Consider the following 71834-nt stretch of genomic DNA (forward strand, 5'->3'; position numbering starts at 1 on the left):
GGAATACTAACAAATGTTGGGGTCTGCTCCGGGATCCTAACAAATGTTGGGGTTTGTTCCGGGATCCTAACAAATGTTGGGTTCTAGTACGGGATCCTAACAAATGTTGGGGTTTGCTCCGGGATCCTAACAAATGTTGGGGTCTGCTCCGGGATCCTAACAAATGTTGGGGTCGGGTCCGGGATCCTAACAAATGTTGGGGTTTGCTCCGGGATCCTAACAAATGTTGGGGTTGGGTCCGGGATCCTAACAAATGTTGGGGTTTGCTCCGGGATCCTAACAAATGTTGGGGTCTAGTCCGGGATCCTAACAAATGTTGGGGTCGGGTCCGGGATCCTAACAAATGTTGGGGTTTGCTCCGGGATCCTAACAAATGTTGGGGTTGGGTCCGGGATCCTAACAAATGTTGGGGTTGGGTCCGGGATCCTAACAAATGTTGGGGTTTGCTCCGGGATCCTAACAAATGTTGGGGTTTGCTTCGGGATCCTAACAAATGTTGGGGTTTGCTCCGGGATCCTAACAAATGTTGGGGTCTGCTCTGGGATCCTAACAAATGTTGGGGTCGGGTCCGGGATCCTAACAAATGTTGGGGTTTGCTCCGGGATCCTAACAAATGTTGGGGTTGGGTCCGGGATCCGAACAAATGTTGGGGTTTGCTCCGGGATCCTAACAAATGTTGGGGTTTGCTCCGGGATCCTAACAAATGTTGGGGTTTGCTCCGGGATCCTAACAAATGTTGGCGTTTGCTCCGGGATCCTAACAAAGGTTGGGGTCGGGTCCGGAATCCTAACAAATGTTGGGGTCTGCTCCGGGATCCTAACAAATGTTGGGCTTTGCTCCGTGATCCTAACAAATGTTGGGGTTTGCTCCGGGATCGTAACAAATGTTGGGGTCGGGTCCGGGATCCTAACAAATGTTGGGGTCGGGTCCGGGATCCTAACAAATGTTGGGATTTGCTCCGGGATCCTAACAAATGTTGGGGTCGGGTCCGGGATCCTAACAAATGTTGGGGTTTTCTCCGGAATCCTAACAAATGTTGGGGTTTGCTCTGGGATCCTAACAAATGTTGGGGTTTCCTCCGGAATCCTCACAAATGTTGGGGTCTGGTCCGGGATCCTAACAAATGTTGGGGTTTGCTCCGGGATCCTAACAAATGTTGGGGTTTGCTCTGGGATCCTAACAAATGTTGGGGTTTGCTCCGGAATACTAACAAATGTTGGGGTCTGCTCCGGGATCCTAACAAATGTTGGGGTTTGTTCCGGGATCCTAACAAATGTTGGGGTCTAGTTCGGGATCCTAACAAATGTTGGGGTTTGCTCCGGGTTCCTAACAAATGTTGGGGTTTGCTCCGGGATCCTAACAAATGTTGGGGTCTGCTCCGGGAACCTAACAAATGTTGGGGTCGGGTCCGGGATCCTAACAAATGTTGGGGTTTGCTCCGGGTTCCTAACAAATGTTGGGGTTGGGTCCGGGATCCTAACAAATGTTGGGGTTTGCTCCGGGATCCTAACAAATGTTGGGGTTTGCTCCGGGATCCTAACAAAGGTTGGGGTTTGCTCCGGAATACTAACAAATGTTGGGGTTTGCTCCGGAATCCTAACAAATGTTGGGGTCTGCTCCGGATCCTAACAAATGTTGGGGTTTGCTCCGGGATCCTAACAAATGTTGGGGTTTGCTCCGGAATACTAACAAATGTCGGGGTCAGGTCCGGAATCCTAACAAATGTTGGGGTCTGCTCCGGGATCCTAACAAATGTTGGGGTCTGCTCCGGGATCCTAACAAATGTTGGGGTTTGCTCCGGAATACTAACAAATGTCGGGGTCAGGTCCGGAATCCTAACAAATGTTGGGGTCTGCTCCGGGATCCTAACAAATGTTGGGGTTTGCTCCGGAATACTAACAAATGTCGGGGTCAGGTCCGGAATCCTAACAAATGTTGGGGTTTGCTCCGGGATCCTAACAAATGTTGGGGTCTGCTCCGGGATCCTAACAAATGTTGGGGTTTGCTCCGGAATACTAACAAATGTCGGGGTCAGGTCCGCAATCCTAACAAATGTTGGGGTCTGCTCCGGGATCCTAACAAATGTTGGGGTTTGCTCCGGGATCCTAACAAATGTTGGGGTTTGCTCCGGGATCCTAACAAATGTTGGGGTCGGGTCCGGGATCCTAACAAATGTTGGGGTTTGCTCCGGGATCCTAACAAATGTTGGAGTCTGCTCCGGGATCCTAACAAATGTTGGGGTTTGCTCCGGAATCCTAACAAATGTTGGGGTCGGGTCCGGATCCTAACAAATGTTGGGGTCGGGTCCGGATCCTAACAAATGTTGGGGTCTGCTCCGGGATCCTAACAAATGTTGGGGTCTGCTCCGGGATCCTAACAAATGTTGGGGTCGGGTCCGGATCCTAACAAATGTTGGGGTTTGCTCCGGAATCCTAACAAATGTTGGGGTATGCTCCGGGATCCTAAGAAATGTTGGGGTTTGCTCCGGGATCCTAACAAATGTTGGGGTCTGGTCCGGAATCCTAACAAATGTTGGGGTTTGCTCCGGGATCCTAACAAATGTTGGGGTCGGGTCCGGATCCTAACAAATGTTGGGGTTTGCTCCGGGATCCTAACAAATGTTGGGGTCTGGTCCGGGATCCTAACAAATGTTGGGGTCTGCTCCGGGATCCTAACAAATGTTGGGGTCTGCTCCGGGATCCTAACAAATGTTGGGGTCGGGTCCGGGATCCTAACAAATGTTGGGGTTTGCTCCGGGATCCTAACAAATGTTGGGGTCTGCTCCGGGATCCTAACAAATGTTGGGGTCTGCTCCGGGATTCTAACAAATGTTGGGGTTTGCTCTGGGATCCTAACAAATGTTGGGGTCTGCTCCGGGATCCTAACAAATGTTGGGGTTTGCTCCGGGATCCTAACAAATGTTGGGGTCGGGTCCGGGATCCTAACAAATGTTGGGGTTTGCTCCGGGATCCTAACAAATGTTGGGGTTTGCGCCGGGATCCTAACAAATGTTGGCGTTTGCTCCGGGATCCTAACAAATGTTGGGGTTTGCTCCGGAATACTAACAAATGTTGGGGTTTGCTCCGGAATACTAACAAATGTTGGGGTCTGCTCCGGGATCCTAACAAATGTTGGGGTTGGGTCCGGGATCCGAACAAATGTTGGGGTTTGCTCCGGGATCCTAACAAATGTTGGGGTTTGCGCCGGGATCCTAACAAATGTTGGGGTCTGCTCCGGGATCCTAACAAAGGTTGGGGTTTGCTCCGGAATCCTAACAAATGTTGGGGTTTGCTCCGGAATACTAACAAATGTTGGGGTTTGCTCCGGGATCCTAACAAAGGTTGGGGTTTGCTCCGGGATCCTAACAAATGTTGGGGTTTGCTCCGGAATACTAACAAATGTTGGGGTCTGCTCCGGGATCCTAACAAATGTTGGGGTTTGCTCCGGGATCCTAACAAATGTTGGGGTTTGCTCCGGGATCCTAACAAATGTTGGGGTTTGCTCCGGAATACTAACAAATGTTGGGGTCGGGTCCGGAATCCTAACAAATGTTGGGGTCTGCTCCGGGATCCTAACAAATGTTGGGGTTTGCTCCGTGATCCTAACAAATGTTGGGGTTTGCTCCGGGATCCTAACAAAAGTTGGGGTTGGGTCCGGGATCCTAACAAATGTTGGGGTTTGCTCCGGGATCCTAACAAATGTTGGGGTCTGCTCCGGGATCCTAACAAATGTTGGGGTTTGCTCCGGGATCCTAACAAATGTTGGGGTTTGCTCCGGGATCCTAACAAATGTTGGAGTCTGCTCCGGGATCCTAACAAATGTTGGGGTCTGCTCCGGGATCCTAAAAAATGTTGGGATTTGCTCCGGGATCCTAACAAATGTTGGGGTTTGCTCCGGGATCCTAACAAATGTTGGGGTTTGCTCCGGAATACTAACAAATGTTGGGGTCGGGTCCGGAATCCTAACAAATGTTGGGGTTTGCTCCGGGATCCTAACAAATGTTGGGGTTTGCTCCGGGATCCTAACAAATGTTGGGGTTTGCTCCGGGATCCTAACAAATGTTGGAGTCTGCTCCGGGATCCTAACAAATGTTGGGGTCTGCTCCGGGATCCTAAAAAATGTTGGGGTTTGCTCCGGGATCCTAACAAATGTTGGGGTTTGCTCCGGGATCCTAACAAATGTTGGGGTTTGCTCCGGAATACTAACAAATGTTGGGGTCGTGTCCGGAATCCTAACAAATGTTGGGGTTTGCTCCGGGATCCTAACAAATGTTGGGGTTTGCTCCGTGATCCTAACAAATGTTGGGGTTTGCTCCGGGATCCTAACAAATGTTGGGGTCGGGTCCGGGATCCTAACAAATGTTGGGGTTTGCTCCGGGATCCTAACAAATGTTGGGGTTTGCTCCGGGATCCTAACAAATGTTGGGGTTTGCACCGGGATCCTAACAAATGTTGGGGTCGGGTCCGGGATCCTAACAAATGTTGGGGTTTGCTCCGGGATCCTAACAAATGTTGGGGTCGGTTCCGGGATCCTAACAAATGTTGGGGTTTGCTCCGGAATCCTAACAAATGTTGGGGTCGGGTCCGGATCCAAACAAATGTTGGGGTCTGCTCCGGGATCCTAACAAACGTTGGGGTCTGCTCCGGGATCCTAACAAATGTTGGGGTCGGGTCCGGATCCTAACAAATGTTGGGGTTTGCTCCGGAATCCTAACAAATGTTGGGGTTTGCTCCGGGATCCTAAGAAATGTTGGGGTTTGCTCCGGGATCCTAACAAATGTTGGGATTTGCTCCGGAATACTAACAAATGTTGGGGTCTGCTCCGGGATCCTAACAAATGTTGGGGTCGGGTCCGGGATCCTAACAAATGTTGGGGTTTGCTCCGGGATCCTAACAAATGTTGGGGTTGTGTCCGGGATCCTAACAAATGTTGGGGTTTGCTCCGGGATCCTAACAAATGTTGGGGTTTGCTCCGGAATACTAACAAATGTTGGGGTTTGCTCCGGAATCCTAACAAATGTTGGGGTCTGCTCCGGGATCCTAACAAATGTTGGGGTTTGCTCCGGAATACTAACAAATGTTGGGGTCTGCTCCGGGATCCTAACAATTGTTGGGGTTTGCTCCGGAATCCTAACAAATGTTGGGGTTTGCTCCGGAATCCTAACAAATGTTGGGGTTTGCTCCGGAATACTAACAAATGTTGGGGTCTGCTCCGGGATCCTAACAAATGTTGGGGTCGGGTCCGGGATCCTAACAAATGTTGGGGTTTGCTCCGGGATCCTAACAAATGTTGGGGTTGTGTCCGGGATCCTAACAAATGTTGGGGTTTGCTCCGGAATACTAACAAATTTTGGGGTCTGCTCCGGGATCCTAACAAATGTTGGGGTTTGCTCCGGGATCCTAACAAATGTTGGGGTCTGCTCCGGGATCCTAACAAATGTTGGGGTTTGCTCCGGAATACTAACAAATGTTGGGGTTTGCTCCGGAATACTAACAAATGTTGGGGTTTGCTCCGGAATACTAACAAATGTTGGGGTCTGCTCCGGGATCCTAACAAATGTTGGGGTTTGCTCCGGGATCCTAACAAATGTTGGGGTTTATTCCGGGATCCTAACAAATGTTGGAGTTTGCTCCGGAATACTAACAAATGTTGGGGTCGGGTCCGGAATCCTAACAAATGTTGGGGTCTGCTCCGGGATCCTAACAAATGTTGGGGTTTGCTCCGTGATCCTAACAAATGTTGTGGTTTGCTCCGGGATCCTAAAAAATGTTGGGGTCGGGTCCGGGATCCTAACAAATGTTGGGGTTTGCTCCGGGATCCTAACAAATGTTGGGGTTTGCTCCGGCATCCTAACAAATGTTGGAGTCTGCTCCGAGATCCTAACAAATGTTGGGGTCTGCTCCGGGATCCTAACAAATGTTGGGGTTTGCACCGGGATCCTAACAAATGTTGGGGTCGGGTCCGGGATCCTAACAAATGTTGGGGTTTGCTCCGGGATCCTAACAAATGTTGGGGTCGGGTCCGGGATCCTAACAAATGTTGGGGTTTGCTCCGGGATCCTAACAAAGGTTGGGGTTTGCTCCGGGATCCTAACAAATGTTGGGGTTTGCTCCGGGATCCTCACAAATGTTGGGGTCGGGTCCGGGATCCTAACAAATGTTGGGGTCTGCTCCGGGATCCTAACAAATGTTGGGGTTTGCTCCGGGATCCTAACAAATGTTGGGGTTTTCTCCGGAATCCTAACAAATGTTGGGGTCTGCTCCGGGATCCTAACAAATGTTGGGGTCGGGTCCGGGATCCTAACAAATGTTGGGGTTTGCTCCGGGATCCTAACAAATGTTGGGGTTGTGTCCGGGATCCTAACAAATGTTGGGGTTTGCTCCGGAATACTAACAAATTTTGGGGTCTGCTCCGGGATCCTAACAAATGTTGGGGTTTGCTCCGGGATCCTAACAAATGTTGGGGTCTGCTCCGGGATCCTAACAAATGTTGGGGTTTGCTCCGGAATACTAACAAATGTTGGGGTTTGCTCCGGAATACTAACAAATGTTGGGGTTTGCTCCGGAATACTAACAAATGTTGGGGTCTGCTCCGGGATCCTAACAAATGTTGGGGTTTGCTCCGGGATCCTAACAAATGTTGGGGTTTGCTCCGGGATCCTAACAAATGTTGGAGTTTGCTCCGGAATACTAACAAATGTTGGGGTCGGGTCCGGAATCCTAACAAATGTTGGGGTCTGCTCCGGGATCCTAACAAATGTTGGGGTTTGCTCCGTGATCCTAACAAATGTTGTGGTTTGCTCCGGGATCCTAAAAAATGTTGGGGTCGGGTCCGGGATCCTAACAAATGTTGGGGTTTGCTCCGGGATCCTAACAAATGTTGGGGTTTGCTCCGGCATCCTAACAAATGTTGGAGTCTGCTCCGAGATCCTAACAAATGTTGGGGTCTGCTCCGGGATCCTAACAAATGTTGGGGTTTGCACCGGGATCCTAACAAATGTTGGGGTCGGGTCCGGGATCCTAACAAATGTTGGGGTTTGCTCCGGGATCCTAACAAATGTTGGGGTCGGGTCCGGGATCCTAACAATTGTTGGGGTTTGCTCCGGGATCCTAACAAAGGTTGGGGTTTGCTCCGGGATCCTAACAAATGTTGGGGTTTGCTCCGGGATCCTCACAAATGTTGGGGTCGGGTCCGGGATCCTAACAAATGTTGGGGTCTGCTCCGGGATCCTAACAAATGTTGGGGTTTGCTCTGGGATCCTAACAAATGTTGGGGTTTGCTCCGGAATACTAACAAATGTTGGGGTCTGCTCCGGGATCCTAACAAATGTTGGGGTTTGTTCCGGGATCCTAACAAATGTTGGGGTCTAGTTCGGGATCCTAACAAATGTTGGGGTTTGCTCCGGGTTCCTAACAAATGTTGGGGTTTGCTCCGGGATCCTAACAAATGTTGGGGTCTGCTCCGGATCCTAACAAATGTTGGGGTTTGCTCCGGGATCCTAACAAATGTTGGGGTTTGCTCCGGAATACTAACAAATGTCGGGGTCAGGTCCGGAATCCTAACAAATGTTGGGGTCTGCTCCGGGATCCTAACAAATGTTGGGGTCTGCTCCGGGATCCTAACAAATGTTGGGGTTTGCTCCGGAATACTAACAAATGTCGGGGTCAGGTCCGGAATCCTAACAAATGTTGGGGTCTGCTCCGGGATCCTAACAAATGTTGGGGTTTGCTCCGGAATACTAACAAATGTCGGGGTCAGGTCCGGAATCCTAACAAATGTTGGGGTTTGCTCCGGGATCCTAACAAATGTTGGGGTCTGCTCCGGGATCCTAACAAATGTTGGGGTTTGCTCCGGAATACTAACAAATGTCGGGGTCAGGTCCGCAATCCTAACAAATGTTGGGGTCTGCTCCGGGATCCTAACAAATGTTGGGGTTTGCTCCGGGATCCTAACAAATGTTGGGGTTTGCTCCGGGATCCTAACAAATGTTGGGGTCGGGTCCGGGATCCTAACAAATGTTGGGGTTTGCTCCGGGATCCTAACAAATGTTGGAGTCTGCTCCGGGATCCTAACAAATGTTGGGGTTTGCTCCGGAATCCTAACAAATGTTGGGGTCGGGTCCGGATCCTAACAAATGTTGGGGTCGGGTCCGGATCCTAACAAATGTTGGGGTCTGCTCCGGGATCCTAACAAATGTTGGGGTCTGCTCCGGGATCCTAACAAATGTTGGGGTCGGGTCCGGATCCTAACAAATGTTGGGGTTTGCTCCGGAATCCTAACAAATGTTGGGGTATGCTCCGGGATCCTAAGAAATGTTGGGGTTTGCTCCGGGATCCTAACAAATGTTGGGGTCTGGTCCGGAATCCTAACAAATGTTGGGGTTTGCTCCGGGATCCTAACAAATGTTGGGGTCGGGTCCGGATCCTAACAAATGTTGGGGTTTGCTCCGGGATCCTAACAAATGTTGGGGTCTGGTCCGGGATCCTAACAAATGTTGGGGTCTGCTCCGGGATCCTAACAAATGTTGGGGTCTGCTCCGGGATCCTAACAAATGTTGGGGTCGGGTCCGGGATCCTAACAAATGTTGGGGTTTGCTCCGGGATCCTAACAAATGTTGGGGTCTGCTCCGGGATCCTAACAAATGTTGGGGTCTGCTCCGGGATTCTAACAAATGTTGGGGTTTGCTCTGGGATCCTAACAAATGTTGGGGTCTGCTCCGGGATCCTAACAAATGTTGGGGTTTGCTCCGGGATCCTAACAAATGTTGGGGTTTGCTCCGGGATCCTAACAAATGTTGGGGTTGTGTCCGGGATCCTAACAAATGTTGGGGTTTGCTCCGGAATACTAACAAATGTTGGGGTTTGCTCCGGAATACTAACAAATGTTGGGGTCTGCTCCGGGATCCTAACAAATGTTGGCGTTTGTTCCGGGATCCTAACAAATGTTGGGGTTTGCTCTGGGATCCTAACAAATGTTGGGGTTTGCTCCGGGATCCTAACAAATGTTGGGGTCGGGTCCGGAATCCTAACAAATGTTGGGGTTTGCTCCGGGATCCTAACAAATGTTGGGGTCGGGTCCGGGATCCTAACAAATGTTGGGGTTTGCTCCGGGATCCTAACAAATGTTGGGGTTTGCGCCGGGATCCTAACAAATGTTGGCGTTTGCTCCGGGATCCTAACAAATGTTGGGGTTTGCTCCGGAATACTAACAAATGTTGGGGTTTGCTCCGGAATACTAACAAATGTTGGGGTCTGCTCCGGGATCCTAACAAATGTTGGGGTTGGGTCCGGGATCCGAACAAATGTTGGGGTTTGCTCCGGGATCCTAACAAATGTTGGGGTTTGCGCCGGGATCCTAACAAATGTTGGGGTCTGCTCCGGGATCCTAACAAAGGTTGGGGTTTGCTCCGGAATCCTAACAAATGTTGGGGTTTGCTCCGGAATACTAACAAATGTTGGGGTTTGCTCCGGGATCCTAACAAAGGTTGGGGTTTGCTCCGGGATCCTAACAAATGTTGGGGTTTGCTCCGGAATACTAACAAATGTTGGGGTCTGCTCCGGGATCCTAACAAATGTTGGGGTTTGCTCCGGGATCCTAACAAATGTTGGGGTTTGCTCCGGGATCCTAACAAATGTTGGGGTTTGCTCCGGAATACTAACAAATGTTGGGGTCGGGTCCGGAATCCTAACAAATGTTGGGGTCTGCTCCGGGATCCTAACAAATGTTGGGGTTTGCTCCGTGATCCTAACAAATGTTGGGGTTTGCTCCGGGATCCTAACAAAAGTTGGGGTTGGGTCCGGGATCCTAACAAATGTTGGGGTTTGCTCCGGGATCCTAACAAATGTTGGGGTCTGCTCCGGGATCCTAACAAATGTTGGGGTTTGCTCCGGGATCCTAACAAATGTTGGGGTTTGCTCCGGGATCCTAACAAATGTTGGAGTCTGCTCCGGGATCCTAACAAATGTTGGGGTCTGCTCCGGGATCCTAAAAAATGTTGGGATTTGCTCCGGGATCCTAACAAATGTTGGGGTTTGCTCCGGGATCCTAACAAATGTTGGGGTTTGCTCCGGAATACTAACAAATGTTGGGGTCGGGTCCGGAATCCTAACAAATGTTGGGGTTTGCTCCGGGATCCTAACAAATGTTGGGGTTTGCTCCGGGATCCTAACAAATGTTGGGGTTTGCTCCGGGATCCTAACAAATGTTGGAGTCTGCTCCGGGATCCTAACAAATGTTGGGGTCTGCTCCGGGATCCTAAAAAATGTTGGGGTTTGCTCCGGGATCCTAACAAATGTTGGGGTTTGCTCCGGGATCCTAACAAATGTTGGGGTTTGCTCCGGGATCCTAACAAATGTTGGGGTTTGCTCCGTGATCCTAACAAATGTTGGGGTTTGCTCCGGGATCCTAACAAATGTTGGGGTCGGGTCCGGGATCCTAACAAATGTTGGGGTTTGCTCCGGGATCCTAACAAATGTTGGGGTTTGCTCCGGGATCCTAACAAATGTTGGGGTTTGCACCGGGATCCTAACAAATGTTGGGGTCGGGTCCGGGATCCTAACAAATGTTGGGGTTTGCTCCGGGATCCTAACAAATGTTGGGGTCGGTTCCGGGATCCTAACAAATGTTGGGGTTTGCTCCGGAATCCTAACAAATGTTGGGGTCGGGTCCGGATCCAAACAAATGTTGGGGTCTGCTCCGGGATCCTAACAAACGTTGGGGTCTGCTCCGGGATCCTAACAAATGTTGGGGTCGGGTCCGGATCCTAACAAATGTTGGGGTTTGCTCCGGAATCCTAACAAATGTTGGGGTTTGCTCCGGGATCCTAAGAAATGTTGGGGTTTGCTCCGGGATCCTAACAAATGTTGGGATTTGCTCCGGAATACTAACAAATGTTGGGGTCTGCTCCGGGATCCTAACAAATGTTGGGGTCGGGTCCGGGATCCTAACAAATGTTGGGGTTTGCTCCGGGATCCTAACAAATGTTGGGGTTGTGTCCGGGATCCTAACAAATGTTGGGGTTTGCTCCGGGATCCTAACAAATGTTGGGGTTTGCTCCGGAATACTAACAAATGTTGGGGTTTGCTCCGGAATCCTAACAAATGTTGGGGTCTGCTCCGGGATCCTAACAAATGTTGGGGTTTGCTCCGGAATACTAACAAATGTTGGGGTCTGCTCCGGGATCCTAACAATTGTTGGGGTTTGCTCCGGAATCCTAACAAATGTTGGGGTTTGCTCCGGAATCCTAACAAATGTTGGGGTTTGCTCCGGAATACTAACAAATGTTGGGGTCTGCTCCGGGATCCTAACAAATGTTGGGGTCGGGTCCGGGATCCTAACAAATGTTGGGGTTTGCTCCGGGATCCTAACAAATGTTGGGGTTGTGTCCGGGATCCTAACAAATGTTGGGGTTTGCTCCGGAATACTAACAAATTTTGGGGTCTGCTCCGGGATCCTAACAAATGTTGGGGTTTGCTCCGGGATCCTAACAAATGTTGGGGTCTGCTCCGGGATCCTAACAAATGTTGGGGTTTGCTCCGGAATACTAACAAATGTTGGGGTTTGCTCCGGAATACTAACAAATGTTGGGGTTTGCTCCGGAATACTAACAAATGTTGGGGTCTGCTCCGGGATCCTAACAAATGTTGGGGTTTGCTCCGGGATCCTAACAAATGTTGGGGTTTATTCCGGGATCCTAACAAATGTTGGAGTTTGCTCCGGAATACTAACAAATGTTGGGGTCGGGTCCGGAATCCTAACAAATGTTGGGGTCTGCTCCGGGATCCTAACAAATGTTGGGGTTTGCTCCGTGATCCTAACAAATGTTGTGGTTTGCTCCGGGATCCTAAAAAATGTTGGGGTCGGGTCCGGGATCCTAACAAATGTTGGGGTTTGCTCCGGGATCCTAACAAATGTTGGGGTTTGCTCCGGCATCCTAACAAATGTTGGAGTCTGCTCCGAGATCCTAACAAATGTTGGGGTCTGCTCCGGGATCCTAACAAATGTTGGGGTTTGCACCGGGATCCTAACAAATGTTGGGGTCGGGTCCGGGATCCTAACAAATGTTGGGGTTTGCTCCGGGATCCTAACAAATGTTGGGGTCGGGTCCGGGATCCTAACAAATGTTGGGGTTTGCTCCGGGATCCTAACAAAGGTTGGGGTTTGCTCCGGGATCCTAACAAATGTTGGGGTTTGCTCCGGGATCCTCACAAATGTTGGGGTCGGGTCCGGGATCCTAACAAATGTTGGGGTCTGCTCCGGGATCCTAACAAATGTTGGGGTTTGCTCCGGGATCCTAACAAATGTTGGGGTTTTCTCCGGAATCCTAACAAATGTTGGGGTCTGCTCCGGGATCCTAACAAATGTTGGGGTCGGGTCCGGGATCCTAACAAATGTTGGGGTTTGCTCCGGGATCCTAACAAATGTTGGGGTTGTGTCCGGGATCCTAACAAATGTTGGGGTTTGCTCCGGAATACTAACAAATTTTGGGGTCTGCTCCGGGATCCTAACAAATGTTGGGGTTTGCTCCGGGATCCTAACAAATGTTGGGGTCTGCTCCGGGATCCTAACAAATGTTGGGGTTTGCTCCGGAATACTAACAAATGTTGGGGTTTGCTCCGGAATACTAACAAATGTTGGGGTTTGCTCCGGAATACTAACAAATGTTGGGGTCTGCTCCGGGATCCTAACAAATGTTGGGGTTTGCTCCGGGATCCTAACAAATGTTGGGGTTTGCTCCGGGATCCTAACAAATGTTGGAGTTTGCTCCGGAATACTAACAAATGTTGGGGTCGGGTCCGGAATCCTAACAAATGTTGGGGTCTGCTCCGGGATCCTAACAAATGTTGGGGTTTGCTCCGTGATCCTAACAAATGTTGTGGTTTGCTCCGGGATCCTAAAAAATGTTGGGGTCGGGTCCGGGATCCTAACAAATGTTGGGGTTTGCTCCGGGATCCTAACAAATGTTGGGGTTTGCTCCGGCATCCTAACAAATGTTGGAGTCTGCTCCGAGATCCTAACAAATGTTGGGGTCTGCTCCGGGATCCTAACAAATGTTGGGGTTTGCACCGGGATCCTAACAAATGTTGGGGTCGGGTCCGGGATCCTAACAAATGTTGGGGTTTGCTCCGGGATCCTAACAAATGTTGGGGTCGGGTCCGGGATCCTAACAATTGTTGGGGTTTGCTCCGGGATCCTAACAAAGGTTGGGGTTTGCTCCGGGATCCTAACAAATGTTGGGGTTTGCTCCGGGATCCTCACAAATGTTGGGGTCGGGTCCGGGATCCTAACAAATGTTGGGGTCTGCTCCGGGATCCTAACAAATGTTGGGGTTTGCTCCGGGATCCTAACAAATGTTGGGGTTTTCTCCGGAATCCTAACAAATGTTGGGGTTTCCTCCGGAATCCTCACAAATGTTGGGGTCTGGTCCGGGATCCTAACAAATGTTGGGGTTTGCTCCGGGATGCTAACAAATGTTGGGGTTTTCTCCGGAATCCTAACAAATGTTGGGGTTTCCTCCGGAATCCTCACAAATGTTGGGGTCTGGTCCGGGATCCTAACAAATGTTGGGGTTTGCTCCGGGATCCTAACAAATGTTGGCGTTTGCTCTGGGATCCTAACAAATGTTGGGGTTTGCTCCGGAATACTAACAAATGTTGGGGTCTGCTCCGAGATCCTAACAAATGTTGGGGTTTGTTCCGGGATCCTAACAAATGTTGGGGTCTAGTTCGGGATCCTAACAAATGTTGGGGTTTGCTCCGGGATCCTAACAAATGTTGGGGTCTGCTCTGGGATCCTAACAAATGTTGGGGTCTAGTTCGGGATCCTAACAAATGTTGGGGTTTGCTCCGGGATCCTAACAAATGTTGGGGTTTGCTCCCGGATCCTAACAAATGTTGGGGTCTGCTCCGGGAACCTAACAAATGTTGGGGTCGGGTCCGGGATCCTAACAAATGTTGGGGTTTGCTCCGGGTTCCTAACAAATGTTGGGGTCGGGTCCGGGATCCTAACAAATGTTGGGGTCTGCTCCGGGATCCGAACAAATGTTGGGGTTTGCTCCGGGATCCTAACAAATGTTGGGGTTTGCTCCGGGATCCTAACAAATGTTGCGGTTTGCTCCGGGATCCTAACAAATGTTGGGGTTTGCTCCGGAATCCTAACAAAGGTTGGGGTTTGCTCCGGAATACTAACAAATGTTGGGGTCTGCTCCGGATCCTAACAAATGTTGGGGTTTGCTCCGGGATCCTAACAAATGTTGGGGTCTGCTCCGGGATCCTAACAAATGTTGGCGTTTGCTCCGGGATCCTAACAAATGTTGGGGTTTGCTCCGGGATCCTATCAAATGTTGGGGTCTGCTCCGGGATCCTAACAAATGTTGGGGTCTAGTTCGGGATCCTAACAAATGTTGGGGTTTGCTCCGGGATCCTAACAAATGTTGGGGTCTGCTCTGGGATCCTAACAAATGTTGGGGTCTAGTTCGGGATCCTAACAAATGTTGGGGTTTGCTCCGGGATCCTAACAAATGTTGGGGTCTGCTCCGGGATCCTAACAAATGTTGGGGTTTGCTCCGGGATCCTAACAAATGTTGGGGTTTGCTCCGGGATCCTAACAAATGTTGGGGATTGCTCCGGAATACTAACAAATGTTGGGGTCGGGTCCGGAATCCTAACAAATGTTGGGGTCTGCTCCGGGATCCTAACAAATGTTGGGGTTTGCTCCGTGATCCTAACAAATGTTGGGGTTTGCTCCGGGATCCTAACAGATGTTGGGGTCGGGTCCGGGATCCTAACAAATGTTGGGGTTTGCTCCGGGATCCTAACAAATGTTGGGGTTTGCTCCGGGATCCTAACAAATGTTGGGGTTTGCTCCGGGATCCTAACAAATGTTGGGGTCTGCTCCGGGATCCTAACAAATGTTGGGGTTTGCTCCGGGATCCTAACAAATGTTGGGGTTTGCTCCGGGATCCTAACAAATGTTGGGGTTTGCTCCGGGATCCTAACAAATGTTGGGGTCTGCTCCGGGATGCTAACAAATGTTGGGGTTTGCACCGGGATCCTAACAAATGTTGGGGTCGGGTCCGGGATCCTAACAAATGTTGGGGTTTGCTCCGGGATCCTAACAAATGTTGGGGTCGGGTCCGGGATCCTAACAAATGTTGGGGTTTGCTCCGGAATCCTAACAAATGTTGGGGTCGGGTCCGGATCCTAACAAATGTTGGGGTCGGGTCCGGATCCTAACAAATGTTGGGGTCTGCTCCGGGATCCTAACAAATGTTGGGGTTTGCTCCGGGATCCTAACAAATGTTGGGGTCGGGTCCGGATCCTAACAAATGTTGGGGTTTGCTCCGGCATCCTAACAAATGTTGGGGTTTGCTCCGGGATCCTAACAAATGTTGGGGTCGGGTCCGGAATCCTAACAAATGTTGGGGTTTGCTCCGGGATCCTAACAAATGTTGGGGTTGTGTCCGGGATCCTAACAAATGTTGGGGTTTGCTCCGGGATCCTAACAAATGTTGGGGTTTGCTCCGGAATACTAACAAATGTTGGGGTTTGCTCCGGAATCCTAACAAATGTTGGGGTTTGCTCCGGGATCCTAACAAATGTTGGGGTTTGCTCCGGAATACTAACAAATGTTGGGGTTTGCTCCGGGATCCTAACAAATGTTGGGGTCTAGTTCGGGATCCTAACAAATGTTGGGGTTTGCTCCGGGATCCTAACAAATGTTGGGGTTTGCTCCGGGATCCTAACAAATGTTGGGGTCAGGTTCGGGATCCTAACAAATGTTGGGGTTTGCTCCGGGATCCTAACAAATGTTGGGGTTTGCTCCGGGATCCTAACAAATGTTGTGGTCTGCTCCGGGAACCTAACAAATGTTGGGGTTTGCTCCGGGATCCTAACAAATGTTGGGGTTTGCTCCGGTATCCTAACAAATGTTGGGGTTGGGTCCGGGATCCGAACAAATGTTGGGGTTTGCTCCGGGATCCTAACAAATGTTGGGGTTTGCTCCGGAATCCTAACAAATGCTGGGGTTTGCTCCGGAATACTAACAAATGTTGGGGTCTGCTCCGGGATCCTAACAAATGTTGGGGTTTGCTCCGGGATCCTAACAAATGTTGGGGTTTGCTCCGGGATCCTAACAAATGTTGGGGTTTGCTCCGGGATCCTAACAAATGTTGGGGTTGGGTCCGGGATCCGAACAAATGTTGGGGTTTGCTCCGGGATCCTAACAAATGTTGGGGTTTGCTCCGGGATCCTAACAAATGTTGGGGTTTGCTCCGGGATCCTAACAAATGTTGGGGTTTGCTCCGGGATCCTAACAAATGTTGGGGTTGGGTCCGGGATCCGAACAAATGTTGGGGTTTGCTCCGGGATCCTAACAAATGTTGGGGTTTGCTCCGGGATCCTAACAAATGTTGGGGTCTGGCCCGGGATCCGAACAAATGTTGGGGTTTGCTCCGGGATCCTAACAAATGTTGGGGTTTGCGCCGGGATCCTAACAAATGTTGGCGTTTGCTCCGGGATCCTAATAAAGGTTGGGGTTTGCTCCGGAATACTAACAAATGTTGGGGTCTGCTCCGGGATCCTAACAAATGTTGGGGTCTGCTCCGGGATCCCAACAAATGTTGGGGTTTGCTCCGGGATCCTAACAAATGTTGGGGTTTGCTCCGGAATCCTAACAAATGCTGGGGTTTGCTCCGGAATACTAACAAATGTTGGGGTCTGCTCCGGGATCCTAACAAATGTTGGGGTTTGCTCAGGGATCCTAACAAATGTTGGGGTTTGCTCCGGGATCCTAACAAATGTTGGGGTTTGCTCCGGAATACTAACAAATGTTGGGGTCGGGTCCGGAATCCTAACAAATGTTGGGGTTTGCTCCGGGATCCTAACAAATGTTGGGGTTTGCTCCGTGATCCTAACAAATGTTGGGGTTTGCTCCGGGATCCTAACAAATGTTGGGGTCGGGTCCGGGATCCTAACAAATGTTGGGGTTTGCTCCGGGATCCTAACAAATGTTGGGGTTTGCTCCGGGATCCTAACAAATGTTGGAGTCTGCTCCGGGATCCTAACAAATGTTGGGGTCTGCTCCGGGATCCTAACAAATGTTGGGGTTTGCACCGGGATCCTAACAAATGTTGGGGTCGGGTCCGGGATCCTAACAAATGTTGGGGTTTGCTCCGGGATCCTAACAAATGTTGGGGTCGGTTCCGGGATCCTAACAAATGTTGGGGTTTGCTCCGGAATCCGAACAAATGTTGGGGTCGGGTCCGGATCCTAACAAATGTTGGGGTCTGCTCCGGGATCCTAACAAACGTTGGTGTCTGCTCCGGGATCCTAAGAAATGTTGGGGTTTGCTCCGGGATCCTAACAAATGTTGGGGTCTGGTCCGGAATCCTAACAAATGTTGGGGTTTGCTCCGGAATACTAACAAATGTTGGGGTCTGCTCCGGGATCCTAACAAATGTTGGGGTCGGGTCCGGGATCCTAACAAATGTTGGGGTTTGCTCCGGGATCCTAACAAATGTTGGGGTTGTGTCCGGGATCCTAACAAATGTTGGGGTTTGCTCCGGGATCCTAACAAATGTTGGGGTTTGCTCCGGAATACTAACAAATGTTGGGGTTTGCTCCGGAATCCTAACAAATGTTGGGGTTTGCTCCGGAATACTAACAAATGTTGGGGTCTGCTCCGGGATCCTAACAAATGTTGGGGTTTGCTCCGGGATCCTAACAAATGTTGGGGTTTGCTCCGGGATCCTAACAAATGTTGGAGTTTGCTCCGGAATACTAACAAATGTTGGGGTCGGGTCCGGAATCCTAACAAATGTTGGGGTCTGCTCCGGGGTCCTAACAAATGTTGGGGTTTGCTCCGTGATCCTAACAAATGTTGGGGTTTGCTCCGGGATCCTAACAAATGTTGGGGTCGGGTCCGGGATCCTAACAAATGTTGGGGTTTGCTCCGGGATCCTAACAAATGTTGGGGTTTGCTCCGGGATCCTAACAAATGTTGGGGTCTGCTCCGGGATCCTAACAAATGTTGGGGTTTGCACCGGGATCCTAACAAATGTTGGGGTCGGGTCCGGGATCCTAACAAATGTTGGGGTTTGCTCCGGGATCCTAACAAATGTTGGGGTCGGGTCCGGGATCCTAACAAATGTTGGGGTTTGCTCCGGGATCCTAACAAAGGTTGGGGTTTGCTCCGGGATCCTAACAAATGTTGGGGTTTGCTCCGGGATCCTCACAAATGTTGGGGTCGGGTCCGGGATCCTAACAAATGTTGGGGTCTGCTCCGGGATCCTAACAAATGTTGGGGTTTGCTCCGGGATCCTCACAAATGTTGGGGTTTGCTCCGGAATCCTAACAAATGTTGGGGTTTGCTCCGGGATGCTAACAAATGTTGGGGTTTTCTCCGGAATCCTAACAAATGTTGGGGTTTCCTCCGGAATCCTCACAAATGTTGGGGTCTGGTCCGGGATCCTAACAAATGTTGGGGTTTGCTCCGGGATCCTAACAAATGTTGGGGTTTGCTCTGGGATCCTAACAAATGTTGGGGTTTGCTCCGGAATACTAACAAATGTTGGGGTCTGCTCCGAGATCCTAACAAATGTTGGGGTTTGTTCCGGGATCCTAACAAATGTTGGGGTCTAGTTCGGGATCCTAACAAATGTTGGGGTTTGCTCCGGGATCCTAACAAATGTTGGGGTCTGCTCTGGGATCCTAACAAATGTTGGGGTCTAGTTCGGGATCCTAACAAATGTTGGGGTTTGCTCCGGGATCCTAACAAATGTTGGGGTTTGCTCCCGGATCCTAACAAATGTTGGGGTCTGCTCCGGGAACCTAACAAATGTTGGGGTCGGGTCCGGGATCCTAACAAATGTTGGGGTTTGCTCCGGGTTCCTAACAAATGTTGGGGTCGGGTCCGGGATCCTAACAAATGTTGGGGTCTGCTCCGGGATCCGAACAAATGTTGGGGTTTGCTCCGGGATCCTAACAAATGTTGCGGTTTGCTCCGGGATCCTAACAAATGTTGGGGTTTGCTCCGGAATCCTAACAAAGGTTGGGGTTTGCTCCGGAATACTAACAAATGTTGGGGTCTGCTCCGGATCCTAACAAATGTTGGGGTTTGCTCCGGGATCCTAACAAATGTTGGGGTCGGGTCCGGGATCCTAACAAATGTTGGGGTTTGCTCCGGGATCCTAACAAATGTTGGGGTTTGCTCCGGGATCCTAACAAATGTTGGGGTCGGGTCCGGGATCCTAACAAATGTTGGGGTTTGCTCCGGGATCCTAACAAAGGTTGGGGTTTGCTCCGGGATCCTAACAAATGTTGGGGTTTGCTCCGGGATCCTCACAAATGTTGGGGTCGGGTCCGGGATCCTAACAAATGTTGGGGTCTGCTCCGGGATCCTAACAAATGTTGGGGTTTGCTCCGGGATCCTCACAAATGTTGGGGTTTGCTCCGGAATCCTAACAAATGTTGGGGTTTGCTCCGGGATGCTATCAAATGTTGGGGTTTTCTCCGGAATCCTAACAAATGTTGGGGTTTCCTCCGGAATCCTCACAAATGTTGGGGTCTGGTCCGGGATCCTAACAAATGTTGGGGTTTGCTCCGGGATCCTAACAAATGTTGGGGTTTGCTCTGGGATCCTAACAAATGTTGGGGTTTGCTCCGGAATACTAACAAATGTTGGGGTCTGCTCCGAGATCCTAACAAATGTTGGGGTTTGTTCCGGGATCCTAACAAATGTTGGGGTCTAGTTCGGGATCCTAACAAATGTTGGGGTTTGCTCCGGGATCCTAACAAATGTTGGGGTCTGCTCTGGGATCCTAACAAATGTTGGGGTCTAGTTCGGGATCCTAACAAATGTTGGGGTTTGCTCCGGGATCCTAACAAATGTTGGGGTTTGCTCCCGGATCCTAACAAATGTTGGGGTCTGCTCCGGGAACCTAACAAATGTTGGGGTCGGGTCCGGGATCCTAACAAATGTTGGGGTTTGCTCCGGGTTCCTAACAAATGTTGGGGTCGGGTCCGGGATCCTAACAAATGTTGGGGTCTGCTCCGGGATCCGAACAAATGTTGGGGTTTGCTCCGGGATCCTAACAAATGTTGCGGTTTGCTCCGGGATCCTAACAAATGTTGGGGTTTGCTCCGGAATCCTAACAAAGGTTGGGGTTTGCTCCGGAATACTAACAAATGTTGGGGTCTGCTCCGGATCCTAACAAATGTTGGGGTTTGCTCCGGGATCCTAACAAATGTTGGGGTCTGCTCCGGGATCCTAACAAATGTTGGCGTTTGCTCCGGGATCCTAACAAATGTTGGGGTTTGCTCCGGGATCCTAACAAATGTTGGGGTCTGCTCCGGGATCCTAACAAATGTTGGGGTCTAGTTCGGGATCCTAACAAATGTTGGGGTTTGCTCCGGGATCCTAACAAATGTTGGGGTCTGCTCTGGGATCCTAACAAATGTTGGGGTCTAGTTCGGGATCCTAACAAATGTTGGGGTTTGCTCAGGGATCCTAACAAATGTTGGGGTCTGCTCCGGGATCCTAACAAATGTTGGGGTTTGCTCCGGGATCCTAACAAATGTTGGGGTTTGCTCCGGGATCCTAACAAATGTTGGGGTTTGCTCCGGAATACTAACAAATGTTGGGGTCGGGTCCGGAATCCTAACAAATGTTGTGGTCTGCTCCGGGATCCTAACAAATGTTGGGGTTTGCTCCGTGATCCTAACAAATGTTGGGGTTTGCTCCGGGATCCTAACAAATGTTGGGGTCGGGTCCGGGATCCTAACAAATGTTGGGGTTTGCTCCGGGATCCTAACAAATGTTGGGGTTTGCTCCGGGATCCTAACAAATGTTGGGGTCTGCTCCGGGATCCTAACAAATGTTGGGGTTTGCTCCGGGATCCTAACAAATGTTGGGGTTTGCTCCGGGATCCTAACAAATGTTGGGGTTTGCTCCGGGATCCTAACAAATGTTGGGGTCTGCTCCGGGATGCTAACAAATGTTGGGGTTTGCACCGGGATCCTAACAAATGTTGGGGTCGGGTCCGGGATCCTAACAAATGTTGGGGTTTGCTCCGGAATCCTAACAAATGTTGGGGTCGGGTCCGGATCCTAACAAATGTTGGGGTCGGGTCCGGATCCTAACAAATGTTGGGGTCTGCTCCGGGATCCTAACAAATGTTGGGGTCTGCTCCGGGATCCTAACAAATGTTGGGGTCGGGTCCGGATCCTAACAAATGTTGGGGTTTGCTCCGGGATCCTAACAAATGTTGGGGTTTGCTCCGGGATCCTAACAAATGTTGGGGTCGGGTCCGGAATCCTAACAAATGTTGGGGTTTGCTCCGGGATCCTAAGAAATGTTGGGGTTTGCTCCGGGATCCTAACAAATGTTGGGGTTGTGTCCGGGATCCTAACAAATGTTGGGGTTTGCTCCGGGATCCTTACAAATGTTGGGGTTTGCTCCGGAATACTAACAAATGTTGGGGTTTGCTCCGGAATCCTAACAAATGTTGGGGTTTGCTCCGGAATACTAACAAATGTTGGGGTCTGCTCCGGGATCCTAACAAATGTTGGCGTTTGTTCCGGGATCCTAACAAATGTTGGGGTCTAGTTCGGGATCCTAACAAATGTTGGGGTTTGCTCCGGGATCCTAACAAATGTTGGGGTCTGCTCTGGGATCCTAACAAATGTTGGGGTCAGGTTCGGGATCCTAACAAATGTTGGGGTTTGCTCCGGGATCCTAACAAATGTTGGGGTTTGCTCCGGGATCCTAACAAATGTTGTGGTCTGCTCCGGGAACCTAACAAATGTTGGGGTCGGGTCCGGGATCCTAACAAATGTTGGGGTTGGGTCCGGGATCCTAACAAATGTTGGGGTTTGCTCCGGGATCCTAACAAATGTTGGGGTTTGCGCCGGGATCCTAACAAATGTTGGCGTTTGCTCCGGAATCCTAACAAATGTTGGGGTTTGCTCCGGAATACTAACAAATGTTGGGGTTTGCTCCGGAATCCTAACAAATGCTGGGGTTTGCTCCGGAATACTAACAAATGTTGGGGTCTGCTCCGGGATCCTAACAAATGTTGGGGTTTGCTCCGGGATCCTAACAAATGTTGGGGTTTGCTCCGGGATCCTAACAAATGTTGGGGTTTGCTCCGGAATACTAACAAATGTTGGGGTCGGGTCCGGAATCCTAACAAATGTTGGGGTCTGCTCCGGGATCCTAACAAATGTTGGGGTTTGCTCCGTGATCCTAACAAATGTTGGGGTTTGCTCCGGGATCCTAACAAATGTTGGGGTCGGGTCCGGGATCCTAACAAATGTTGGGGTCGGGTCCGGGATCCTAACAAATGTTGGGGTTTGCTCCGGGATCCTAACAAATGTTGGGGTTTGCTCCGGGATCCTAACAAATGTTGGAGTCTGCTCCGGGATCCTAACAAATGTTGGGGTCTGCTCCGGGATCCTAACAAATGTTGGGGTTTGCACCGGGATCCTAACAAATGTTGGGGTCGGGTCCGGGATCCTAACAAATGTTGGGGTTTGCTCCGGGATCCTAACAAATGTTGGGGTCGGGTCCGGGATCCTAACAAATGTTGGGGTTTGCTCCGGGATCCTAACAAAGGTTGGGGTTTGCTCCGGGATCCTAACAAATGTTGGGGTCTGCTCCGGGATCCTAACAAATGTTGGGGTTTGCTCCGGGATCCTCACAAATGTTGGGGTTTGCTCCGGAATCCTAACAAATGTTGGGGTTTGCTCCGGGATGCTAACAAATATTGGGGTTTTCTCCGGAATCCTAACAAATGTTGGGGTTTCCTCCGGAATCCTCACAAATGTTGGGGTCTGGTCCGGGATCCTAACAAATGTTGGGGTTTGCTCCGGGATCCTAACAAATGTTGGGGTTTGCTCTGGGATCCTAACAAATGTTGGGGTTTGCTCCGGAATACTAACAAATGTTGGGGTCTGCTCCGGGATCCTAACAAATGTTGGGGTTTGTTCCGGGATCCTAACAAATGTTGGGGTCAAGTTCGGGATCCTAACAAATGTTGGGGTTTGCTCCGGGATCCTAACAAATGTTGGGGTCTGCTCTGGGATCCTAACAAATGTTGGGGTCTAGTTCGGGATCCTAACAAATGGTGTGGTTTGCTCCGGGATCCTAACAAATGTTGGGGTTTGCTCTCGGATCCTAACAAATGTTGGGGTCTGCTCCGGGAACCTAACAAATGTTGGGGTTGGGTCCGGGATCCGAACAAATGTTGGGGTTTGCTCCGGGATCCTAACAAATGTTGGGGTTTGCTCCGGGATCCTAACAAATGTTGCGGTTTGCTCCGGGATCCTAACAAATGTTGGGGTTTGCTCCGGGATCCTAACAAAGTTTGGGGTTTGCTCCAGGATCCTAACAAATGTTGGGGTTTGCTCCGGGATCCTAACAAATGTTGGGGTTTGCTCCGGGATCCTAACAAATGTTGGGGTTTGCTCCGGAATACTAACAAATGTTGGGGTTTGCTCCGGAATCCTAACAAATGTTGGGGTTTGCTCCGGAATACTAACAAATGTTGGGGTCTGCTCCGGATCCTAACAAATGTTGGGGTTTGCTCCGGGATCCTAACAAATGTTGGGGTTTGCTCCGGGATCCTAACAAATGTTGGGGTTTGCTACGGAGTACTAACAAATGTTGGGGTCGGGTCCGGAATCCTAACAAATGTTGGGGTTTGCTCCGGGATCCTAACAAATGTTGGGGTTTGCTCCGGGATCCTAACAAATGTTGGAGTCTGCTCCGGGATCCTAACAAATGTTGGGGTCTGCTCTGGGATCCTAACAAATGTTGGGGTTTGCTCCGGGATCCTAACAAATGTTGGGTTCGGGTCCGGGATCCTAACAAATGTTGGGGTTTGCTCCGGGATCCTAACAAATGTTGGGGTTTGCTCATGGATCCTAGCAAATGTTGGAGTCTGCTCCGGGATCCTAACAAATGTTGAGGTCTGCTCCGGGATCCTAACAAATGTTGGGGTTTGCTCCGGGATCCTAACAAATGTTGGGGTCGGGTCCGGGATCCTAACAAATGTTGGGGTTTGCTCCGGGATCCTAACAAATGTTGGGGTCGGGTCCGGGATCCTAACAAATGTTGGGGTTTGCTCCGGGATCCTAACAAAGGTTGGGGTTTGCTCCGGGATCCTAACAAATGTTGGGGTCTGCTCTGGGATCCTAACAAATGTTGGGGTTTGCTCCGGGATCCTAACAAATGTTGGGGTTTGCTCCGGAATCCTAACAAATGTTGGGGTTTGCTCCGGAATCCTAACAAATGTTGGGGTTTCCTCCGGAATCCTCACAAATGTTGGGGTCTGGTCCGGGATCCTAACAAATGTTGGGGTTTGCTCCGGGATCCTAACAAATGTTGGGGTTTGCTCCGGGATCCTAACAAATGTTGGGGTTTGCTCCGGGATCCTAACAAATGTTGGGGTTTGCTCTGGGATCCTAACAAATGTTGGGGTTTACTCTGGGATCCTAACAAATGTTGGGGTCTGCTCCGTGATCCTAACAAATGTTGGGGTCTGCTCCGGGATCCTAACAAATGTTGGGGTTTGCTCTGGGATCCTAACAAATGTTGGGGTCTGCTCCGGAATCCTAACAAATGTTGGGGTTTCCTCCGGAATCCTAACAAATGTTGGGGTCGGGTCCAGATCCTAACAAATGTTGTGGTCGGGTCCGGATCCTAACAAATGTTGGGGTCTGCTCCGGGATCCTAACAAATGTTGGGGTCTGCTCCGGGATCCTAACAAATGTTGGGGTCTGCTCCGGGATCCTAACAAATGTTGGGGTTTGCACCGGGATCCTAACAAATGTTGGGGTCGGGTCCGGGATCCTAACAAATGTTGGGGTTTGCTCCGGGATCCTAACAAATGTTGGGGACGGGTCCGGGATCCTAACAAATGTTGGGGTTTGCTCCGGGATCCTAACAAAGGTTGGGGTTTGCTCCGGGATCCTAACAAATGTTGGGGTTTGCTCCGGAATACTAACAAATGTTGGGGTTTGCTCCGGGATGCTAACAAATGTTGGGGTTTTCTCCGGAATCCTAACAAATGTTGGGGTTTCCTCCGGAATCCTCACAAATGTTGGGGTCTGGTCCGGGATCCTAACAAATGTTGGGGTTTGCTCCGGGATCCTAACAAATGTTGGGGTTTGCTCTGGGATCCTAACAAATGTTGGGGTTTGCTCCGGAATACTAACAAATGTTGGGGTCTGCTCCAGGATCCTAACAAATGTTGGGGTTTGTTCCGGGATCCTAACAAATGTTGGGGTCTAGTTCGGGATCCTAACAAATGTTGGGGTTTGCTCCGGGATCCTAACAAATGTTGGGGTCTGGTCCGGGATCCTAACAAATGTTGGGGTTTGCTCTGGGATCCTAACAAATGTTGGGGTCTAGTTCGGGATCCTAACAAATGTTGGGGTTTGCTCCGGGATCCTAACAAATGTTGGGGTTTGCTCCGGGATCCTAACAAATGTTGGGGTCTGCTCCGGGAACCTAACAAATGTTGGGGTCGGGTCCGGGATCCTAACAAATGTTGGGGTTTGCTCCGAGTTCCTAACAAATGTTGGGGTCGGGTTCGGGATCCTAACAAATGTTGGGGTTTGCTCCGAGTTCCTAACAAATGTTGGGGTTTGCTCCGGGATCCGAACAAATGTTGGGGTTTGCTCCGGGATCCTAACAAATGTTGGGGTTTGCTCCGGGATCCTAACAAATGTTGGGGTTTGCTCCGGGATCCTAACAAATGTTGGCGTTTGCTCCGGGATCCTAACAAAGGTTGGGGTTTGCTCCGGAATACGAACAAATGTTGGGGTTTGCTCCGGAATCCTAACAAATGTTGGGGTTTGCTCCGAATGCTAACAAATGTTGGGGTTTGCTCCGGAATACTAACAAATGTTGGGGTTTACACCGGGATCCTAACAAATGTTGGGGTTTGCTCCGGGATCCTAACAAATGTTGGGGTTTGCTCCGGGATCCTAACAAATGTTGGGGTCTGCTCTGGGATCCTAACAAATGTTGGGGTCTAGTTCGGGATCCTAACAAATGTTGTGGTTTGCTCCGGGATCCTAACAAATGTTGGGGTTTGCTCCCGGATCCTAACAAATGTTGGGGTCTGCTCCGGGAACCTAACAAATGTTGGGGTTGGGTCCGGGATCCGAACAAATGTTGGGGTTTGCTCCGGGATCCTAACAAATATTGGGGTTTGCTCCGGGATCCTAACAAATGTTGCGGTTTGCTCCGGGATCCTAACAAATGTTGGGGTTTGCTCCGGGATCCTAACAAAGTTTGGGGTTTGCTCCGGAATACTAACAAATGTTGGGGTTTGCTCCGGAATACTAACAAATGTTGGGGTCTGCTCCGGATCCTAACAAATGTTGGGGTTCGCTCCGGGATCCTAACAAATGTTGGGGTTTGCTCCGGGATCCTAACAAATGTTGGGGTTTGCTACGGAGTACTAACAAATGTTGGGTTCGGGTCCGGGATCCTAACAAATGTTGGGGTTTGCTCCGGGATCCTAACAAATGTTGGGGTTTGCTCATGGATCCTAGCAAATGTTGGAGTCTGCTCCGGGATCCTAACAAATGTTGAGGTCTGCTCCGGGATCCTAACAAATGTTGGGGTTTGCTCCGGGATCCTAACAAATGTTGGGGTCGGGTCCGGGATCCTGACAAATGTTGGGGTTTGCTCCGGGATCCTAACAAATGTTGGGGTCGTGTCCGGGATCCTAACAAATGTTGGGGTTTCCTCCGGAATTCTCACAAATGTTGGGGTCTGGTCCGGGATCCTAACAAATGTTGGGGTTTGCTCCGGGATCCTAACAAATGTTGGGGTTTGCTCCGGGATCCTAACAAATGTTGGGGTTTGCTCCGGGATCCTAACAAATGTTGGGGTTTACTCTGGGATCCTAACAAATGTTGGGGTCTGCTCCGTGATCCTAACAAATGTTGGGGTCTGCTCCGGGATCCTAACAAATGTTGGGGTTTGCTCTGGGATCCTAACAAATGTTGGGGTCTGCTCCGGAATCCTAACAAATGTTGGGGTTTCCTCCGGAATCCTAACAAATGTTGGGGTCGGGTCCGGATCCTAACAAATGTTGGGGTCGGGTCCGGATCCTAACAAATGTTGGGGTCTGCTCCGGGATCCTAACAAATGTTGGGGTCTGCTCCGGGATCCTAACAAATGTTGGGGTCTGCTCCGGGATCCTAACAAATGTTGGGGTTTGCACTGGGATCCTAACAAATGTTGGGGTCGGGTCCGGGATCCTAACAAATGTTGGGGTTTGCACCGGGATCCTAACAAATGTTGGGGTCGGGTCCGGGATCCTAACAAATGTTGGGGTTTGCTCCGGGATCCTAACAAATGTTGGGGACGGGTCCGGGATCCTAACAAATGTTGGGGTTTGCTCCGGGATCCTAACAAAGGTTGGGGTTTGCTCCGGGATCCTAACAAATGTTGGGGTTTGCTCCGGAATCCTAACAAATGTTGGGGTTTGCTCCGGGATGCTAACAAATGTTGGGGTTTTCTCCGGAATCCTAACAAATGTTGGGGTTTCCTCCGGAATCCTCACAAATGTTGGGGTCTGGTCCGGGATCCTAACAAATTTTGGGGTTTGCTCCGGGATCCTAACAAATGTTGGGGTTTGCTCCGGGATCCTAACAAATGTTGGGGTTTGCTCCGGGATCCTAACAAATTTTGGGGTTTGCTCCGGGATCCTAACAAATGTTGGGGTCTGCTCCAGGATCCTAACAAATGTTGGGGTTTGTTCCGGGATCCTAACAAATGTTGGGGTCTAGTTCGGGATCCTAACAAATGTTGGGGTTTGCTCCGGGATCCTAACAAATGTTGGGGTCTGGTCAGGGATCCTAACAAATGTTGGGGTTTGCTCTGGGATCCTAACAAATGTTGGGGTCTAGTTCGGGATCCTAACAAATGTTGGGGTTTGCTCCGGGATCCTAACAAATGTTGGGGTCTGCTCCGGGAACCTAACAAATGTTGGGGTCGGGTCCGGGATCTTAACAAATGTTGGGGTTTGCTCCGAGTTCCTAACAAATGTTGGGGTCGGGTTCGGGATCCTAACAAATGTTGGGGTTTGCTCCGAGTTCCTAACAAATGTTGGGGTGTGCTCCGGGATCCGAACAAATGTTGGGGTTTGCTCCGGGATCCTAACAAATGTTGGGGTTTGCTCCGGGATCCTAACAAATGTTGGGGTTTGCTCCGGGATCCTAACGAATGTTGGCGTTTGCTCCGGGATCCTAACAAAGGTTGGGGTTTGCTCCGGAATACTAACAAATGTTGGGGTTTGCTCCGGAATCCTAACAAATGTTGGGGTTTGCTCCGAATACTAACAAATGTTGGGGTTTGCTCCGGAATACGAACAAATGTTGGGGTTTACACCGGGATCCTAACAAATGTTGGGGTTTGCTCCGGGATCCTAACAAATGTTGGGGTTTGCTCCGGAATACTAACAAATGTCGGGGTCGGGTCCGGAATCCTAACAAATGTTGGGGTCTGCTCCGGGATCCTAACAAATGTTGGGGTTTGCTCCGTGATCCTAACAAATGTTGGGGTTTTACTCCGGGATCCTAACAAATGTTGTGGTCGGGTCCGGGATCCTAACAAATGTTGGGGTTTGCTCCGGGATCCTAACAAATGTTGGGGTTTGCTCCGGGATCCTAACAAATGTTGGAGTCTGCTCCGGGATCCTAACAAATGTTGGGGTCTGCTCCGGGATCCTAACAAATGTTTGGGTTTGCTCCGGGATCCTAACAAATGTTGGGGTCGGGTCCGGGATCCTAACAAATGTTGGGGTTTGCTCCGGGATCCTAACAAATGTTGGGGTCGGGTCCGGGATCCTAACAAATGTTGGGGTTTGCTCCGGGATCCTAACAAAGGTTGGGGTTTGCTCCGGGATCCTAACAAATGTTGGGGTCTGCTCTGGGATCCTAACAAATGTTGGGGTTTGCTCTGGGATCCTAACAAATGTTGGGGTTTGCTCCGGGATCCTAACAAAGGTTGGGGTTTGCTCCGGGATCCTAACAAATGTTGGGGTCGGTTTCGGGATCCTAACAAATGTTGGGGTTTGCTCCGGGGTGCTAACAAATGTTGGGGTTTTCTCCGGAATCCTAACAAATGTTGAGGTTTCCTCCGGAATCCTCACAAATGTTGGGGTCTGGTCCGGAATCCTAACAAATGTTGGGGTTTGCTCCGGAATACTAACAAATGTTGGGGTCTGCTCCGGGATCCTAACAAATGTTGGGGTCGGGTCCGGGATCCTAACAAATGTTGGGGTTTGCTCCGGGATCCTAACAAATGTTGGGGTTGGGTCCGGGATCCTAACAAATGTTGGGGTTTGCTCCGTGATCCTAACAAATGTTGGGTTTTGCTCCGGGATCCTAACAAATGTTGGGGTCGGGTCCGGGATCCTAACAAATGTTGGGGTTTGCTCCGGGATCCTAACAAATGTTGGGGTTTGCTCCGGGATCCTAACAAATGTTGGAGTCTGCTCCGGGATCCTAACAAATGTTGGGGTCTGCTCTGGGATCCTAACAAATGTTGGGGTCGGGTCTGGAATCCTAACAAATGTTGGGGTCTGCTCCGGGATCCTAACAAATGTTGGGGTCTGCTCCGGGATCCTAACAAATGTTGGGGACGGGTCCGGGATCCAAACAAATGTTGGGGTTTGCTCCGGAATCCTAACAAATGTTGGGGTTTGCTCCGGGATCCTAACAAATGTTGGGGTTTGCTCCGGGATCCTAACAAATGTTGGGGTCTGGTCCGGAATCCTAACAAATGTTGGGGTCGGGTCCGGGATCCTAACAAATGTTTGTGTTTGCTCCGGAATACTAACAAATGTTGGGGTCTGCTCCGGGATCCTAACAAATGTTGGGGTCGGGTCCGGGATCCTAACAAATGTTGGGGTTTGCTCCGGGATCCTAACAAATGTTGGGGTTTGCTCCGGAAAACTAACAAATGTTGGGGTTTGCTCCGGGATCCTAACAAATGTTGGGGTCGGGTCCGGGATCCTAACAAATGTTGGGGTTTGCTCCGGGATCCTAACAAATGTTGGGGTTTGCTCCGGGATCCTAACAAATGTTGGAGTCTGCTCCGGGATCCTAACAAATGTTGGGGTCTGCTCCGGGATCCTAACAAATGTTGGGGTTTGCTCCAGGATCCTAACAAATGTTGGGGTCGGGTCCGGGATCCTAACAAATGTTGGGGTTTGCTCCGGGATCCTAACAAATGTTGGGGTCGGGTCCGGGATCCTAACAAATGTTGGGGTTTGCTCCGGGATCCTAACAAAGGTTGGGGTTTGCTCTGGGATCCTAACAAATGTTGGGGTCTGCTCTGGGATCCTAACAAATGTTGGGGTTTGCTCCGGGATCCTAACAAAGGTTGGGGTTTGCTCTGGGATCCTAACAAATGTTGGGGTTTGCTCCGGGATCCTAACAAATGTTGGGGTTTGCTCCGGGATGCTAACAAATGTTGGGGTCTGGTCCGGGATCCTAACAAATGTTGGGGTTTCCTCCGGAATCCTCACAAATGTTGGGGTCTGGTCCGGGATCCTAACAAATGTTGGGGTCTGGTCCGGGATCCTAACAAATGTTGGGGTTTGCTCCGGGATCCTAACAAATGTTGGCGTTTGCTCCGGAATACTAACAAATGTTGGGGTCTGCTCCGGGATCCTAACAAATGTTGGGGTTTGTTCCGGGATCCAACAAATGTTGGAGTCTAGTTCGGGATCCTAACAAATGTTGGGGTTTGCTCCGGGATCCTAACAAATGTTGGGGTCTAGTTCGGGATCCTAACAAATGTTGGGGTCTGCTCCGGGATCCTAACAAATGTTGGGGTCGGGTCCGGGATCCTAACAAATGTTGGGGTTTGCTCCGGGATCCTAACAAATTTTGGGGTTTGCTCCGGGATCCTAACAAATGTTGGCGTTTGCTCCGGAATACTAACAAATGTTGGAGTCTAGTTCGGGATCCTAACAAATGTTGGGGTTTGCTCCGGGATCCTAACAAATGTTGGGGTCTGCTCCGGGAACCTAACAAATGTTGGGGTCGGGTCCGGGATCCTAACAAATGTTGGGGTTTGCTCCGGGATCCTAACAAATGTTGGGGTTGGGTCCGGGATCCGAACAAATGTTGGGGTTTGCTCCGGGATCCTAACAAATGTTGGGGTTTGCTCCGGGGTCCTAACAAATGTTGGGGTTTGCTCCGGGATCCTAACAAAGGTTGGGGTTTGCTCCGGAATACTAACAAATGTTGGGGTTTGCTCCGGAATCCTAACAAATGTTGGGGTCTGCTCCGGGATCCTAACAAATGTTGGGGTTTGCTCCGGGATCCTAACAAATGTTGGGTTTGCTCCGGGATCCTAACAAATGTTGGGGTTTGCTCCGGAATACTAACAAATGTTGGGGTCGGGTCCGGAATCCTAACAAATGTTGGGGTCTGCTCCGGGATCCTAACAAATGTTGGGGTTTGCTCCGTGATCCTAACAAATGTTGGGGTTTGCTCCGGGATCCTAACAAATGTTGGGGTCAGGTCCGGGATCCTAACAAATGTTGGGGTTTGCTCCGGGATCCTAACAAATGTTGGGGTTTGCTCCGGGATCCTAACAAATGTTGGAGTCTGCTCCGGGATCCTAACAAATGTTGGGGTCTGCTCCGGGATCCTAACAAATGTTGGGGTCTGCTCTGGGATCCTAACAAATGTTGGGGTTTGCTCCGGGAACCTAACAAATGTTGGGGTTTGCTCCGGGATGCTAACAAATGTTGGGGTTTTCTCCGGAATCCTAACAAATGTTGGGGTTTCCTCCGGAATCCTCACAAATGTTGGGGTCTGTTCCGGGATCCTAACAAATGTTGGGGTTTGTTCCGGGATCCTAACAAATGTTGGGGTTAGCTCTGGGATCCTAACAAATGTTGGGGTTTGCTCTGGAATCCTAACAAATGTTGGGGTTTGCTCCGGGATCCTAACAAATGTTGGGGTCTGCTCCGTGATCCTAACAAATGTTGGGGTCTGCTCCGGGATCCTAACAAATGTTGGGGTTTGCTCTGGGATCCTAACAAATGTTGGGGTCGGGTCTGGAATCCTAACAAATGTTGGGGTTTGCTCCGGAATCCTAACAAATGTTGGGGTTTGCTCCGGGATCCTAACAAATGTTGGGGTTTGCTCCGGAATCCTAACAAATGTTGGGGTTTCCTCCGGAATCCTAACAAATGTTGGGGTCGGGTCCGGATCCTAACAAATGTTGGGGTTGGGTCCGGATCCTAACAAATGTTGGGGTCTGCTCCGGGATCCTAACAAATGTTGGGGTCTGCTCCGGGATCCTAACAAAAGTTGGGGTCTGCTCCGGGATCCTAACAAATGTTGGGGTCGGGTCCGGATCCTAACAAATGTTGGGGTTTGCTCCGGAATCCTAACAAATGTTGGGGTTTGCTCCGGGATCCTAACAAATGTTGGGGTTTGCTCCGGGATCCTAACAAATGTTGGGGTCTGGTCCGGAATCCTAACAAATGTTGGGGTTTGCTCCGGAATACTAACAAATGTTGGGGTCTGCTCCGGGATCCTAACAAATGTTGGGGTCGGGTCCGGGATCCTAACAAATGTTGGGGTTTGCTCCGGGATCCTAACAAATGTTGGGGTTGGGTCCGGGATCCTAACAAATGTTGGGGTTTGCTCCGGGATCCTAACAAATGTTGGGGTTTGCTCCGGAAAACTAACAAATGTTGGGGTTTGCTCCGGGATCCTAACAAATGTTGGGGTTTGCTCCGGGATCCTAACAAATGTTGGGGTTTGCTCCGGGATCCTAACAAATGTTGGGGTCTGGTCCGGAATCCTAACAAATGTTGGGGTTTGCTCCGGAATACTAACAAATGTTGGGGTCTGCTCCGGGATCCTAACAAATGTTGGGGTCGGGTCCGGGATCCTAACAAATGTTGGGGTTTGCTCCGGGATCCTAACAAATGTTGGGGTTGGGTCCGGGATCCTAACAAATGTTGGGGTATTCTCCGGGATCCTAACAAATGTTGGTGTTTGCTCCGGGATCCTAACAAATGTTGGGGTCGGGTCCGGGATCCTAACAAATGTTGGGGTTTGCTCCGGGATCCTAAAAAATGTTGGGGTTTGCTCCGGGATCCTAACAAATGTTGGAGTCTGCTCCGGGATCCTAACAAATGTTGGGGTTTGCTCCGCGTTCCTAACAAATGTTGGGGTTTGCTCCGGGATCCTAACAAATGTTGGGGTCGGGTCCGGGATCCTAACAAATGTTGGGGTTTGCTCCGGGATCCTAACAAATGTTGGGGTTTGCTCCGGGATCCTAACAAATGTTGGAGTCTGCTCCGGGATCCTAACAAATGTTGGGGTCTGCTCCGGGATCCTAACAAATGTTGGGGTTTGCTCCGGGATCCTAACAAATGTTGGGGTCGGGTCCGGGATCCTAACAAATGTTGGGGTTTGCTCCGGGATCCTAACAAATGTTGGGGTCGGATCCGGGATCCTAACAAATGTTGGGGTTTGCTCCGGGATCCTAACAAAGGTTGGGGTTTGCTCCGGGATCCTAACAAATGTTGGGGTCTGCTCTGGGATCCTAACAAATGTTGGGGTTTGCTCCGGGATGCTAACAAATGTTGGGGTTTTCTCCGGAATCCTAACAAATGTTGGGGTTTCCTCCGGAATCCTCACAAATGTTGGGGTCTGTTCCGGGATCCTAACAAATGTTGGGGTTTGTTCCGAGATCCTAACAAATGTTGGGGTTAGCTCTGGGATCCTAACAAATGTTGGGGTTTGCTCTGGAATCCTAACAAATGTTGGGGTCTGCCCCGTGATCCTAACAAATGTTGGGGTCTGCTCCGGGATCCTAACAAATGTTGGGGTTTGCTCCGGGATCCTAACAAATGTTGGGGTTGAGTCCGGGATCCGAACAAATGTTGGGGTTTGCTCCGGGATCCTAACAAATGTTGGGGTCTGCTCCGGGATCCTAACAAATGTTGGGGTCTGCTCCGTGATCCTAACAAATGTTGGGGTCTGCTCCGGGATCCTAACAAATGTTGGGGTTTGCTCTGGGATCCTAACAAATGTTGGGGTCGGGTCTGGAATCCTAACAAATGTTGGGGTTTGCTCCGGGATCCTAACAAATGTTGGGGTTTGCTCCGGAATCCTAACAAATGTTGGGGTTTCCTCCGGAATCCTAACAAATGTTGGGGTCGGGTCCGGATCCTAACAAATGTTGGGGTTGGGTCCGGATCCTAACAAATGTTGGGGTCTGCTCCGGGATCCTAACAAATGTTGGGGTCTGCTCCGGGATCCTAACAAAAGTTGGGGTCTGCTCCGGGATCCTAACAAATGTTGGGGTCGGGTCTGGATCCTAACAAATGTTGGGGTTTGCTCCGGAATCCTAACAAATGTTGGGGTTTGCTCCGGGATCCTAACAAATGTTGGGGTTTGCTCCGGGATCCTAACAAATGTTGGGGTCTGGTCCGGAATCCTAACAAATGTTGGGGTTTGCTCCGGGATCCTAACAAATGTTGGGGTCGGGTCCGGGATCCTAACAAATGTTGGGGTTTGCTCCGGGATCCTAACAAATGTTGGGGTTTGCTCCGGGATCCTAACAAATGTTGGAGTCTGCTCCGGGATCCTAACAAATGTTGGGGTCTGCTCCGGGATCCTAACAAATGTTGGGGTTTGCTCCGGGATCCTAACCAATGTTGGGGTCGGGTCCGGGATCCTAACAAATGTTGGGGTTTGCTCCGGGATCCTAACAAATGTTGGGGTCGGATCCGGGATCCTAACAAATGTTGGGGTTTGCTCCGGGATCCTAACAAATGTTGGGGTTTGCTCCGGGATCCTAACAAATGTTGGGGTCTGCTCTGGGATCCTAACAAATGTTGGGGTTTGCTCCGGGAACCTAACAAATGTTGGGGTTTGCTCCGGGATGCTAACAAATGTTGGGGTTTTCTCCGGAATCCTAACAAATGTTGGGGTTTCCTCCGGAATCCTCACAAATGTTGGGGCCTGTTCCGGGATCCTAACAAATGTTGGGGTTTGTTCCGGGATCCTAACAAATGTTGGGGTTAGCTCTGGGATCCTAACAAATGTTGGGGTTTGCTCTGGAATCCTAACAAATGTTGGGGTTTGCTCCGGGATCCTAACAAATGTTGGGGTCTGCTCCGTGATCCTAACAAATGTTGGGGTCTGCTCCGGGATCCTAACAAATGTTGGGGTTTGCTCTGGGATCCTAACAAATGTTGGGGTCGGGTCTGGAATCCTAACAAATGTTGGGGTTTGCTCCGGAATCCTAACAAATGTTGGGGTTTGCTCCGGGATCCTAACAAATGTTGGGGTTTGCTCCGGAATCCTAACAAATGTTGGGGTTTCCTCCAGAATCCTAACAAATGTTGGGGTCGGGTCCGGATCCTAACAAATGTTGGGGTTGGGTCCGGATCCTAACAAATGTTGGGGTCTGCTCCGGGATCCTAACAAATGTTGGGGTCTGCTCCGGGATCCTAACAAAAGTTGGGGTCTGCTCCGTGATCCTAACAAATGTTGGGGTTTGCTCCGGAATCCTAACAAATGTTGGGGTTTGCTCCGGGATCCTAACAAATGTTGGGGTTTGCTCCGGGATCCTAACAAATGTTGGGGTCTGGTCCGGAATCCTAACAAATGTTGGGGTTTGCTCCGGAATACTAACAAATGTTGGGGTCTGCTCCGGGATCCTAACAAATGTTGGGGTCGGGTCCGGGATCCTAACAAATGTTGGGGTTTGCTCCGGGATCCTAACAAATGTTGGGGTTGGGTACGGGATCCTAACAAATGTTGGGGTTTGCTCCGGGATCCTAACAAATGTTGGGGTTTGCTCCGGAAAACTAACAAATGTTGGGGTTTGCTCCGGGATCCTAACAAATGTTTGGGTTTGCTCCGGGATCCTAACAAATGTTGGGGTTTGCTCCGGGATCCTAACAAATGTTGGGGTCGGGTCCGGGATCCGAACAAATGTTGGGGTTTGCTCCGGGATCCTAACAAATGTTGGGGTTGGGTCCGGGATCCTAACAAATGTTGGGGTATTCTCCGGGATCCTAACAAATGTTGGGGTTTGCTCCGGGATCCTAACAAATGTTGGGGTCGGGTCCGGGATCCTAACAAATGTTGGGGTTTGCTCCGGGATCCTAAAAAATGTTGGGGTTTGCTCCGGGATCCTAACAAATGTTGGAGTCTGCTCCGGGATCCTAACAAATGTTGGGGTTTGCTCCGTGATCCTAACAAATGTTGGGGTTTGCTCCGGGATCCTAACAAATGTTGGGGTCGGGTCCGGGATCCTAACAAATGTTGGGGTTTGCTCCGGGATCCTAACAAATGTTGGGGTTTGCTCCGGGATCCTAACAAATGTTGGAGTCTGCTCCGGGATCCTAACAAATGTTGGGGTCTGCTCCGGGATCCTAACAAATGTTGGGGTTTGCTCCGGGATCCTAACAAATGTTGGGGTCGGGTCCGGGATCCTAACAAATGTTGGGGTTTGCTCCGGGATCCTAACAAATGTTGGGGTCGGATCCGGGATCCTAACAAATGTTGGGGTTTGCTCCGGGATCCTAACAAAGGTTGGGGTTTGCTCCGGGATCCTAACAAATGTTGGGGTCTGCTCTGGGATCCTAACAAATGTTGGGGTTTGCTCCGGGATGCTAACGAATGTTGGGGTTTTCTCCGGAATCCTAACAAATGTTGGGGTTTCCTCCGGAATCCTCACAAATGTTGGGGTCTGTTCCGGGATCCTAACAAATGTTGGGGTTTGTTCCGGGATTCTAACAAATGTTGGGGTTAGCTCTGGGATCCTAACAAATGTTGGGGTTTGCTCTGGAATCCTAACAAATGTTGGGGTCTGCCCCGTGATCCTAACAAATGTTGGGGTCTGCTCCGGGATCCTAACAAATGTTGGGGTTTGCTCCGGGATCCTAACAAATGTTGGGGTTGAGTCCGGGATCCGAACAAATGTTGGGGTTTGCTCCGGGATCCTAACAAATGTTGGGGTCTGCTCCGGGATCCTAACAAATGTTGGGGTCTGCTCCGTGATCCTAACAAATGTTGGGGTCTGCTCCGGGATCCTAACAAATGTTGGGGTTTGCTCTGGGATCCTAACAAATGTTGGGGTCGGGTCTGGAATCCTAACAAATGTTGGGGTTTGCTCCGGGATCCTAACAAATGTTGGGGTTTGCTCCGGAATCCTAACAAATGTTGGGGTTTCCTCCGGAATCCTAACAAATGTTGGGGTCGGGTCCGGATCCTAACAAATGTTGGGGTTGGGTCCGGATCCTAACAAATGTTGGGGTCTGCTCCGGGATCCTAACAAATGTTGGGGTCTGCTCCGGGATCCTAACAAAAGTTGGGGTCTGCTCCGGGATCCTAACAAATGTTGGGGTCGGGTCTGGATCCTAACAAATGTTGGGGTTTGCTCCGGAATCCTAACAAATGTTGGGGTTTGCTCCGGGATCCTAACAAATGTTGGGGTTTGCTCCGGGATCCTAACAAATGTTGGGGTCTGGTCCGGAATCCTAACAAATGTTGGGGTTTGCTCCGGAATACTAACAAATGTTGGGGTCTGCTCCGGGATCCTAACAAATGTTGGGGTCGGGTCCGGGATCCTAACAAATGTTGGGGTTTGCTCCGGGATCCTAACAAATGTTGGGGTTGGGTCCGGGATCCTAACAAATGTTGGGGTTTGCTCCGGGATCCTGACAAATGTTGGGGTTTGCTCCGGAAAACTAACAAATGTTGGGGTTTGCTCCGGGATCCTAACAAATGTTGGGGTTTGCTCCGGGATCCTAACAAATGTTGGGGTTTGCTCCGGGATCCTAACAAATGTTGGGGTCTGGTCCGGAATCCTAACAAATGTTGGGGTTTGCTCCGGAATACTAACAAATGTTGGGGTCGGCTCCGGGATCCTAACAAATGTTGGGGTCGGTTCCGGGATCCTAACAAATGTTGGGGTTTGCTCCGGGATCCTAACAAATGTTGGGGTTGGGTCCGGGATCCTAACAAATGTTGGGGTTTGCTCCGGGATCCTAAAAAATGTTGGGGTTTGCTCCGGGATCCTAACAAATGTTGGAGTCTGCTCCGGGATCCTAACAAATGTTGGGGTCTGCTCCGGGATCCTAACAAATGTTGGGGTTTGCTCCAGGATCCTAACAAATGTTGGGGTCGGGTCCGGGATCCTAACAAATGTTGGGGTTTGCTCCGGGATCCTAACAAATGTTGGGGTCGGGTCCGGGATCCTAACAAATGTTGGGGTTTGCTCCGGGATCCGAACAAATGTTGGGGTTTGCTCCGGAACCTAACAAATGTTGGGGTTTGCTCCGGGATGCTAACAAATGTTGGGGTTTTCTCCGGAATCCTAACAAATGTTGGGGTTTCCTCCGGAATCCTCACAAATGTTGGGGTCTGGTCCGTGATCCTAACAAATGTTGCGGTTTGCTCCGGGATCCTAACAAATGTTGGGGTTTGCTCTGGGATCCTAACAAATGTTGGGGTTTGCTCCGGAATACTAACAAATGTTGGGGTTTGCTCCGGGATCCTAACAAATGTTGGGGTCGGGTCCGGGATCCTAACAAATGTTGGGGTTTGCTCCGGGATCCTAACAAATGTTGGGGTTTGCTCCGGGATCCTAACAAATGTTGGAGTCTGCTCCGGGATCCTAACAAATGTTGGGGTCTGCTCCGGGATCCTAACAAATGTTGGGGTTTGCTCCAGGATCCTAACAAATGTTGGGGTCGGGTCCGGGATCCTAACAAATGTTGGGGTTTGCTCCGGGATCCTAACAAATGTTGGGGTTTGCTCCGAATGCTAACAAATGTTGGGGTTTGCTCCGGAATACTAACAAATGTTGGGGTTTACACCGGGATCCTAACAAATGTTGGGGTTTGCTCCGGGATCCTAACAAATGTTGGGGTTTGCTCCGGGATCCTAACAAATGTTGGGGTCTGCTCTGGGATCCTAACAAATGTTGGGGTCTAGTTCGGGATCCTAACAAATGTTGTGGTTTGCTCCGGGATCCTAACAAATGTTGGGGTTTGCTCCCGGATCCTAACAAATGTTGGGGTCTGCTCCGGGAACCTAACAAATGTTGGGGTTGGGTCCGGGATCCGAACAAATGTTGGGGTTTGCTCCGGGATCCTAACAAATATTGGGGTTTGCTCCGGGATCCTAACAAATGTTGCGGTTTGCTCCGGGATCCTAACAAATGTTGGGGTTTGCTCCGGGATCCTAACAAAGTTTGGGGTTTGCTCCGGAATACTAACAAATGTTGGGGTTTGCTCCGGAATACTAACAAATGTTGGGGTCTGCTCCGGATCCTAACAAATGTTGGGGTTCGCTCCGGGATCCTAACAAATGTTGGGGTTTGCTCCGGGATCCTAACAAATGTTGGGGTTTGCTACGGAGTACTAACAAATGTTGGGTTCGGGTCCGGGATCCTAACAAATGTTGGGGTTTGCTCCGGGATCCTAACAAATGTTGGGGTTTGCTCATGGATCCTAGCAAATGTTGGAGTCTGCTCCGGGATCCTAACAAATGTTGAGGTCTGCTCCGGGATCCTAACAAATGTTGGGGTTTGCTCCGGGATCCTAACAAATGTTGGGGTCGGGTCCGGGATCCTGACAAATGTTGGGGTTTGCTCCGGGATCCTAACAAATGTTGGGGTCGTGTCCGGGATCCTAACAAATGTTGGGGTTTCCTCCGGAATCCTCACAAATGTTGGGGTCTGGTCCGGGATCCTAACAAATGTTGGGGTTTGCTCCGGGATCCTAACAAATGTTGGGGTTTGCTCCGGGATCCTAACAAATGTTGGGGTTTGCTCCGGGATCCTAACAAATGTTGGGGTTTACTCTGGGATCCGAACAAATGTTGGGGTCTGCTCCGTGATCCTAACAAATGTTGGGGTCTGCTCCGGGATCCTAACAAATGTTGGGGTTTGCTCTGGGATCCTAACAAATGTTGGGGTCTGCTCCGGAATCCTAACAAATGTTGGGGTTTCCTCCGGAATCCTAACAAATGTTGGGGTCGGGTCCGGATCCTAACAAATGTTGGGGTCGGGTCCGGATCCTAACAAATGTTGGGGTCTGCTCCGGGATCCTAACAAATGTTGGGGTCTGCTCCGGGATCCTAACAAATGTTGGGGTCTGCTCCGGGATCCTAACAAATGTTGGGGTTTGCACCGGGATCCTAACAAATGTTGGGGTCGGGTCCGGGATCCTAACAAATGTTGGGGTTTGCACCGGGATCCTAACAAATGTTGGGGTCGGGTCCGGGATCCTAACAAATGTTGGGGTTTGCTCCGGGATCCTAACAAATGTTGGGGACGGGTCCGGGATCCTAACAAATGTTGGGGTTTGCTCCGGGATCCTAACAAAGGTTGGGGTTTGCTCCGGGATCCTAACAAATGTTGGGGTTTGCTCCGGAATCCTAACAAATGTTGGGGTTTGCTCCGGGATGCTAACAAATGTTGGGGTTTTCTCCGGAATCCTAACAAATGTTGGGGTTTCCTCCGGAATCCTCACAAATGTTGGGGTCTGGTCCGGGATCCTAACAAATTTTGGGGTTTGCTCCGGGATCCTAACAAATGTTGGGGTTTGCTCCGGGATCCTAACAAATGTTGGGGTTTGCTCCGGGATCCTAACAAATTTTGGGGTTTGCTCCGGGATCCTAACAAATGTTGGGGTCTGCTCCAGGATCCTAACAAATGTTGGGGTTTGTTCCGGGATCCTAACAAATGTTGGGGTCTAGTTCGGGATCCTAACAAATGTTGGGGTTTGCTCCGGGATCCTAACAAATGTTGGGGTCTGGTCAGGGATCCTAACAAATGTTGGGGTTTGCTCTGGGATCCTAACAAATGTTGGGGTCTAGTTCGGGATCCTAACAAATGTTGGGGTTTGCTCCGGGATCCTAACAAATGTTGGGGTCTGCTCCGGGAACCTAACAAATGTTGGGGTCGGGTCCGGGATCCTAACAAATGTTGGGGTTTGCTCCGAGTTCCTAACAAATGTTGGGGTCGGGTTCGGGATCCTAACAAATGTTGGGGTTTGCTCCGAGTTCCTAACAAATGTTGGGGTGTGCTCCGGGATCCGAACAAATGTTGGGGTTTGCTCCGGGATCCTAACAAATGTTGGGGTTTGCTCCGGGATCCTAACAAATGTTGGGGTTTGCTCCGGGATCCTAACGAATGTTGGCGTTTGCTCCGGGATCCTAACAAAGGTTGGGGTTTGCTCCGGAATACTAACAAATGTTGGGGTTTGCTCCGGAATCCTAACAAATGTTGGGGTTTGCTCCGAATACTAACAAATGTTGGGGTTTGCTCCGGAATACTAACAAATGTTGGGGTTTACACCGGGATCCTAACAAATGTTGGGGTTTGCTCCGGGATCCTAACAAATGTTGGGGTTTGCTCCGGAATACTAACAAATGTCGGGGTCGGGTCCGGAATCCTAACAAATGTTGGGGTCTGCTCCGGGATCCTAACAAATGTTGGGGTTTGCTCCGTGATCCTAACAAATGTTGGGGTTTTACTCCGGGATCCTAACAAATGTTGTGGTCGGGTCCGGGATCCTAACAAATGTTGGGGTTTGCTCCGGGATCCTAACAAATGTTGGGGTTTGCTCCGGGATCCTAACAAATGTTGGAGTCTGCTCCGGGATCCTAACAAATGTTGGGGTCTGCTCCGGGATCCTAACAAATGTTTGGGTTTGCTCCGGGATCCTAACAAATGTTGGGGTCGGGTCCGGGATCCTAACAAATGTTGGGGTTTGCTCCGGGATCCTAACAAATGTTGGGGTCGGGTCCGGGATCCTAACAAATGTTGGGGTCTGCTCCGGGATCCTAACAAATGTTTGGGTTTGCTCCGGGATCCTAACAAATGTTGGGGTCGGGTCCGGGATCCTAACAAAGGTTGGGGTTTGCTCTGGGATCCTAACAAATGTTGGGGTCTGCTCTGGGATCCTAACAAATGTTGGGGTTTGCTCCGGGATCCTAACAAAGGTTGGGGTTTGCTCTGGGATCCTAACAAATGTTGGGGTTTGCTCCGGGATCCTAACAAATGTTGGGGTTTGCTCCGGGATGCTAACAAATGTTGGGGTCTGGTCCGGGATCCTAACAAATGTTGGGGTTTCCTCCGGAATCCTCACAAATGTTGGGGTCTGGTCCGGGATCCTAACAAATGTTGGGGTCTGGTCCGGGATCCTAACAAATGTTGGGGTTTGCTCCGGGATCCTAACAAATGTTGGCGTTTGCTCCGGAATACTAACAAATGTTGGGGTCTGCTCCGGGATCCTAACAAATGTTGGGGTTTGTTCCGGGATCCTAACAAATGTTGGAGTCTAGTTCGGGATCCTAACAAATGTTGGGGTTTGCTCCGGGATCCTAACAAATGTTGGGGTCTAGTTCGGGATCCTAACAAATGTTGGGGTCTGCTCCGGGATCCTAACAAATGTTGGGGTCGGGTCCGGGATCCTAACAAATGTTGGGGTTTGCTCCGGGATCCTAACAAATGTTGGGGTTTGCTCCGGGATCCTAACAAATGTTGGCGTTTGCTCCGGAATACTAACAAATGTTGGAGTCTAGTTCGGGATCCTAACAAATGTTGGGGTTTGCTCCGGGATCCTAACAAATGTTGGGGTCTGCTCCGGGAACCTAACAAATGTTGGGGTCGGGTCCGGGATCCTAACAAATGTTGGGGTTTGCTCCGGGATCCTAACAAATGTTGGGGTTGGGTCCGGGATCCGAACAAATGTTGGGGTTTGCTCCGGGATCCTAACAAATGTTGGGGTTTGCTCCGGGGTCCTAACAAATGTTGGGGTTTGCTCCGGGATCCTAACAAAGGTTGGGGTTTGCTCCGGAATACTAACAAATGTTGGGGTTTGCTCCGGAATCCTAACAAATGTTGGGGTCTGCTCCGGGATCCTAACAAATGTTGGGGTTTGCTCCGGGATCCTAACAAATGTTGGGTTTGCTCCGGGATCCTAACAAATGTTGGGGTTTGCTCCGGAATACTAACAAATGTTGGGGTCGGGTCCGGAATCCTAACAAATGTTGGGGTCTGCTCCGGGATCCTAACAAATGTTGGGGTTTGCTCCGTGATCCTAACAAATGTTGGGGTTTGCTCCGGGATCCTAACAAATGTTGGGGTCAGGTCCGGGATCCTAACAAATGTTGGGGTTTGCTCCGGGATCCTAACAAATGTTGGGGTTTGCTCTGGAATCCTAACAAATGTTGGGGTTTGCTCCGGGATGCTAACAAATGTTGGGGTTTTCTCCGGAATCCTAACAAATGTTGGGGTTTCCTCCGGAATCCTCACAAATGTTGGGGTCTGGTCCGGGATCCTAACAAATTTTGGGGTTTGCTCCGGGATCCTAACAAATGTTGGGGTTTGCTCCGGGATCCTAACAAATGTTGGGGTTTGCTCCGGGATCCTAACAAATTTTGGGGTTTGCTCCGGGATCCTAACAAATGTTGGGGTCTGCTCCAGGATCCTAACAAATGTTGGGGTTTGTTCCGGGATCCTAACAAATGTTGGGGTCTAGTTCGGGATCCTAACAAATGTTGGGGTTTGCTCCGGGATCCTAACAAATGTTGGGGTCTGGTCAGGGATCCTAACAAATGTTGGGGTTTGCTCTGGGATCCTAACAAATGTTGGGGTCTAGTTCGGGATCCTAACAAATGTTGGGGTTTGCTCCGGGATCCTAACAAATGTTGGGGTCTGCTCCGGGAACCTAACAAATGTTGGGGTCGGGTCCGGGATCCTAACAAATGTTGGGGTTTGCTCCGAGTTCCTAACAAATGTTGGGGTCGGGTTCGGGATCCTAACAAATGTTGGGGTTTGCTCCGAGTTCCTAACAAATGTTGGGGTGTGCTCCGGGATCCGAACAAATGTTGGGGTTTGCTCCGGGATCCTAACAAATGTTGGGGTTTGCTCCGGGATCCTAACAAATGTTGGGGTTTGCTCCGGGATCCTAACGAATGTTGGCGTTTGCTCCGGGATCCTAACAAAGGTTGGGGTTTGCTCCGGAATACTAACAAATGTTGGGGTTTGCTCCGGAATCCTAACAAATGTTGGGGTTTGCTCCGAATACTAACAAATGTTGGGGTTTGCTCCGGAATACTAACAAATGTTGGGGTTTACACCGGGATCCTAACAAATGTTGGGGTTTGCTCCGGGATCCTAACAAATGTTGGGGTTTGCTCCGGAATACTAACAAATGTCGGGGTCGGGTCCGGAATCCTAACAAATGTTGGGGTCTGCTCCGGGATCCTAACAAATGTTGGGGTTTGCTCCGTGATCCTAACAAATGTTGGGGTTTTACTCCGGGATCCTAACAAATGTTGTGGTCGGGTCCGGGATCCTAACAAATGTTGGGGTTTGCTCCGGGATCCTAACAAATGTTGGGGTTTGCTCCGGGATCCTAACAAATGTTGGAGTCTGCTCCGGGATCCTAACAAATGTTGGGGTCTGCTCCGGGATCCTAACAAATGTTTGGGTTTGCTCCGGGATCCTAACAAATGTTGGGGTCGGGTCCGGGATCCTAACAAATGTTGGGGTTTGCTCCGGGATCCTAACAAATGTTGGGGTCGGGTCCGGGATCCTAACAAATGTTGGGGTTTGCTCCGGGATCCTAACAAAGGTTGGGGTTTGCTCCGGGATCCTAACAAATGTTGGGGTCTGCTCTGGGATCCTAACAAATGTTGGGGTTTGCTCTGGGATCCTAACAAATGTTGGGGTTTGCTCCGGGATCCTAACAAAGGTTGGGGTTTGCTCCGGGATCCTAACAAATGTTGGGGTCGGTTTCGGGATCCTAACAAATGTTGGGGTTTGCTCCGGGGTGCTAACAAATGTTGGGGTTTTCTCCGGAATCCTAACAAATGTTGAGGTTTCCTCCGGAATCCTCACAAATGTTGGGGTCTGGTCCGGAATCCTAACAAATGTTGGGGTTTGCTCCGGAATACTAACAAATGTTGGGGTCTGCTCCGGGATCCTAACAAATGTTGGGGTCGGGTCCGGGATCCTAACAAATGTTGGGGTTTGCTCCGGGATCCTAACAAATGTTGGGGTTGGGTCCGGGATCCTAACAAATGTTGGGGTTTGCTCCGTGATCCTAACAAATGTTGGGTTTTGCTCCGGGATCCTAACAAATGTTGGGGTCGGGTCCGGGATCCTAACAAATGTTGGGGTTTGCTCCGGGATCCTAACAAATGTTGGGGTTTGCTCCGGGATCCTAACAAATGTTGGAGTCTGCTCCGGGATCCTAACAAATGTTGGGGTCTGCTCTGGGATCCTAACAAATGTTGGGGTCGGGTCTGGAATCCTAACAAATGTTGGGGTCTGCTCCGGGATCCTAACAAATGTTGGGGTCTGCTCCGGGATCCTAACAAATGTTGGGGACGGGTCCGGGATCCAAACAAATGTTGGGGTTTGCTCCGGAATCCTAACAAATGTTGGGGTTTGCTCCGGGATCCTAACAAATGTTGGGGTTTGCTCCGGGATCCTAACAAATGTTGGGGTCTGGTCCGGAATCCTAACAAATGTTGGGGTCGGGTCCGGGATCCTAACAAATGTTTGTGTTTGCTCCGGAATACTAACAAATGTTGGGGTCTGCTCCGGGATCCTAACAAATGTTGGGGTCGGGTCCGGGATCCTAACAAATGTTGGGGTTTGCTCCGGGATCCTAACAAATGTTGGGGTTTGCTCCGGAAAACTAACAAATGTTGGGGTTTGCTCCGGGATCCTAACAAATGTTGGGGTCGGGTCCGGGATCCTAACAAATGTTGGGGTTTGCTCCGGGATCCTAACAAATGTTGGGGTTTGCTCCGGGATCCTAACAAATGTTGGAGTCTGCTCCGGGATCCTAACAAATGTTGGGGTCTGCTCCGGGATCCTAACAAATGTTGGGGTTTGCTCCAGGATCCTAACAAATGTTGGGGTCGGGTCCGGGATCCTAACAAATGTTGGGGTTTGCTCCGGGATCCTAACAAATGTTGGGGTCGGGTCCGGGATTCTAACAAATGTTGGGGTTTGCTCCGGGATCCTAACAAAGGTTGGGGTTTGCTCTGGGATCCTAACAAATGTTGGGGTCTGCTCTGGGATCCTAACAAATGTTGGGGTTTGCTCCGGGATCCTAACAAAGGTTGGGGTTTGCTCTGGGATCCTAACAAATGTTGGGGTTTGCTCCGGGATCCTAACAAATGTTGGGGTTTGCTCCGGGATGCTAACAAATGTTGGGGTCTGGTCCGGGATCCAAACAAATGTTGGGGTTTCCTCCGGAATCCTCACAAATGTTGGGGTCTGGTCCGGGATCCTAACAAATGTTGGGGTCTGGTCCGGGATCCTAACAAATGTTGGGGTTTGCTCCGGGATCCTAACAAATGTTGGCGTTTGCTCCGGAATACTAACAAATGTTGGGGTCTGCTCCGGGATCCTAACAAATGTTGGGGTTTGTTCCGGGATCCTAACAAATGTTGGAGTCTAGTTCGGGATCCTAACAAATGTTGGGGTTTGCTCCGGGATCCTAACAAATGTTGGGGTCTAGTTCGGGATCCTAACAAATGTTGGGGTCTGCTCCGGGATCCTAACAAATGTTGGGGTCGGGTCCGGGATCCTAACAAATGTTGGGGTTTGCTCCGGGATCCTAACAAATGTTGGGGTTTGCTCCGGGATCCTAACAAATGTTGGCGTTTGCTCCGGAATACTAACAAATGTTGGAGTCTAGTTCGGGATCCTAACAAATGTTGGGGTTTGCTCCGGGATCCTAACAAATGTTGGGGTCTGCTCCGTGAACCTAACAAATGTTGGGGTCGGGTCCGGGATCCTAACAAATGTTGGGGTTTGCTCCGGGATCCTAACAAATGTTGGGGTTGGGTCCGGGATCCGAACAAATGTTGGGGTTTGCTCCGGGATCCTAACAAATGTTGGGGTTTGCTCCGGGGTCCTAACAAATGTTGGGGTTTGCTCCGGGATCCTAACAAAGGTTGGGGTTTGCTCCGGAATACTAACAAATGTTGGGGTTTGCTCCGGAATCCTAACAAATGTTGGGGTCTGCTCCGGGATCCTAACAAATGTTGGGGTTTGCTCCGGGATCCTAACAAATGTTGGGTTTGCTCCGGGATCCTAACAAATGTTGGGGTTTGCTCCGGAATACTAACAAATGTTGGGGTCGGGTCCGGAATCCTAACAAATGTTGGGGTCTGCTCCGGGATCCTAACAAATGTTGGGGTTTGCTCCGTGATCCTAACAAATGTTGGGGTTTGCTCCGGGATCCTAACAAATGTTGGGGTCAGGTCCGGGATCCTAACAAATGTTGGGGTTTGCTCCGGGATCCTAACAAATGTTGGGGTTTGCTCCGGGATCCTAACAAATGTTGGAGTCTGCTCCGGGATCCTAACAAATGTTGGGGTCTGCTCCGGGATCCTAACAAATGTTGGGGTCTGCTCTGGGATCCTAACAAATGTTGGGGTTTGCTCCGGGAACCTAACAAATGTTGGGGTTTGCTCCGGGATGCTAACAAATGTTGGGGTTTTCTCCGGAATCCTAACAAATGTTGGGGTTTCCTCCGGAATCCTCACAAATGTTGGGGTCTGTTCCGGGATCCTAACAAATGTTGGGGTTTGTTCCGGGATCCTAACAAATGTTGGGGTTAGCTCTGGGATCCTAACAAATGTTGGGGTTTGCTCTGGAATCCTAACAAATGTTGGGGTTTGCTCCGGGATCCTAACAAATGTTGGGGTCTGCTCCGTGATCCTAACAAATGTTGGGGTCTGCTCCGGGATCCTAACAAATGTTGGGGTTTGCTCTGGGATCCTAACAAATGTTGGGGTCGGGTCTGGAATCCTAACAAATGTTGGGGTTTGCTCCGGAATCCTAACAAATGTTGGGGTTTGCTCCGGGATCCTAACAAATGTTGGGGTTTGCTCCGGAATCCTAACAAATGTTGGGGTCTGCTCCGGGATCCTAACAAATGTTGGGGTCGGGTCCGGATCCTAACAAATGTTGGGGTTGGGTCCGGATCCTAACAAATGTTGGGGTCTGCTCCGGGATCCTAACAAATGTTGGGGTCTGCTCCGGGATCCTAACAAAAGTTGGGGTCTGCTCCGGGATCCTAACAAATGTTGGGGTCGGGTCCGGATCCTAACAAATGTTGGGGTTTGCTCCGGAATCCTAACAAATGTTGGGGTTTGCTCCGGGATCCTAACAAATGTTGGGGTTTGCTCCGGGATCCTAACAAATGTTGGGGTCTGGTCCGGAATCCTAACAAATGTTGGGGTTTGCTCCGGAATACTAACAAATGTTGGGGTCAGCTCCGGGATCCTAACAAATGTTGGGGTCGGGTCCGGGATCCTAACAAATGTTGGGGTTTGCTCCGGGATCCTAACAAATGTTGGGGTTGGGTCCGGGATCCTAACAAATGTTGGGGTTTGCTCCGGGATCCTAACAAATGTTGGGGTTTGCTCCGGAAAACTAACAAATGTTGGGGTTTGCTCCGGGATCCTAACAAATGTTGGGGTTTGCTCCGGGATCCTAACAAATGTTGGGGTTTGCTCCGGGATCCTAACAAATGTTGGGGTCTGGTCCGGAATCCTAACAAATGTTGGGGTTTGCTCCGGAATACTAACAAATGTTGGGGTCTGCTCCGGGATCCTAACAAATGTTGGGGTCGGGTCCGGGATCCTAACAAATGTTGGTGTTTGCTCCGGGATCCTAACAAATGTTGGGGTTGGGTCCGGGATCCTAACAAATGTTGGGGTATTCTCCGGGATCCTAACAAATGTTGGGGTTTGCTCCGGGATCCTAACAAATGTTGGGGTCGGGTCCGGGATCCTAACAAATGTTGGGGTTTGCTCCGGGATCCTAAAAAATGTTGGGGTTTGCTCCGGGATCCTAACAAATGTTGGAGTCTGCTCCGGGATCCTAACAAATGTTGGGGTTTGCTCCGTGATCCTAACAAATGTTGGGGTTTGCTCCGGGATCCTAACAAATGTTGGGGTCGGGTCCGGGATCCTAACAAATGTTGGGTTTGCTCCGGGATCCTAACAAATGTTGGGGTTTGCTCCGGGATCCTAACAAATGTTGGAGTCTGCTCCGGGATCCTAACAAATGTTGGGGTCTGCTCCGGGATCCTAACAAATGTTGGGGTTTGCTCCGGGATCCTAACAAATGTTGGGGTCGGGTCCGGGATCCTAACAAATGTTGGGGTTTGCTCCGGGATCCTAACAAATGTTGGGGTCGGATCCGGGATCCTAACAAATGTTGGGGTTTGCTCCGGGATCCTAACAAAGGTTGGGGTTTGCTCCGGGATCCTAACAAATGTTGGGGTCTGCTCTGGGATCCTAACAAATGTTGGGGTTTGCTCCGGGATGCTAACAAATGTTGGGGTTTTCTCCGGAATCCTAACAAATGTTGGGGTTTCCTCCGGAATCCTCACAAATGTTGGGGTCTGTTCCGGGATCCTAACAAATGTTGGGGTTTGTTCCGGGATCCTAACAAATGTTGGGGTTAGCTCTGGGATCCTAACAAATGTTGGGGTTTGCTCTGGAATCCTAACAAATGTTGGGGTCTGCCCCGTGATCCTAACAAATGTTGGGGTCTGCTCCGGGATCCTAACAAATGTTGGGGTTTGCTCTGGGATCCTAACAAATGTTGGGGTCGGGTCTGGAATCCTAACAAATGTTGGGGTTTGCTCCGGGATCCTAACAAATGTTGGGGTTTGCTCCGGAATCCTAACAAATGTTGGGGTTTCCTCCGGAATCCTAACAAATGTTGGGGTCGGGTCCGGATCCTAACAAATGTTGGGGTTGGGTCCGGATCCTAACAAATGTTGGGGTCTGCTCCGGGATCCTAACAAATGTTGGGGTCTGCTCCGGGATCCTAACAAAAGTTGGGGTCTGCTCCGGGATCCTAACAAATGTTGGGGTCGGGTCTGGATCCTAACAAATGTTGGGGTTTGCTCCGGAATCCTAACAAATGTTGGGGTTTGCTCCGGGATCCTAACAAATGTTGGGGTTTGCTCCGGGATCCTAACAAATGTTGGGGTCTGGTCCGGAATCCTAACAAATGTTGGGGTTTGCTCCGGGATCCTAACAAATGTTGGGGTCGGGTCCGGGATCCTAACAAATGTTGGGGTTTGCTCCGGGATCCTAACAAATGTTGGGGTTTGCTCCGGGATCCTAACAAATGTTGGAGTCTGCTCCGGGATCCTAACAAATGTTGGGGTCTGCTCCGGGATCCTAACAAATGTTGGGGTTTGCTCCGGGATCCTAACAAATGTTGGGGTCGGGTCCGGGATCCTAACAAATGTTGGGGTTTGCTCCGGGATCCTAACAAATGTTGGGGTCGGATCCGGGATCCTAACAAATGTTGGGGTTTGCTCCGGGATCCTAACAAAGGTTGGGGTTTGCTCCGGGATCCTAACAAATGTTGGGGTCTGCTCTGGGATCCTAACAAATGTTGGGGTTTGCTCCGGGAACCTAACAAATGTTGGGGTTTGCTCCGGGATGCTAACAAATGTTGGGGTTTTCTCCGGAATCCTAACAAATGTTGGGGTTTCCTCCGGAATCCTCACAAATGTTGGGGCCTGTTCCGGGATCCTAACAAATGTTGGGGTTTGTTCCGGGATCCTAACAAATGTTGGGGTTAGCTCTGGGATCCTAACAAATGTTGGGGTTTGCTCTGGAATCCTAACAAATGTTGGGGTTTGCTCCGGGATCCTAACAAATGTTGGGGTCTGCTCCGTGATCCTAACAAATGTTGGGGTCTGCTCCGGGATCCTAACAAATGTTGGGGTTTGCTCTGGGATCCTAACAAATGTTGGGGTCGGGTCTGGAATCCTAACAAATGTTGGGGTTTGCTCCGGAATCCTAACAAATGTTGGGGTTTGCTCCGGGATCCTAACAAATGTTGGGGTTTGCTCCGGAATCCTAACAAATGTTGGGGTTTCCTCCAGAATCCTAACAAATGTTGGGGTCGGGTCCGGATCCTAACAAATGTTGGGGTTGGGTCCGGATCCTAACAAATGTTGGGGTCTGCTCCGGGATCCTAACAAATGTTGGGGTCTGCTCCGGGATCCGAACAAAAGTTGGGGTCTGCTCCGGGATCCTAACAAATGTTGGGGTTTGCTCCGGAATCCTAACAAATGTTGGGGTTTGCTCCGGGATCCTAACAAATGTTGGGGTTTGCTCCGGGATCCTAACAAATGTTGGGGTCTGGTCCGGAATCCTAACAAATGTTGGGGTTTGCTCCGGAATACTAACAAATGTTGGGGTCTGCTCCGGGATCCTAACAAATGTTGGGGTCGGGTCCGGGATCCTAACAAATGTTGGGGTTTGCTCCGGGATCCTAACAAATGTTGGGGTTGGGTACGGGATCCTAACAAATGTTGGGGTTTGCTCCGGGATCCTAACAAATGTTGGGGTTTGCTCCGGAAAACTAACAAATGTTGGGGTTTGCTCCGGGATCCTAACAAATGTTGGGGTTTGCTCCGGGATCCTAACAAATGTTGGGGTTTGCTCCGGGATCCTAACAAATGTTGGGGTCGGGTCCGGGATCCTAACAAATGTTGGGGTTTGCTCCGGGATCCTAACAAATGTTGGGGTTGGGTCCGGGATCCTTACAAATGTTGGGGTATTCTCCGGGATCCTAACAAATGTTGGGGTTTGCTCCGGGATCCTAACAAATGTTGGGGTCGGGTCCTGGATCCTAACAAATGTTGGGGTTTGCTCCGGGATCCTAAAAAATGTTGGGGTTTGCTCCGGGATCCTAACAAATGTTGGAGTCTGCTCCGGGATCCTAACAAATGTTGGGGTTTGCTCCGTGATCCTAACAAATGTTGGGGTTTGCTCCGGGATCCTAACAAATGTTGGGGTCGGGTCCGGGATCCTAACAAATGTTGGGGTTTGCTCCGGGATCCTAACAAATGTTGGGGTTTGCTCCGGGATCCTAACAAATGTTGGAGTCTGCTCCGGGATCCTAACAAATGTTGGGGTCTGCTCCGGGATCCTAACAAATGTTGGGGTTTGCTCCGGGATCCTAACAAATGTTGGGGTCGGGTCCGGGATCCTAACAAATGTTGGGGTTTGCTCCGGGATCCTAACAAATGTTGGGGTCGGATCCGGGATCCTAACAAATGTTGGGGTTTGCTCCGGGATCCTAACAAAGGTTGGGGTTTGCTCCGGGATCCTAACAAATGTTGGGGTCTGCTCTGGGATCCTAACAAATGTTGGGGTTTGCTCCGGGATGCTAACGAATGTTGGGGTTTTCTCCGGAATCCTAACAAATGTTGGGGTTTCCTCCGGAATCCTCACAAATGTTGGGGTCTGTTCCGGGATCCTAACAAATGTTGGGGTTTGTTCCGGGATCCTAACAAATGTTGGGGTTAGCTCTGGGATCCTAACAAATGTTGGGGTTTGCTCTGGAATCCTAACAAATGTTGGGGTCTGCCCCGTGATCCTAACAAATGTTGGGGTCTGCTCCGGGATCCTAACAAATGTTGGGGTTTGCTCCGGGATCCTAACAAATGTTGGGGTTGAGTCCGGGATCCGAACAAATGTTGGGGTTTGCTCCGGGATCCTAACAAATGTTGGGGTCTGCTCCGGGATCCTAACAAATGTTGGGGTCTGCTCCGTGATCCTAACAAATGTTGGGGTCTGCTCCGGGATCCTAACAAATGTTGGGGTTTGCTCTGGGATCCTAACAAATGTTGGGGTCGGGTCTGGAATCCTAACAAATGTTGGGGTTTGCTCCGGGATCCTAACAAATGTTGGGGTTTGCTCCGGAATCCTAACAAATGTTGGGGTTTCCTCCGGAATCCTAACAAATGTTGGGGTCGGGTCCGGATCCTAACAAATGTTGGGGTTGGGTCCGGATCCTAACAAATGTTGGGGTCTGCTCCGGGATCCTAACAAATGTTGGGGTCTGCTCCGGGATCCTAACAAAAGTTGGGGTCTGCTCCGGGATCCTAACAAATGTTGGGGTCGGGTCTGGATCCTAACAAATGTTGGGGTTTGCTCCGGAATCCTAACAAATGTTGGGGTTTGCTCCGGGATCCTAACAAATGTTGGGGTTTGCTCCGGGATCCTAACAAATGTTGGGGTCTGGTCCGGAATCCTAACAAATGTTGGGGTTTGCTCCGGAATACTAACAAATGTTGGGGTCTGCTCCGGGATCCTAACAAATGTTGGGGTCGGGTCCGGGATCCTAACAAATGTTGGGGTTTGCTCCGGGATCCTAACAAATGTTGGGGTTGGGTCCGGGATCCTAACAAATGTTGGGGTTTGCTCCGGGATCCTGACAAATGTTGGGGTTTGCTCCGGAAAACTAACAAATGTTGGGGTTTGCTCCGGGATCCTAACAAATGTTGGGGTTTGCTCCGGGATCCTAACAAATGTTGGGGTTTGCTCCGGGATCCTAACAAATGTTGGGGTCTGGTCCGGAATCCTAACAAATGTTGGGGTTTGCTCCGGAATACTAACAAATGTTGGGGTTTGCTCCGGAATCCTAACAAATGTTGGGGTCTGCTCCGGGATCCTAACAAATGTTGGGGTTTGCTCCGGGATCCTAACAAATGTTGGGTTTGCTCCGGGATCCTAACAAATGTTGGGGTTTGCTCCGGAATACTAACAAATGTTGGGGTCGGGTCCGGAATCCTAACAAATGTTGGGGTCTGCTCCGGGATCCTAACAAATGTTGGGGTTTGCTCCGTGATCCTAACAAATGTTGGGGTTTGCTCCGGGATCCTAACAAATGTTGGGGTCAGGTCCGGGATCCTAACAAATGTTGGGGTTTGCTCCGGGATCCTAACAAATGTTGGGGTTTGCTCCGGGATCCTAACAAATGTTGGAGTCTGCTCCGGGATCCTAACAAATGTTGGGGTCTGCTCCGGGATCCTAACAAATGTTGGGGTCTGCTCTGGGATCCTAACAAATGTTGGGGTTTGCTCCGGGAACCTAACAAATGTTGGGGTTTGCTCCGGGATGCTAACAAATGTTGGGGTTTTCTCCGGAATCCTAACAAATGTTGGGGTTTCCTCCGGAATCCTCACAAATGTTGGGGTCTGTTCCGGGATCCTAACAAATGTTGGGGTTTGTTCCGGGATCCTAACAAATGTTGGGGTTAGCTCTGGGATCCTAACAAATGTTGGGGTTTGCTCTGGAATCCTAACAAATGTTGGGGTTTGCTCCGGGATCCTAACAAATGTTGGGGTCTGCTCCGTGATCCTAACAAATGTTGGGGTCTGCTCCGGGATCCTAACAAATGTTGGGGTTTGCTCTGGGATCCTAACAAATGTTGGGGTCGGGTCTGGAATCCTAACAAATGTTGGGGTTTGCTCCGGAATCCTAACAAATGTTGGGGTTTGCTCCGGGATCCTAACAAATGTTGGGGTTTGCTCCGGAATCCTAACAAATGTTGGGGTCTGCTCCGGGATCCTAACAAATGTTGGGGTCGGGTCCGGATCCTCACAAATGTTGGGGTTGGGTCCGGATCCTAACAAATGTTGGGGTCTGCTCCGGGATCCTAACAAATGTTGGGGTCTGCTCCGGGATCCTAACAAAAGTTGGGGTCTGCTCCGGGATCCTAACAAATGTTGGGGTCGGGTCCGGATCCTAACAAATGTTGGGGTTTGCTCCGGAATCCTAACAAATGTTGGGGTTTGCTCCGGGATCCTAACAAATGTTGGGGTTTGCTCCGGGATCCTAACAAATGTTGGGGTCTGGTCCGGAATCCTAACAAATGTTGGGGTTTGCTCCGGAATACTAACAAATGTTGGGGTCAGCTCCGGGATCCTAACAAATGTTGGGGTCGGGTCCGGGATCCTAACAAATGTTGGGGTTTGCTCCGGGATCCTAACAAATGTTGGGGTTGGGTCCGGGATCCTAACAAATGTTGGGGTTTGCTCCGGGATCCTAACAAATGTTGGGGTTTGCTCCGGAAAACTAACAAATGTTGGGGTTTGCTCCGGGATCCTAACAAATGTTGGGGTTTGCTCCGGGATCCTAACAAATGTTGGGGTTTGCTCCGGGATCCTAACAAATGTTGGGGTCTGGTCCGGAATCCTAACAAATGTTGGGGTTTGCTCCGGAATACTAACAAATGTTGGGGTCTGCTCCGGGATCCTAACAAATGTTGGGGTCGGGTCCGGGATCCTAACAAATGTTGGGGTTTGCTCCGGGATCCTAACAAATGTTGGGGTTGGGTCCGGGATCCTAACAAATGTTGGGGTATTCTCCGGGATCCTAACAAATGTTGGGGTTTGCTCCGGGATCCTAACAAATGTTGGGGTCGGGTCCGGGATCCTAACAAATGTTGGGGTTTGCTCCGGGATCCTAAAAAATGTTGGGGTTTGCTCCGGGATCCTAACAAATGTTGGAGTCTGCTCCGGGATCCTAACAAATGTTGGGGTTTGCTCCGTGATCCTAACAAATGTTGGGGTTTGCTCCGGGATCCTAACAAATGTTGGGGTCGGGTCCGGGATCCTAACAAATGTTGGGTTTGCTCCGGGATCCTAACAAATGTTGGGGTTTGCTCCGGGATCCTAACAAATGTTGGAGTCTGCTCCGGGATCCTAACAAATGTTGGGGTCTGCTCCGGGATCCTAACAAATGTTGGGGTTTGCTCCGGGATCCTAACAAATGTTGGGGTCGGGTCCGGGATCCTAACAAATGTTGGGGTTTGCTCCGGGATCCTAACAAATGTTGGGGTCGGATCCGGGATCCTAACAAATGTTGGGGTTTGCTCCGGGATCCTAACAAAGGTTGGGGTTTGCTCCGGGATCCTAACAAATGTTGGGGTCTGCTCTGGGATCCTAACAAATGTTGGGGTTTGCTCCGGGATGCTAACAAATGTTGGGGTTTTCTCCGGAATCCTAACAAATGTTGGGGTTTCCTCCGGAATCCTCACAAATGTTGGGGTCTGTTCCGGGATCCTAACAAATGTTGGGGTTTGTTCCGGGATCCTAACAAATGTTGGGGTTAGCTCTGGGATCCTAACAAATGTTGGGGTTTGCTCTGGAATCCTAACAAATGTTGGGGTCTGCCCCGTGATCCTAACAAATGTTGGGGTCTGCTCCGGGATCCTAACAAATGTTGGGGTTTGCTCCGGGATCCTAACAAATGTTGGGGTTGAGTCCGGGATCCGAACAAATGTTGGGGTTTGCTCCGGGATCCTAACAAATGTTGGGGTCTGCTCCGGGATCCTAACAAATGTTGGGGTCTGCTCCGTGATCCTAACAAATGTTGGGGTCTGCTCCGGGATCCTAACAAATGTTGGGGTTTGCTCTGGGATCCTAACAAATGTTGGGGTCGGGTCTGGAATCCTAACAAATGTTGGGGTTTGCTCCGGGATCCTAACAAATGTTGGGGTTTGCTCCGGAATCCTAACAAATGTTGGGGTTTCCTCCGGAATCCTAACAAATGTTGGGGTCGGGTCCGGATCCTAACAAATGTTGGGGTTGGGTCCGGATCCTAACAAATGTTGGGGTCTGCTCCGGGATCCTAACAAATGTTGGGGTCTGCTCCGGGATCCTAACAAAAGTTGGGGTCTGCTCCGGGATCCTAACAAATGTTGGGGTCGGGTCTGGATCCTAACAAATGTTGGGGTTTGCTCCGGAATCCTAACAAATGTTGGGGTTTGCTCCGGGATCCTAACAAATGTTGGGGTTTGCTCCGGGATCCTAACAAATGTTGGGGTCTGGTCCGGAATCCTAACAAATGTTGGGGTTTGCTCCGGGATCCTAACAAATGTTGGGGTCGGGTCCGGGATCCTAACAAATGTTGGGGTTTGCTCCGGGATCCTAACAAATGTTGGGGTTTGCTCCGGGATCCTAACAAATGTTGGAGTCTGCTCCGGGATCCTAACAAATGTTGGGGTCTGCTCCGGGATCCTAACAAATGTTGGGGTTTGCTCCGGGATCCTAACAAATGTTGGGGTCGTGTCCGGGATCCTAACAAATGTTGGGGTTTGCTCCGGGATCCTAACAAATGTTGGGGTCGGATCCGGGATCCTAACAAATGTTGGGGTTTGCTCCGGGATCCTAACAAAGGTTGGGGTTTGCTCCGGGATCCTAACAAATGTTGGGGTCTGCTCTGGGATCCTAACAAATGTTGGGGTTTGCTCCGGGAACCTAACAAATGTTGGGGTTTGCTCCGGGATGCTAACAAATGTTGGGGTTTTCTCCGGAATCCTAACAAATGTTGGGGTTTCCTCCGGAATCCTCACAAATGTTGGGGCCTGTTCCGGGATCCTAACAAATGTTGGGGTTTGTTCCGGGATCCTAACAAATGTTGGGGTTAGCTCTGGGATCCTAACAAATGTTGGGGTTTGCTCTGGAATCCTAACAAATGTTGGGGTTTGCTCCGGGATCCTAACAAATGTTGGGGTCTGCTCCGTGATCCTAACAAATGTTGGGGTCTGCTCCGGGATCCTAACAAATGTTGGGGTTTGCTCTGGGATCCTAACAAATGTTGGGGTCGGGTCTGGAATCCTAACAAATGTTGGGGTTTGCTCCGGAATCCTAACAAATGTTGGGGTTTGCTCCGGGATCCTAACAAATGTTGGGGTTTGCTCCGGAATCCTAACAAATGTTGGGGTTTCCTCCAGAATCCTAACAAATGTTGGGGTCGGGTCCGGATCCTAACAAATGTTGGGGTTGGGTCCGGATCCTAACAAATGTTGGGGTCTGCTCCGGGATCCTAACAAATGTTGGGGTCTGCTCCGGGATCCTAACAAAAGTTGGGGTCTGCTCCGGGATCCTAACAAATGTTGGGGTTTGCTCCGGAATCCTAACAAATGTTGGGGTTTGCTCCGGGATCCTAACAAATGTTGGGGTTTGCTCCGGGATCCTAACAAATGTTGGGGTCTGGTCCGGAATCCTAACAAATGTTGGGGTTTGCTCCGGAATACTAACAAATGTTGGGGTCTGCTCCGGGATCCTAACAAATGTTGGGGTCGGGTCCGGGATCCTAACAAATGTTGGGGTTTGCTCCGGGATCCTAACAAATGTTGGGGTTGGGTACGGGATCCTAACAAATGTTGGGGTTTGCTCCGGGATCCTAACAAATGTTGGGGTTTGCTCCGGAAAACTAACAAATGTTGGGGTTTGCTCCGGGATCCTAACAAATGTTGGGGTTTGCTCCGGGATCCTAACAAATGTTGGGGTTTGCTCCGGGATCCTAACAAATGTTGGGGTCGGGTCCGGGATCCTAACAAATGTTGGGGTTTGCTCCGGGATCCTAACAAATGTTGGGGTTGGGTCCGGGATCCTTACAAATGTTGGGGTATTCTCCGGGATCCTAACAAATGTTGGGGTTTGCTCCGGGATCCTAACAAATGTTGGGGTCGGGTCCTGGATCCTAACAAATGTTGGGGTTTGCTCCGGGATCCTAAAAAATGTTGGGGTTTGCTCCGGGATCCTAACAAATGTTGGAGTCTGCTCCGGGATCCTAACAAATGTTGGGGTTTGCTCCGTGATCCTAACAAATGTTGGGGTTTGCTCCGGGATCCTAACAAATGTTGGGGTCGGGTCCGGGATCCTAACAAATGTTGGGGTTTGCTCCGGGATCCTAACAAATGTTGGGGTTTGCTCCGGGATCCTAACAAATGTTGGAGTCTGCTCCGGGATCCTAACAAATGTTGGGGTCTGCTCCGGGATCCTAACAAATGTTGGGGTTTGCTCCGGGATCCTAACAAATGTTGGGGTCTGCTCTGGGATCCTAACAAATGTTGGGGTTTGCTCCGGGATGCTAACGAATGTTGGGGTTTTCTCCGGAATCCTAACAAATGTTGGGGTTTCCTCCGGAATCCTCACAAATGTTGGGGTCTGTTCCGGGATCCTAACAAATGTTGGGGTTTGTTCCGGGATCCTAACAAATGTTGGGGTTAGCTCTGGGATCCTAACAAATGTTGGGGTTTGCTCTGGAATCCTAACAAATGTTGGGGTCTGCCCCGTGATCCTAACAAATGTTGGGGTCTGCTCCGGGATCCTAACAAATGTTGGGGTTTGCTCCGGGATCCTAACAAATGTTGGGGTTGAGTCCGGGATCCGAACAAATGTTGGGGTTTGCTCCGGGATCCTAACAAATGTTGGGGTCTGCTCCGGGATCCTAACAAATGTTGGGGTCTGCTCCGTGATCCTAACAAATGTTGGGGTCTGCTCCGGGATCCTAACAAATGTTGGGGTTTGCTCTGGGATCCTAACAAATGTTGGGGTCGGGTCTGGAATCCTAACAAATGTTGGGGTTTGCTCCGGGATCCTAACAAATGTTGGGGTTTGCTCCGGAATCCTAACAAATGTTGGGGTTTCCTCCGGAATCCTAACAAATGTTGGGGTCGGGTCCGGATCCTAACAAATGTTGGGGTTGGGTCCGGATCCTAACAAATGTTGGGGTCTGCTCCGGGATCCTAACAAATGTTGGGGTCTGCTCCGGGATCCTAACAAAAGTTGGGGTCTGCTCCGGGATCCTAACAAATGTTGGGGTCGGGTCTGGATCCTAACAAATGTTGGGGTTTGCTCCGGAATCCTAACAAATGTTGGGGTTTGCTCCGGGATCCTAACAAATGTTGGGGTTTGCTCCGGGATCCTAACAAATGTTGGGGTCTGGTCCGGAATCCTAACAAATGTTGGGGTTTGCTCCGGAATACTAACAAATGTTGGGGTCTGCTCCGGGATCCTAACAAATGTTGGGGTCGGGTCCGGGATCCTAACAAATGTTGGGGTTTGCTCCGGGATCCTAACAAATGTTGGGGTTGGGTCCGGGATCCTAACAAATGTTGGGGTTTGCTCCGGGATCCTGACAAATGTTGGGGTTTGCTCCGGAAAACTAACAAATGTTGGGGTTTGCTCCGGGATCCTAACAAATGTTGGGGTTTGCTCCGGGATCCTAACAAATGTTGGGGTTTGCTCCGGGATCCTAACAAATGTTGGGGTCTGGTCCGGAATCCTAACAAATGTTGGGGTTTGCTCCGGAATACTAACAAATGTTGGGGTCGGCTCCGGGATCCTAACAAATGTTGGGGTCGGGTCCGGGATCCTAACAAATGTTGGGGTTTGCTCCGGGATCCTAACAAATGTTGGGGTTGGGTCCGGGATCCTAACAAATGTTGGGGTTTGCTCCGGGATCCTAAAAAATGTTGGGGTTTGCTCCGGGATCCTAACAAATGTTGGAGTCTGCTCCGGGATCCTAACAAATGTTGGGGTCTGCTCCGGGATCCTAACAAATGTTGGGGTTTGCTCCAGGATCCTAACAAATGTTGGGGTCGGGTCCGGGATCCTAACAAATGTTGGGGTTTGCTCCGGGATCCTAACAAATGTTGGGGTCGGGTCCGGGATCCTAACAAATGTTGGGGTTTGCTCCGGGATCCGAACAAATGTTGGGGTTTGCTCCGGAACCTAACAAATGTTGGGGTTTGCTCCGGGATGCTAACAAATGTTGGGGTTTTCTCCGGAATCCTAACAAATGTTGGGGTTTCCTCCGGAATCCTCACAAATGTTGGGGTCTGGTCCGTGATCCTAACAAATGTTGCGGTTTGCTCCGGGATCCTAACAAATGTTGGGGTTTGCTCTGGGATCCTAACAAATGTTGGGGTTTGCTCCGGAATACTAACAAATGTTGGGGTTTGCTCCGGGATCCTAACAAATGTTGGGGTCGGGTCCGGGATCCTAACAAATGTTGGGGTTTGCTCCGGGATCCTAACAAATGTTGGGGTTTGCTCCGGGATCCTAACAAATGTTGGAGTCTGCTCCGGGATCCTAACAAATGTTGGGGTCTGCTCCGGGATCCTAACAAATGTTGGGGTTTGCTCCAGGATCCTAACAAATGTTGGGGTCGGGTCCGGGATCCTAACAAATGTTGGGGTTTGCTCCGGGATCCTAACAAATGTTGGGGTCGGGTCCGGGATCCTAACAAATGTTGGGGTTTGCTCCGGGATCCGAACAAATGTTGGGGTTTGCTCCGGGATGCTAACAAATGTTGGGGTTTTCTCCGGAATCCTAACAAATGTTGGGGTTTCCTCCGGAATCCTCACAAATGTTGGGGTCTGGTCCGGGATCCTAACAAATGTTGGGGTTTGCTCCGGGATCCTAACAAATGTTGGGGTTTGCTCTGGGATCCAAACAAATGTTGGGGTCTGCTCCGGGATCCTAACAAATGTTGGGGTTTGTTCCGGGATCCTAACAAATGTTGGAGTCTAGTTCGGGATCCTAACAAATGTTGGGGTTTGCTCCGGGATCCTAACAAATGTTGGGGTTTGCTCCGGGATCCTAACAAATGTTGGGGTTTGCTCCGGGATCCTAACAAATGTTGGGGTCTGCTCCGGGAACCTAACAAATGTTGGGGTTTGCTCTGGGATCCTAACAAATGTTGGGGTCTGCTCCGGGATCCTAACAAATGTTGGGGTCTGCTCTGGGATCCTAACAAATGTTGGGGTCTAGTTCGGGTTCCTAACAAATGTTGGGGTTTGCTCCGGGATCCTAACAAATGTTGGGGTTTGCTCCGGGAACCTAACAAATGTTGGGGTCGGGTCCGGGATCCTAACAAATGTTGCGGTTTGCTCCGGGATCCTAACAAATGTTGGGGTCTAGTTCAGGATCCTAACAAATGTTGGGGTCTGCTCTGGGATCCTAACAAATGTTGGGGTCTAGTTCAGGATCCGAACAAATGTTGGGGTCTGCTCCGGGATCCTAACAAATGTTGGGGTCGGGTCCGGGATCCTAACAAATGTTGGGGTTTGCTCCGGGATCCGAACAAATGTTGGGGTTTGCTCCGGGATGCTAACAAATGTTGGGGTCTGTTCCGGAATCCTAACAAATGTTGGGGTTTGCTCCGGAATCCTAACAAATGTTGGGGTCTGGTCCGGGATCCTAACAAATGTTGCGGTTTGCTCCGGGATCCTAACAAATGTTGGGGTTTGCTCTGGGATCCTAACAAATGTTGGGGTTTGCTCCGGAATACTAACAAATGTTGGGGTTTGCTCCGGGATCCTAACATATGTTGGGGTCGGGTCCGGGATCCTAACAAATGTTGGGGTTTGCTCCGGGATCCTAACAAATGTTGGGGTTTGCTCCGGGATCCTAACAAATGTTGGAGTCTGCTCCGGGATCCTAACAAATGTTTGGGTCTGCTCCGGGATCCTAACAAATGTTGGGGTTTGCTCCAGGATCCTAACAAATGTTGGGGTCGGGTCCGGGATCCTAACAAATGTTGGGGTTTGCTCCGGGATCCTAACAAATGTTGGGGTCGGGTCCGGGATCCTAACAAATGTTGGGGTTTGCTCCGGGATCCGAACAAATGTTGGGGTTTGCTCCGGGATGCTAACAAATGTTGGGGTTTTCTCCGGAATCCTAACAAATGTTGGGGTTTCCTCCGGAATCCTCACAAATGTTGGGGTCTGGTCCGGGATCCTAACAAATGTTGGGGTTTGCTCCGGGATCCTAACAAATGTTGGGGTTTGCTCTGGGATCCTAACAAATGTTGGGGTCTGCTCCGGGATCCTAACAAATGTTGGGGTTTGTTCCGGGATCCTAACAAATGTTGGAGTCTAGTTCGGGATCCTAACAAATGTTGGGGTTTGCTCCGGGATCCTAACAAATGTTGGGGTTTGCTCCGGGATCCTAACAAATGTTGGGGTCTGCTCCGGGAACCTAACAAATGTTGGGGTTTGCTCTGGGATCCTAACAAATGTTGGGGTCTGCTCCGGGATCCTAACAAATGTTGGGGTCTGCTCTGGGATCCTAACAAATGTTGGGGTCTAGTTCGGGATCCTAACAAATGTTGGGGTTTGCTCCGGGATCCTAACAAATGTTGGGGTTTGCTCCGGGAACCTAACAAATGTTGGGGTCGGGTCCGGGATCCTAACAAATGTTGGGGTTTGCTCCGGGATCCTAACAAATGTTGGGGTCTAGTTCAGGATCCTAACAAATGTTGGGGTCTGCTCTGGGATCCTAACAAATGTTGGGGTCTAGTTCAGGATCCTAACAAATGTTGGGGTCTGCTCCGGGAACCTAACAAATGTTGGGGTCGGGTCCGGGATCCTAACAAATGTTGGGGTTTGCTCCGGGATCCTAACAAATGTTGGGGTTGGGTCCGGGATCCGAACAAATGTTGGGGTCTGCTCCGGGATCCTAACAAATGTTGGGGTCGGGTCCGGGATCCTAACAAATGTTGGGGTTTGCTCCGGGATCCGAACGAATGTTGGGGTTTGCTCAGGGATGCTAACAAATGTTGGGGTTTGCTCCGGAATCCTAACAAATGTTGGGGTTTCCTCCGGAATCCTCACAAATGTTGGGGTCTGGTCCGGGATCCTAACAAATGTTGGGGTTTGCTCTGGGATCCTAACAAATGTTGGGGTTTGCTCCGGAATACTAACAAATGTTGGGGTCTGCTCCGGGATCCTAACAAATGTTGGGGTTTGTTCCGGGATCCTAACAAATGTTGGAGTCTAGTTCGGGATCCTAACAAATGTTGGGGTTTGCTCCGGGATCCTAACAAATGTTGGGGTCTGCTCTGGGATCCTAACAAATGTTGGGGTCTAGTTCGGGATCCTAACAAATGTTGGGGTTTGCTCCGGGATCCTAACAAATGTTGGGGTTTGCTCCGGGATCCTAACAAATGTTGGGGTCTGCTCCGGGAACCTAACAAATGTTGGGGTCGGGTCCGGGATCCTAACAAATGTTGGGGTTTGCTCCGGGATCCTAACAAATGTTGGGGTCGGGTCCGGGATCCGAACAAATGTTGGGGTTTGCTCCGGGATCCTAACAAATGTTGGGGTTTGCTCCGGGATCCTAACAAATGTTGGGGTTTGCTCCGGGATCCTAACAAATGTTGGGGTTTGCTCCGGGATCCTAACAAAGGTTGGGGTTTGCTCCGGAAAACTAACAAATGTTGGGGTTTGCTCCGGGATCCTAACAAATGTTGGGGTCGGGTCCGGGATCCTAACAAATGTTGGGGTTTGCTCCGGGATCCTAACAAATGTTGGGGTTTGCTCCGGGATCCTAACAAATGTTGGAGTCTGCTCCGGGATCCTAACAAATGTTGGGGTCTGCTCCGGGATCCTAACAAATGTTGGGGTTTGCTCCAGGATCCTAACAAATGTTGGGGTCGGGTCCGGGATCCTAACAAATGTTGGGGTTTGCTCCGGGATCCTAACAAATGTTGGGGTCGGGTCCGGGATCCTAACAAATGTTGGGGTTTGCTCCGGGATCCGAACAAATGTTGGGGTTTGCTCCGGAACCTAACAAATGTTGGGGTTTGCTCCGGGATGCTAACAAATGTTGGGGTTTTCTCCGGAATCCTAACAAATGTTGGGGTTTCCTCCGGAATCCTCACAAATGTTGGGGTCTGGTCCGGGATCCTAACAAATGTTGGGGTTTGCTCCGGGATCCTAACAAATGTTGGGGTTTGCTCTGGGATCCTAACAAATGTTGGGGTTTGCTCCGGAATACTAACAAATGTTGGGGTTTGCTCCGGGATCCTAACAAATGTTGGGGTCGGGTCCGGGATCCTAACAAATGTTGGGGTTTGCTCCGGGATCCTAACAAATGTTGGGGTTTGCTCCGGGATCCTAACAATTGTTGGAGTCTGCTCCGGGATCCTAACAAATGTTGGGGTCTGCTCCGGGATCCTAACAAATGTTGGGGTTTGCTCCAGGATCCTAACAAATGTTGGGGTCGGGTCCGGGATCCTAACAAATGTTGGGGTTTGCTCCGGGATCCTAACAAATGTTGGGGTCGGGTCCGGGATCCTAACAAATGTTGGGGTTTGCTCCGGGATGCTAACAAATGTTGGGGTTTTCTCCGGAATCCTAACAAATGTTGGGGTTTCCTCCGGAATCCTCACAAATGTTGGGGTCTGGTCCGGGATCCTAACAAATGTTGGGGTTTGCTCCGGGATCCTAACAAATGTTGGGGTTTGCTCTGGGATCCTAACAAATGTTGGGGTTTGCTCCGGAATTCTAACAAATGTTGGGGTCTGCTCCGGGATCCTAACAAATGTTGGAGTCTAGTTCGGGATCCTAACAAATGTTGGGGTTTGCTCCGGGATCCTAACAAATGTTGGGGTCTGCTCCGGGATCCTAACAAATGTTGGGGTCTGCTCCAGGATCCTAACAAATGTTGGGGTCTAGTTCGGGATCCTAACAAATGTTGGGGTTTGCTCCGGGATCCTAACAAATGTTGGGGTTTGCTCCGGGATCCTAACAAATGTTGGGGTCTGCTCCGGGAACCTAACAAATGTTGGGGTCGGGTCCGGGATCCTAACAAATGTTGGGGTTTGCTCCGGGATCCTAACAAATGTTGGGGTTGGGTCCGGGATCCGAACAAATGTTGGGGTTTGCTCCGGGATCCTAACAAATGTTGGGGTCTGCTCCGGGATCCTAACAAATGTTGGGGTTTGCTCCAGGATCCTAACAAATGTTGGGGTCTGCTCCGGGAACCTAACAAATGTTGGGGTTTGCTCTGGGATCCTAACAAATGTTGGGGTCTGCTCCGGGATCCTAACAAATGTTGGGGTCTGCTCTGGGATCCTAACAAATGTTGGGGTCTAGTTCGGGATCCTAACAAATGTTGGGGTTTGCTCCGGGATCCTAACAAATGTTGGGGTTTGCTCCGGGAACCTAACAAATGTTGGGGTCGGGTCCGGGATCCTAACAAATGTTGGGGTTTGCTCCGGGATCCTAACAAATGTTGGGGTCTAGTTCAGGATCCTAACAAATGTTGGGGTCTGCTCTGGGATCCTAACAAATGTTGGGGTCTAGTTCAGGATCCTAACAAATGTTGGGGTCTGCTCCGGGAACCTAACAAATGTTGGGGTCGGGTCCGGGATCCTAACAAATGTTGGGGTTTGCTCCGGGATCCTAACAAATGTTGGGGTTGGGTCCGGGATCCGAACAAATGTTGGGGTCTGCTCCGGGATCCTAACAAATGTTGGGGTCGGGTCCGGGATCCTAACAAATGTTGGGGTTTGCTCCGGGATCCGAACAAATGTTGGGGTTTGCTCCGGGATGCTAACAAATGTTGGGGTTTGCTCCGGAATCCTAACAAATGTTGGGGTTTCCTCCGGAATCCTCACAAATGTTGGGGTCTGGTCCGGGATCCTAACAAATGTTGGGGTTTGCTCTGGGATCCTAACAAATGTTGGGGTTTGCTCCGGAATACTAACAAATGTTGGGGTCTGCTCCGGGATCCTAACAAATGTTGGGGTTTGTTCCGGGATCCTAACAAATGTTGGAGTCTAGTTCGGGATCCTAACAAATGTTGGGGTTTGCTCCGGGATCCTAACAAATGTTGGGGTCTGCTCTGGGATCCTAACAAATGTTGGGGTCTAGTTCGGGATCCTAACAAATGTTGGGGTTTGCTCCGGGATCCTAACAAATGTTGGGGTTTGCTCCGGGATCCTAACAAATGTTGGGGTCTGCTCCGGGAACCTAACAAATGTTGGGGTTTGCTCTGGGATCCTAACAAATGTTGGGGTCTGCTCCGGGATCCTAACAAATGTTGGGGTCTGCTCTGGGATCCTAACAAATGTTGGGGTCTAGTTCGGGATCCTAACAAATGTTGGGGTTTGCTCCGGGATCCTAACAAATGTTGGGGTTTGCTCCGGGAACCTAACAAATGTTGGGGTCGGGTCCGGGATCCTAACAAATGTTGGGGTTTGCTCCGGGATCCTAACAAATGTTGGGGTCTAGTTCAGGATCCTAACAAATGTTGGGGTCTGCTCTGGGATCCTAACAAATGTTGGGGTCTAGTTCAGGATCCTAACAAATGTTGGGGTCTGCTCCGGGAACCTAACAAATGTTGGGGTCGGGTCCGGGATCCTAACAAATGTTGGGGTTTGCTCCGGGATCCTAACAAATGTTGGGGTTGGGTCCGGGATCCGAACAAATGTTGGGGTCTGCTCCGGGATCCTAACAAATGTTGGGGTCGGGTCCGGGATCCTAACAAATGTTGGGGTTTGCTCCGGGATCCGAACAAATGTTGGGGTTTGCTCCGGGATGCTAACAAATGTTGGGGTTTGCTCCGGAATCCTAACAAATGTTGGGGTTTCCTCCGGAATCCTCACAAATGTTGGGGTCTGGTCCGGGATCCTAACAAATGTTGGGGTTTGCTCTGGGATCCTAACAAATGTTGGGGTTTGCTCCGGAATACTAACAAATGTTGGGGTCTGCTCCGGGATCCTAACAAATGTTGGGGTTTGTTCCGGGATCCTAACAAATGTTGGAGTCTAGTTCGGGATCCTAACAAATGTTGGGGTTTGCTCCGGGATCCGAACAAATGTTGGGGTCTGCTCTGGGATCCTAACAAATGTTGGGGTCTAGTTCGGGATCCTAACAAATGTTGGGGTTTGCTCCGGGATCCTAACAAATGTTGGGGTTTGCTCCGGGATCCTAACAAATGTTGGGGTCTGCTCCGGGAACCTAACAAATGTTGGGGTCGGGTCCGGGATCCTAACAAATGTTGGGGTTTGCTCCGGGATCCTAACAAATGTTGGGGTCGGGTCCGGGATCCGAACAAATGTTGGGGTTTGCTCCGGGATCCTAACAAATGTTGGGGTTTGCTCCGGGATCCTAACAAATGTTGGGGTTTGCTCCGGGATCCTAACAAATGTTGGGGTTTGCTCCGGGATCCTAACAAAGGTTGGGGTTTGCTCCGGAAAACTAACAAATGTTGGGGTTTGCTCCGGGATCCTAACAAATGTTGGGGTCGGGTCCGGGATCCTAACAAACGTTGGGGTTTGCTCCGGGATCCTAACAAATGTTGGGGTTTGCTCCGGGATCCTAACAAATGTTGGAGTCTGCTCCGGGATCCTAACAAATGTTGGGGTCTGCTCCGGGATCCTAACAAATGTTGGGGTTTGCTCCAGGATCCTAACAAATGTTGGGGTCGGGTCCGGGATCCTAACAAATGTTGGGGTTTGCTCCGGGATCCTAACAAATGTTGGGGTCGGGTCCGGGATCCTAACAAATGTTGGGGTTTGCTCCGGGATCCTAACAAATGTTGGGGTTTGCTCCGGGATCCTAACAAATGTTGGAGTCTGCTCCGGGATCCTAACAAATGTTGGGGTCTGCTCCGGGATCCTAACAAATGTTGGGGTTTGCTCCAGGATCCTAACAAATGTTGGGGTCGGGTCCGGGATCCTAACAAATGTTGGGGTTTGCTCCGGGATCCTAACAAATGTTGGGGTCGGGTCCGGGATCCTAACAAATGTTGGGGTTTGCTCCGGGATCCGAACAAATGTTGGGGTTTGCTCCGGAACCTAACAAATGTTGGGGTTTGCTCCGGGATGCTAACAAATGTTGGGGTTTTCTCCGGAATCCTAACAAATGTTGGGGTTTCCTCCGGAATCCTCACAAATGTTGGGGTCTGGTCCGGGATCCTAACAAATGTTGGGGTTTGCTCCGGGATCCTAACAAATGTTGGGGTTTGCTCTGGGATCCTAACAAATGTTGGGGTTTGCTCCGGAATACTAACAAATGTTGGGGTTTGCTCCGGGATCCTAACAAATGTTGGGGTCGGGTCCGGGATCCTAACAAATGTTGGGGTTTGCTCCGGGATCCTAACAAATGTTGGGGTTTGCTCCGGGATCCTAACAATTGTTGGAGTCTGCTCCGGGATCCTAACAAATGTTGGGGTCTGCTCCGGGATCCTAACAAATGTTGGGGTTTGCTCCAGGATCCTAACAAATGTTGGGGTCGGGTCCGGGATCCTAACAAATGTTGGGGTTTGCTCCGGGATCCTAACAAATGTTGGGGTCGGGTCCGGGATCCTAACAAATGTTGGGGTTTGCTCCGGGATGCTAACAAATGTTGGGGTTTTCTCCGGAATCCTAACAAATGTTGGGGTTTCCTCCGGAATCCTCACAAATGTTGGGGTCTGGTCCGGGATCCTAACAAATGTTGGGGTTTGCTCCGGGATCCTAACAAATGTTGGGGTTTGCTCTGGGATCCTAACAAATGTTGGGGTTTGCTCCGGAATACTAACAAATGTTGGGGTCTGCTCCGGGATCCTAACAAATGTTGGAGTCTAGTTCGGGATCCTAACAAATGTTGGGGTTTGCTCCGGGATCCTAATAAATGTTGGGGTCTGCTCCGGGATCCTAACAAATGTTGGGGTCTGCTCCAGGATCCTAACAAATGTTGGGGTCTAGTTCGGGATCCTAACAAATGTTGGGGTTTGCTCCGGGACCCTAACAAATGTTGGGGTTTGCTCCGGGATCCTAACAAATGTTGGGTTCTGCTCCGGGAACCTAACAAATGTTGGGGTCGGGTCCGGGATCCTAACAAATGTTGGGGTTTGCTCCGGGATCCTAACAAATGTTGGGGTTGGGTCCGGGATCCGAACAAATGTTGGGGTTTGCTCCGGGATCCTAACAAATGTTGGGGTCTGCTCCGGGATCCTAACAAATGTTGGGGTTTGCTCCAGGATCCTAACAAATGTTGGGGTCGGGTCCGGGATCCTAACAAATGTTGGGGTTTGCTCCGGGATCCTAACAAATGTTGGGGTCGGGTCCGGGATCCTAACAAATGTTGGGGTTTGCTCCGGGATCCTAACAAATGTTGGGGTTTTCTCCGGAATCCTAACAAATGTTGGGGTTTCCTCCGGAATCCTCACAAATGTTGGGGTCTGGTCCGGGATCCTAACAAATGTTGGGGTTTCCTCCGGAATCCTCACAAATGTTGGGGTCTGGTCCGGGATCCGAACAAATGTTGGGGTTTGCTCCGGGATCCTAACAAATGTTGGGGTCTGCTCCGGGATCCTAACAAATGTTGGGGTTTGCTCCAGGATCCTAACAAATGTTGGGGTCGGGTCCGGGATCCTAACAAATGTTGGGGTTTGCTCCGGGATCCTAACAAATGTTGGGGTCGGGTCCGGGATCCTAACAAATGTTGGGGTTTGCTCCGGGATCCGAACAAATGTTGGGGTTTGCTCCGGGATCCTAACAAATGTTGGGGTTTGCTCTGGGATCCTAACAAATGTTGGGGTTTGCTCCGGAATACTAACAAATGTTGGGGTCTGCTCCGGGATCCTAACAAATGTTGGGGTTTGTTCCGGGATCCTAACAAATGTTGGAGTCTAGTTCGGGATCCTAACAAATGTTGGGGTTTGCTCCGGGATCCTAACAAATGTTGGGGTCTGCTCTGGGATCCTAACAAATGTTGGGGTCTAGTTCGGGATCCTAACAAATGTTCGGGTTTGCTCCGGGATCCTTACAAATGTTGGGGTTTGCTCCGGGATCCTAACAAATGTTGGGGTCTGCTCCGGGAACCTAACAAATGTTGGGGTCGGGTCCGGGATCCTAACAAATGTTGGGGTTTGCTCCGGGGTCCTAACAAATGTTGGGGTTTGCTCCGGGATCCTAACAAATGTTGGGGTTTGCTCCGGGATCCTAACAAAGGTTGGGGTTTGCTCCGGAATACAAACAAATGTTGGGGTTTGCTCCGGAATCCTAACAAATGTTGGGGTCTGCTCCGGGATCCTAACAAATGTTGGGGTTTGCTCCGGGATCCTAACAAATGTTGGGGTTTGCTCCGGGATCCTAACAAATGTTGGGGTTTACTCCGGAATACTAACAAATGTTGGGGTCGGGTCTGGAATCCTAACAAATGTTGGGGTCTGCTCCGGGATCCTAACAAATGTTGGGGTTTGCTCCGTGATCCTAACAAATGTTGGGGTTTGCTCCGGGATCCTAACAAATGTTGGGGTCGGGTCCGGGATCCTAACAAATGTTGGGGTTTGCTCTGGGATCCTAACAAATGTTGGGGTTTGCTCCGGGATCCTAACAAATGTTGGAGCCTGCTCCGGGATCCTAACAAATGTTGGGGTCTGCTCCGGGATCCTAACAAATGTTGGGGTTTGCTCCGGGATCCTAACAAATGTTGGGGTCGGGTCCGGGATCCTAACAAATGTTGGGGTTTGCTCCGGGATCCTAACAAATGTTGGGGTCGGGTCCGGGATCCTAACAAATGTTGGGGTTTGCTCCGGGATCCTAACAAAGGTTGGGGTTAGCTCTGGGATCCTAACAAATGTTGGGGTTTGCTCCGGAACCTAACAAATGTTGGGGTTTGCTCCGGGATGCTAACAAATGTTGGGGTTGTCTCCGGAATTCTCACAAATGTTGGGGTCTGGTCCGGGATCCTAACAAATGTTGGGGTCTGGTCCGGGATCCTAACAAATGTTGGGGTTTGCTCCGGGATCCTAACAAATGTTGGGGTTGGGTCCGGGATCCTAACAAATGTTGGGGTTTGCTCCGGGATCCTAACAAATGTTGGAGTCTGCTCCGGGATCCTAACAAATGTTGGGGTCTGCTCCGGGATCCTAACAAATGTTGGGGTTGGGTCCGGGATCCTAACAAATGTTGGGGTTTGCTCCGGGATCCTAACAAATGTTGGAGTCTGCTCCGGGATCCTAACAAATGTTGGGGTTTGCTCCGGGATCCTAACAAATGTTGGGGTCGGGTCCGGGATCCTAACAAATGTTGGGGTTTGCTCCGGGATCCTAACAAATGTTGGGGTCGGGTCCGGGATCCTAACAAATGTTGGGGTTTGCTCCGGGATCCTAACAAAGCTTGGGGTTTGCTCCGGGATCCTAACAAATGTTGGGGTCTGCTCTGGGATCCTAACAAATGTTGGGGTTTGCTCCGGGAACCTAACAAATGTTGGGTTTTGCTCCGGAATCCTAACAAATGTTGGGGTTTGCTCCGGGATGCTAACAAATGTTGGGGTTTTCTCCGGAATCCTAACAAATGTTGGGGTTTCCTCCGGAATCCTCACAAATGTTGGGGTCTGGTCCGGGATCCTAACAAATGTTGGGGTTTGCTCCGGGA

The sequence above is a fragment of the Scyliorhinus torazame genome, chromosome 1 (assembly GCF_047496885.1).
Source record: "Scyliorhinus torazame isolate Kashiwa2021f chromosome 1, sScyTor2.1, whole genome shotgun sequence".
Classification (NCBI taxonomy): Eukaryota; Metazoa; Chordata; class Chondrichthyes; order Carcharhiniformes; family Scyliorhinidae; genus Scyliorhinus; species Scyliorhinus torazame.